At 37.1% G+C, this 72,089-nt stretch overlaps 2 protein-coding genes and 1 pseudogene across 2 annotated transcripts; all 3 read right to left on the reverse strand.

The window, feature by feature from the left end:
* Nucleotides 1-24,366: 24,366 nt before the first annotated feature.
* Nucleotides 24,367-25,370, reverse strand: LOC128565522 (olfactory receptor 52E4). Its single transcript, XM_053562028.1, has one exon. The coding sequence runs from the start codon at nt 25,353-25,355 to the stop codon at nt 24,417-24,419; it is 939 nt and encodes a 312-aa protein (XP_053418003.1). The 5' UTR covers nt 25,356-25,370; the 3' UTR covers nt 24,367-24,416.
* Nucleotides 25,371-34,308: 8,938 nt separating this feature from the next.
* On the reverse strand, nt 34,309-35,254 carry LOC128565761 (olfactory receptor 56A3-like; annotated as a pseudogene).
* A 10,769-nt stretch (nt 35,255-46,023) lies between these two features.
* On the reverse strand, nt 46,024-46,962 carry LOC128564428 (olfactory receptor 52E8-like). Its single transcript, XM_053559909.1, has one exon. It carries the CDS (start codon nt 46,960-46,962, stop codon nt 46,024-46,026), a length of 939 nt encoding a protein of 312 aa, XP_053415884.1.
* Between the last annotated feature and the right edge of the window lie 25,127 nt (nt 46,963-72,089).

A 72,089-nucleotide genomic window follows, 5' to 3' on the forward strand; every position in this document is an offset into this window, starting at 1 on the left:
TAACCAAAATACAGTGTGTGTGTGTGTATTCATGTGTGTGTAAACAATCACTGGTCTGAGAATTAAGTAGAGATAATGACAGCCAGTCAAGTGGTTGAGGATTAGATACTCTTTTACAAAGTAGATCTGAAAAATTAAACAGATGCTATGTTGGAGGGAACACAGTAAAGGTGGAAGACTGGGTAGCAAGTGTCTGGATCTGAGCTGAGGAATAAAATTAAGAAATAAGACACACTGGAAGACTATTATGTAATTTCAGGGAAATAATGCTCCTTCCTAGCATTGCAAAGTCTGGTTACTCACTGTGTTATATTATGTTCTCTTTCCTGAACAGAAAACACTAGATGCTCCCAGATATTTGCATAGCCTTCTGTGATCCATTATGTTCTTTCTTACCTTCTTCATGCTGCATTATACAAATGGACAGTCCTTCCATACCACCTGGGAAATGGTAGTGCCCATTTCTCTATCATTTTTTAAAATACTGAGATTCGATACTTGCCCTCACTTGGGAGCAGTCTAGTTTGTATTAATGCTGTAGCTAGTGTTCTGGATGGACAATTTATGTTTAGGTTGGCAGCAGGCTAGTTTAATGTCACAAATTAATCTATCTTGTATGCCTTGTGGTGGAGTCTGTGTTGTAACTGACCCTGTGCCATAGATGCAGTCCATAACATCTGGCACCTTTGGGATACTTGGGTGTGTGCAAATGAAGCTGGGATATGATTAAAACTTTGCTGTTCCAGGGTGTATTCTGTGGTAGGCTCTGGGCCTTGGTGGAAAACAGACAATGATTAGACTTGCTGGATCCTAGGCAGTGTCTTATCTAGGGAAGTGCCATATGCTGTGTTGCTTTGATGCTCCTTTGAGTGAAATTCTACATATGATGGTACTAATTTTAAAGAAAAAACATCCCTATAACTTAGATAGAACAAAGGCCCCAAGAACTGCTTTGGAAGTATAGTGGGATGAAGCTTTTGGATGAGTATATGCTCCAATTGTGTCCAATGTTTTTTAATAATATAGCGTTTGAGTTGCTTCCAAAGATTTGTCATGATTCTGTACTGAAGGGAGGGAAGCTATTACATGATTTGTCCACTCCCTGAGTTATATTAGCCCAGTATTTGTTTCCTTATGGGGACTGACCATCTCAAATTCAGTATCAATACCTTCCATCTACAATGATCACTACATAGGTTCACCTTTCTACTTTTCTACCTCTGCCCCCTGCTCCTGCATCCAATATGCCAGAAAAATTATTTTAATTTAACTCTCTACTATAAATGAATAATAACTTAGTTTATGTTAAAGGAAAAATAGACTTATTGAATTAAGTGCCAGGCACTTTTTCAGAGCTTTACAAGTATTGTTTTATTTAAAGATGAACAGAGGTCTGAGATTGGCACTCTGTCTCCATTTACAGAAGAGGTAAATGCGGCTTAGGCTAAAGGATCAAAAACTGTTTCTGGATCCATAGCTACTGTAATTAATACGTTAGTAAACTGATTTTATGTGTAAACTGGAGGTCATAACATTATTCTCATGATTAGTACAACACATAAGGCTGTTCTGAAAGTTAAAAGTTATAGATATGTGATGCTTTTCCTCTACCTTGTGTATAAATTTTAAGAAATTGTAATCATCATTATTGTAATTTCTTATAATGAGGTGAAACATTTTTTCACCATCTATTTTCATCCCATTGTTACTTACTGTCTTTAAATCTTTCTTGTTTCTCATGCAATTATGGTGAATCTTTGTTAGTATGTAAGATCTCTCCAGTTACAATGATTTGAAAACTTTGAATGATTTTTCATTAATTCTAATTTTTTCTTCACTAATTATTTATTATACCCTATTCATTTCTAGCTCTATTTTAATTTAAATTTTACATTGTTTATTTTCAGTGGTGCATTCCAACTGATTGACATTATTAATCTGAATTATTACCAAATTGTCCTATGTGATTTTTCAGTTTATGTATTTCCTCCAATCTAATGCTTCTAGATGGATCAACTACAAAAGCCAATAAGATAATAATCACCCAATAGTGGAATACAATTATTATTAGCTTAAAGTATTTAATTTCTTAATGGTTGTTTATAAAGATTAAAAATACACACAAATCATAATATTACTAATGTAGTAGTGATTGTTCCATAAAGACAATTTTGTTGGTAGAAAAATTGAAGTACAGTGCTAAATTATTTAATATGCCAGTGAAATAAGAATAAGGAGTGCCTATATTTGGAAGAATTAAATATGCAATGGAGAAAAATCAGCTAAATGAGTACAGTTTATGTTTAATTTTGTATTTTCACTATTTTCTGTATTAATCAAGATCCTCTTTTGTGATATGCAACCTCCAATATCTGTTATTTTTAACTTAAAGGCTGTACTTGTTACAAGAATTATATTTTCTAAAATATTATCTTGGGGAATTGTATAGTTCACTTGAAGCCTTAAACTAATTTTGGTGTAGAAATTTGAATTTAGTCACTAACATTATCACAATTAACCATTTAACTCACAATGACCTTAGTAATTTTACCATCACTAAACTCAACAATTGAAAAAATGTGTCATTATTCTCTTGTCAATGATGAAAAATACTTCTAGACTCAGAGATACCATTTTCTCTTTATTAAACTTACAATAAAATAATTTTTTTCTTGTCAGATTCATTATAACAATCAAGCAAAACATTCATTTTCTGGGATACAAACTATGGCCCATGGGACAAATCTAGCCTACCACTTGATTTTGTAAACAAGGTTTGATTGCAACGGTTCTCAACCTGTGGGTTGTGACCCACAGGAACTGTATTAAAGGGCCACGGCATTAGGAAGGTTGAGAACTACTGTTTTATTGGAATCATTCCCATTCATTGCTGTATTGTCTACGGCTGTTTTTACTCTACAATGGCAGAGTTGAGCAGTATGTAATTGAGACCATATGGGTGGCAAAGCTAAAAATATTTATTCTTTCTACTTTTATAGAAAAAGTTTGTCAAGGCCTGGTCCATGAGAATAAAAGTTTAATAGTGTTCCACAACCTCATAAAAATGTAAGTTTTATGAAATGGCATTTAAAGTTATTAAACATTATTTTTAAACTGTATTTACAGTATTATCATCTCCATTCTATGGTCAATCTTAGCTTCAAGTTTTCTGCATTCTTTCTTCTCTATGTATATCTTTTTATTTCCTTTCATGAAGAGATGTCTCCTTCTAGCTTCCATTACCAAAATCATACCTTGCTTAGATAAATGATATAAAATTCATAAAGCCTATCCTTATTTTCTTACTTTAGAATTATGTATTCTTTTTGTTATTTTCCAAGATCTGTGTATCTCTCTGCTGTGTTAATCATCACTGATTATTAAAGGAGTTCAAAACATGCTTCTGGACCAGCAGCATTAGCAAATCCTGGTAATTGCTATAAATAAACTTGCATTCATAAAATCTTAACCAGAAACTTGGGGGGAGGGAAGGCCCAATAATATGTTAATAAACCTCAAGGTAATTCTGACGCTCATTTCAATTTGAGAACCACTGGTAGATATCTTCCACTAGGTTTTAACTTCCTCGTGGCCAAACTGGTATCATATTTATCTCCATAATGACATGATTTATTATGTTAGCATCAGTATTAATTTTTCCACTATTGAAAATCAAGTGGAAATAAGTCTTTTCTATTGTTATATGCAGTGTTTTAGGTTGAGTTCCTAAAAGTATATCTGAGATATAGAATGGTGGGCAGAAGGATTTTTGAGAAGCTCTTTGGGAAAAAATATTTCTAAAGAAGTCAATAAGATAGAACTGGGTCAGAGGAGAAGCTGCCCCACTATGTGATTATATCAGAGGTTTTGATTGATATTACAGGAAACTCTGGAGCTAGTGTTGCCCCTGTTTCCAAAACACACACACTTTCATGTGCACACACACACCCACACACTCACACACACACACACGCTTTGTTTTATAGCTGCAGAAAGTCTTAGAAATTTCATTTCACTCTTAGTGACTGTTGCTTAAGATCACTTGGTCTCAGTTGTGGCTTTTTCTGAACTTGAGATAGAATCTCATGCAATTCTCATATACCAGCATTTCTGTCATTTAGAACCCAGAAATAATTAAGGATTTTAAGTGTGGTATAGCTCTAACCAGGAAATGGTCTATTAACATTCTTCATATATTGGTGAATTGTTCATCTCTCTTGGATTTTAAAACACACCTCCATTATTTTTTCTTCTAAGCTTCATAATAATCCTTGAAGTTTGCTTATTCGATATCTTCCTTCATCATGCCTTTATTAATAATTTGCTCTTGACTGCACCATGCTCCTCAGAAGGGTGAATCCATTTATATACCTGTCTGCAAGTACCACATTTTCTTCTCATGATTCTCACAAATGTGCTTCTAGCAGACTTGTTCCCCAGTGCTTTATATATCTCCAACTTCTTACAAGATGTTTTATGCAGATGCAACTGAAGCAGATTTATTTAACAAGCTCAAGGGAATTGTTTCTACTCTGAAACCATTTCTTGTCAATTTTTTTTAATCCTAGGTAATGATGTTATATGCACACTACTCCAGGAAGGTGATCTTGGAGACATCCTCAGTACTTTCCTCTACTCTGTATTCCCTCATTCCCCACATTTAAACACTTTATAATTCCTGGCAATTCTCCATTAAGGTACACCAATAATCACTGAGTAACTATGAGGTACCAGGTACTAATAATAATTCAAGATACTAGATACAAAAAATCAAACCCAGGGCCTGCTATCATGGGTCATATAATTTAGTGAGGGACACTAATATTGATCAAATTGCTCAAATAAATGTAAAAAACAACTCGGGTACAAGAAAGAGCTATTTTACTCATAAGCTTATCTAACCTGGTCTGAGTCCGTGGGAATGCTTTCCTGAGCAAGTGTTTACTGAATTGATAGCTGATAAGCATAACTGCTTAGTGGAAGAGGAAAATGGGGAGATAAACATATTTCTATTAATAATTAATAGGAATAGGATGTGCAAAGGCCTAGTGGAGGAAATTGCATGACAAGTATAAGAGTGTAAAAGTTAAGTGTGAGTAGGGTATCCAAAGAAAGCATAGTGTAGTTGAGATGAGAGAAGGGAAGGAAAAGATCACATAAGCTCCTAGACAATTTTAAGGAGTTCTTTCTTTATTTTAGAAAGAAATGGGAAGAGAATATAGGACTTTAAGCTTTAATGTGATCCAATTTGCAATTCAAAAATTTGACTGTAGCCTCTTTGCCTACTTGTCCTGGAAATGGAGGCCCATTCACTGTCCATGGTGAATGTATGTTGCTCTTATTCTTTAAACCTACTTTCTCTCCTCTTCAATAAACTTTGTTTTATGTTTGCCTGAAAATGTTTTTTACTCTGATTGTGCATTCCAAAGTGTATTAACATAAGCAAGCACATTTGCAGTAGGATCAGTTAGAAGATTATCACCAATGTCCAGATCAAACATGATGTTATCTTGTACTGTGACATTAGTGATGGAAATAGATTAAAGAAGGTCAATTTTAAAATTGTTTAATAAGGCTAATCCACATAAAGAGCACATCAGTAGGATAATGTACCAAAAGCAAACAGATTTCATCCTAGGGGTGGAAGGATGGTTCAAAATATGTAAGTTAATAAGTGTGAGTCACCACATAAATATAATTAATAACAAAAGCCATATGATCACCTCTATAGATATGGAAAAAATTGATAAAATCTAGTATCTCTTCATGATAAAAACACTCAAAAACCTCAGCATAGTCCGAACATACTTCAAAACAATAAAAGGCATATAAGACAAACTCATAGAAAGCATCATATTGAAAGAGCAAAAATTGATTCCTCATTCAATATGAATGAATATTCAAATTGGAAAAGAGAAAGTCAAATTGTCTGTTTGCTGGTGATCTGATCATATATTTAAAAAACCCTAAGGATGCCTAAAAGGTTCTGAGATTTGATAGATGAATTTACCAAATTCTCAGGTTATAAAATTATTCGAATTTCCATCTAATAACAATGACCAAGCTGAGAACCAAATCAAGAATTCAATTCCATTTACAATAATTGCAATAAGTAAGTAAATAAATAAGCAATAACTAGAAACAAATGTAACCGAGGAGGTGAAATAACCATATAATGAAAACTACAAATTACTGATGAAATAATTCATAGATGACACAAATAAATGGACAAAAAACCCATGCTCTTGGATAAGAGGAACCAATGTTGTTATGTGATCATATTGCCCAAAGCAATCTACAGATTCAGTGAATTCCTATTAAATACTATTTTTCACAGAATTTGAAAAACAATTCTAAAATTCATATGGAACCAAAAAAGATCCTGTATAGCCAAAGCAATTAATTCTAAGCAATAAGAACACAACATTACCTGACTTCAAGTTATACTGTAAAGCAATAGTAGTCAAAACATCATGATACTGGCATAAAAGTAGACACATAGATCAACAGAACATAATAGATAACCCGGAAATAAAATCACACACCTATAGCAAAATGGTATTTGTAAAGCAGACAAAAAACATACATTAGAGAAAGGACAAACTATTCAATAAGTGCTGCGTGGAAAATTGGATAGCCTTAGTAGAAGAATAACAGTGAATCTCTACCTCCCACCATAGAAAAACAAAGTCAAAAAAGATTAAACACTTAAATGTAAGACCTGAAACCATAAGCATTATAGAAGAAAACCTAGAAAAATCTCTTCTGTACATTGACCTTAGTTAAGAAATTTATGATTGAGGCTCCAAAAGCAAATGCAACAAAATAAAAAAATAGACAAAATGGACTAATTAAACTAAAAAGTTTCCATGCAGCAAAAGCAATAATTAACAGAGTAAAAAGACCACATATGAAATGGAGGAAAACATTTTCAAAGTATACATATGACAAAGGACTAATATCCAATATCTACAAGGAAATCAAACAAATCAGCAAGTAAAAAACAGACAGCCCAATTACTAAGCAGGCAAATTACATGAACAGGAATTTTTCAAAAGAAGATAGACAAATGGTCAATGAATATATGAAAAAATGTTCAACATCACTAATCAGAGAAATTCAAATTAAAACAAAAAGGAAATGCTAAATAACTCCAATTCCAATGGCCATTTAAAAAAGTCAATAAAGAATAGATGTTGGTGCATGTGTGGCTGTTGATGAGAATAATCTCTATGGACATCAGCATGTACATTTCTCAAATAACTAAAAGTATATCTATACTTTTATCCAGCAAGCCCACTAGTGGGTATCTATCAAGAGGAAAAGAAATTATATCAAAAAGATACCTGCATTCATGTATTTGTCACAGCACAATTCACAATTGCAAAGAAATGGAATCAGCATAAGTGCCCATCAACTGATAAGTGGAGAAGGAAAATGTATACACACACACACACACACACACACACACACACCCCATGGAATACTATTCAGTTATAAGAAAGTATAAAACACATTAGAATCTCTGTGGTTGACCACCTCCCTACATTGACCACCTCAACTTGACCTAATTTTCATAGACCAGAAAATGCACCACATGTATGTATCAGTACAGTAGACCTAGTTCCTGATGTTGAACACCTCTATATTGACCAATCTGTTATAGTCCTTTCAGTGGTCAAATCACATGGTTCTTCTGTGATGTTTTTTGCAGCTATTTGGATAGAACTGGTGATCATTATCCTAAGTCAAGTAACTCAGGAGCAGAAAACTATATGCTATATGTTCTCATTAGTGAGTAAGACCTAAACTATTGCTACACGAGGTTACATGGAGTGATACAAAGAACATCAGAGACTCAAAAGGAGGAATACTGGAAGGTGTTGGAGAGATGAAAAATTACCTTTGAGGTATGTTGTGCACTATTCCAGTTATGGGTACACTAAAATCCCAGACTTCACTACTACAGACTTCACTGTATATTATACAATATACAGATGTAGTAGAATTTAACTTGTACCCCCAAATCTATTGTTAAAATCTAATATTAAAAAAAGAAGTGATGTTATTCAATTTTTATTCTTCTTCATAAATACTAAGTTAACTAAGGCATATTTTGTCTTAACTTTTTCTCTAATTTATTGATTTGCACCAATGGCCTTCAATATTTTTCTTTTAAAAAAAATCTGAGGAATCATCATCACATTGCTAAAGTGAAATTGAGAAGAAATTATTTTCTCCTTAAAAGAAGGGAACAAGAGCTCTGTGTGGTAGTAGGGGAGATGATTTGAAGAGTTATATATTTGAGGAGTTATATATAGTTTGAGAAATTCTCTGTTGACTTCTCATGGTGGCATACTGGATGAGAAGGAGGGGTAAGTTGATTTCGCTTGGTTGGATTTGTTATATTTTTCTTGCAATAACTAAAATAAGCTAGGTAACAATATCCTAAAATTTTATATTGTTACTTGTGATATCTGCTCCCCATGACTTCAGCGCTTTACCTTCTGTATTTAAAATACTTGCAAAGTTATCACTACTACCACTCGTTTTGCCTGCATGTTATATTATAGAAATTTCCAGTTATCAATACTTTAATTAATTTGACAACTATTTATGAAGTGCTTATTATGTGGCGGGTACTGCTCCAAACATAGGCATACATAAGAAATGAGTTAGACAAAGATGGGGCTTCAACTCTAGCAATGTAGTATTTTGCTTCCTGGCCTCCAACAAGGTTTCTATTGTCATAGTAATCCTTCCATGTTTTAGTAGAAAAACTTTCTAAAAGTGCCTTTGGTGTTCTACATATATTATGAATTCAGAATATTCCTGGTCAATAATCTTATTGTCATCGGCAAAATTATTGTCTGTCTGTATCACTGTTCTTGCCAGAAACTACTGCCATTGGTATAGTAATCATCACATTTTATGTGCTTAATAATTTTTTTCTGTTTAATGAGAATTTCTGTGTACATTACCTAAATTTTTGTCTACCACAAATCTCTGAGGTTCTGTATTCCTTTCTCTTCCTGAACCGCTGTCTTTCCTTTCAGATACTCAATTACTTGGATAAGCTATTATGAGCTTCTCCCGGGGACTGACTTCCATCTTTCGAAGCAGAACTGAATAATGTCTTTACCCAGGCTCCCAGGCTTTCCATCTCCCAAACCATCTGTTCTCCACTTTCTTTTTTTTTTTTTTTTTTTTGTAGAGACAGAGTCTCACTTTATGGCCCTCTGTAGAGTGCCGTGGCCTCACACAGCTCACAGCAACCTCCAGCTCCTGGGCTCAAGCAATTCTCTTGCCTCAGCCTCCCCAGTAGCTGGGACTACAGGCGCCTGCCACAACGTCCGGCTATTTTTTGGTTGCAGTTTGGCCGGGGCCGGGTTTGAACCCACCACCCTCGGTATATGGGGCCAGCGCCCTACCGACTGAGCCACAGGCGCCGCCCCTGTTCTCCACTTTCAAATGCGCTGTTACCTTCTTGCACCAGAATCTCGGATTACTGAGTATAAGAATTTCTCTGAGATAGCAAAAAGAAACAAAGTATAACAAAGTATATAGGGAAGGAAAGACACCATTTGTGACAGCAGGTGACAGTTCCCATTAGCATTTTCCCTCACATTTGCACAACATTTTTGTTAATATATTTGTGTCTATACATATGTTCCAGCATTTGCTAATATCAGTTGTCACAGTGCATGTTTTGCTGTGTGCTTTTGTTTTAGTGTCTGATTTAAGGCTATTAATCCAGGTTATTCTCAATACAACTTATATCTATCTCTTTCTCTGTGTCTCTTGGAGATGACCCTACCCATAAAGACTCTGGTAGAGTCACCAGAGCTCCATCATCTCATGAATCATAAATCATTCTCATGTATTATTTCTTTTTTGTCATTGGGGTCCCTCTTCCAACATAACCAGGAGCTGACTTACCTACCTCTGCCCACCATCTGAGAAATCATTTGTGAAGGACTGGATGCCACAGACTGCAACCTGTATGTGATTGAATTCTCAGTTGCCCAGGCCAATAAGTTATATGAACACTCTAGTCCCCCAGGAAGGGCTTTCGTATAGTAGGCTGTGTCCTGAGGCCTGGGGAGAGTTAAGAAAATTTCTGTATCCTCAAGAATAGAGCTCCATGTTTTCTGTTTATCGAGGATCTGTACTTTGTGCATCCTCCAGCAAGTATGCTCTCTTGAATGGGTCCCAGGAGTCTAGTCAGTCACAGGCAAATGGCTTCACTTTCATTCTCACTATGGTACCAGGTGAATAGTTAATGTTGGTTCATCAAAGGCAGTGATGGCAGGGAAAGGGCTGTATAGGGAAAAAATATCCCAGCATAGCCTCAAGTTAGCTCAGAAACTGATGTACATCAATAAATGTCAGAAATGGAATTGTAAATTAAGTTTGCAAACCATGAGCTACATCAATTAAAAGAATTACATTACATAATTTTGGAAACTGTATGATCTCTCTTAACATTATATATAATATTGATTAATAGAAAGATAAAAAATAAATATATATTTCTATAAAGGAATGAACATTAACACAGATCAAGAAAATTTGATCCACGTGTTTGTTCTATGACCTCTGTCAATTAAACTTGCCATTCAAAGCCTTGGTTTTCTCAAATGGAAAATGAGAAAAAATTATATCAACTTGTAACATTTTGTGATGATATAATAAGAAAATGTCCAGAAATTACTTGGCAATTATTTGTTAGAAATTAATTATTCTACACTGCTGGTGGGAATGCAAACTAATACATTTCTTTTGGAAAGATGTTTGGAGATCACTTAGTCATCTAAAAATAGACCTGCCACTCAATCCTACAATTCCTGTACTAGGTATATATCCAGAAGACCAAAACTCACATTATAACAAACATATTTGTACCAGAATGTTTATTGCAGCCCAATTCATAATTGATAAGTCACAAAAGAAGCCCAAGTGCCCATCAACCCAGGAATGGATTAATAAATTGTGGTATATGTACACCATGGAATATTATGCAGCCTGAAAGAAAGATGGAGACTTTACCTCTTTCATGTTTACATGGATGGAGCTGGAAAATATTCTTCTTAGCAAAGTATCTCAAGAATGGAAGAAAAAGTATCCAATGTACTTAGTCCTACTATGAAACCACTTTATAGCTTTCATATGAAAGCTATAATCCACTTATAACCTAAGAATATGGGGAAGGAGGAGAGGGAGAGGAGGGGAGGGAGGAGGATGGGTGGAAGGAGGGTAATTGGTAGGACCACACCTATGGTGCATCTTACAAGGGTACATGTGAAATTTACTAAATGTAGAATATAAATGTCTTTTTTTTTTTTTTTTGGTTTGTGGCCAGGGCTAGGTTTGAACCCGCCACCTCTGGCATATGGGACCGGCGCCCTACTCCTTGAGCCACAGGCGCCGCCCCGAATATAAATGTCTTAACAAAATAACTAAGAATGTGCCATGAAGGCTATGTTAACTAGTTTGATTAAAATATTTCAAATTGTATATAAAATCAGCACTTGTACCTCATGATTGCATTAATGTACACAGCTATGATTCAATAAAAAAGAAATTAATTGAGAAATTATCACTGGCCATTATTGGAAATCTTTTACAATATTATCTCTGGAGTGAATACTTTGCAGTTAGGCAACTTCAATTTAAATCTTTTTTTTTGTGATTTTATATCTGAGAATACATTTCTTAATCTATTTGAGCTTCATCATGCTTCTTTAGATCAATGATAATGAAAATGACAAAACAAGTTTTACATGGTTTTTCCCCCAATTACGTTTGAGTAGAGCAGCTTCCCAATTATATGAGACAATGTGTTTGAGTAGAACAGCAGAATGTTTCACAATAGATCCAACTATTGTGATAATGCCAATTATACTTGTTACCTATTTGAAATAGAATATTTGTGTTCAATAATATAAATAAAATATTGTATAAAAATAAAAGTAGCTATATTGTTAGATCATTAGGAAGCTCATATAAAAGATTTTCACTTATTTGTGCACGTATTTAGTTAGACCACTAGATGTCAGTAATGTTCACATGCTAAGCAGATGTTCCTCTATTCAACCCATTTTACTGAGCTCCTCCTATGAGCTAGGCAACATAATAATTAGATGCTTAATAAATACAAGGTAAATCATCAAAATTTTCCTTTCTATTTGAGCATTATGGATATGTAACACTCAAATCAACTACAATTCTTGAACATATGATCTATCATGATAACTGAAATTTGTCATGATATTTTAGTTACAACTTTATTTGTATAGCTCCAAGTTTAAAACCATCTTCTCTTTGGACCTCTGAGTTCTTTTTTTTATAAAATAATAATTATTTTATAAAATAATTTGAAGAGGCTTGAGGCAAGAGGGCTTACTGGAGACATTCTTTACAGGACTATCCTTAAGGGAAGAAAGGGTTTCAAATAAAGGAGGGTAGAAAGGCCACAGCTCAGGTGTAGTTTAGAGGAAGAAATACTGGAGTCTGTCATGGATCCCACACAGGAAAATTGTGAATTAGAGAAGGAAGAGGAAAAAGGAAAAAAAATATTGGCAAAGATCAAACATGGAGAGGTTTGGAGCCCAGTGCAAGGGTAAAGGGGAAATCCCTTTTCCTTCCCACACTCCTTTGGTGATCAGTGGGCTACCAAGTTACTTGGAAGCTTTTCCACCCTCATAAGTCCAAGCACTGTGGGAAAACATGGAATTGTGGGGCGACCTCATGAGATCACAGGGTTTCCTCATTCTTTGTGGGGTTACCTTGAAGTAAAGTGAACTGTGAGGCGGGGAAGCTGGCTTTCATCCTGTTAGACTTTTTTCTACTACATGCCCCACCCACTGCAACCAAAAGAGAAGTTTCAACCACAAATTTGGTGAGTGATCAACAGTTGGCACATCCTCTATGCTGAGGTTTCCACAGAGAGTGGGGCTTTTGTCTTTCCCCTTGTGGACCTGCAGTAGGCCTGGTGTGCCCAATCTGAGAGCTTCCTGCCCAACAGCATTTCCTGGAGATACACACTTGCTGATTAGATATGCAGGTCAGATCCTGTGGCCCCTGGACTCAGATGCATTGCTGAGGGACCCAGGGGACGTTGAGACTTAGGATGCAAGAGAGCCCCTGTAGGTGGAATTGATGGGAGAATACTGTGGGAGTCCAAGATGTAGTAATCTTGCAGAATGCTCATCCCTCCCACAAGAAAGCCATGCTGTTAGATTGGGTCCTCTGGAAGGGAAGATTCCAGCCTGGGGCACCATAGCAACCAGATGTAGTACATTCTGGCACTTGTTTGCAATTGGACACTAGAGGGCAGGGGTCAAAGCTCACTCCTGAGAGCCAATTAGGGAATTGTAGCCCCATCCTCATGAACAGCATACCCAGTTTGGAGAGCCTGCCTTGATTCTCCTTTCAGAAGCTATACTAGCAGCTGGAAAAACAACCTTGGAGGCCTCTTGATGCTCAAAGTCAGGTGTTGATAGACTAAGAAGGGTCCTTTGGTGGGGGAGATCTCAGAACACGGTGCCATAGCAACCAAGTGCAGTGCATTCAGACACACATTTGCAATGAGATGAAAGAGAGGAATTATGGCTCTGTCCTCATGAGCAATCATTCCAGTTCAGAGATCCTGTCTCAATCCTTGTCCAAGAACCTCCGCCTAGGAACTGTAAGAACAACCTTTGGACTCTACCACAGCTTTTGCAAAGTTTTCCAGTCTTTCCAAGCCCACCTATGCCCAGACTCACTCCTCCACCCACCTCTGTTGTGCTGAAGAACAAGCAATTCCCTAAGAGCTGCAGGGATCATTCTAAAGCCTGCGGCATCCAAGTGCTCCTCCTCTGGAACAAGAAGTTATTAAAAGCACAAAAGAACATCTCTGTAATTAGCTCTTTTCTGAAAGCATTAACCACTGAGGGGAAGAACAAGTGTATACCTCATTACAGCATCTATCACCACCATAATCAAATAGGGAATGATTGATTCTTATTCAAAAGCATCATCTACCATCTTGGAGATAAAGCTGGGGTCCCAGTATAATTCACATTTCTGGGAAGAGGCAACATCTACCAGTTAGAAGCAGTCCAAGGGGGACACTTCCTTTTAGGAGAGAAACAAAAGTTACAGAAAGCTTGATATATAAGGGCGCTCCCTCCTCCACTGAAGACCTCTGGGATAATTGGAGAACTGGTCAGAGTCTGTTTAGAGGCATTTCAGAAAGCAGGTACAGCAGAAATCTAGTGCCTGCCAATCCGAGGTTTCTACAACTGATGTCATCCTGATCACTCTAGTGCATAGGGCTAGCAATGGTCAGGCCAGCCACCCAGAAGTAGCCTTTGCCTCCTTCCCACTAGGCCAGGGAAGGAACAGATACTCTTCTACATTGTGTCTTATACTGGGGGCCAAGCATACCTCCTCCCCATTGTGGGAACCAAATGGAGGAGGAGATCCACTTGCCACAGGCATCACTTGGGAAGCCTGGGGCAACTTGCTTAGTGGGTCCCATATGTAAAAAGAAACCCTTGGCTGACCAGAAGCTCCATTCTACCTATATGGACTCTGGGCTCCTGAGAAAAACCGCTGCCTGTGAGACTAGGATCAGCAGTTCTAACAATGTGGAAGATCCCCAAAATGAGTGGCTTTGTCCATGAAATTCCCAGGCAGTTTTGAAGCTCTTGCTGTTTCTGAGTCTGAGATTATGTCCCTGTACATCCAGAACCCCACTTGTCCTACAACTTCACACCTGAGACTCCAGTGTTACACCTAGATCCTAACCCCATCACTGAGTCCTAACAACCACCATTGAGTCATTAGAACTTCCCCAAGGTCCAACACTTCATTTAGGAATCCCTAACACTGAGCAGCTGACTCCTGAACTTAGATTGAGAGATTCCTCAGCAAAGGATAACAAGTAACCTGCAATCCTATTAACCCAGAGCCAAGATGATAGGAACCACATGAAAATAAACCAGCAAAAAAATGCTGACAATATGAAAAGACAAAATAGTTCAATACTTCCAAGGGAACATAATGGGGCTATAGTAGTAGACTACACTCACAAGAAAATTCCCAAAATGACAGAAATGGAATTCAGAACATGGATGGCAAATAGGATAAAGGAATTAAAGAGAAAGTTGCAAACCCCCAAAAGAAGGCAAGAAATATCTCAGGAATCATTGAAAAAAATTAAAAAGTCAATCAAGAGCAAGAAAACATAAGAAAGAATATAGAACTTATAAGAAATAAAAGAATTTTTTAGGAAGTTTTAAACTACAGCAGAAACCTTTAATGACAGGCTAAACCAATGAGAAGAAAGAATCTGAGAACTTGGTAAAAAAGGCTGTCAAGGTAATCCATTTATTCAAAGAGGCAGAGGAGAGTTTTAAAAAACCTGAGTAATAACAAAGAGAAATATGGGACTATGTGAACATAGAAGTGAACATTCTAATTATAGGTAATTCCTTAGGAAGAAGAAGAAAGAGATAAAAGCATGAAAAACCTATTTGAGGAAATAATTGAGGAAAACTTCCCTGGTATCATCACAAATATATCCATACAGACACAAGATGGACTTTGAACACCAGAACAATTCATAGCAAATAGGTCATTGTCAAGAGATACAGTAAACAACCCGGCCCAAGATGAAGTGAAGGTGAAAGTTTTGCAAGCTGCAAGATGAGAACATCAAATAACCTACAAAGTAAAATCCATCTGGCTTCCTGCATACTTCTCAGTGGAGACTATACAAGCCATAAACGACTGGGATCCCATCTTCAATCAATTTAAACAGAAGAACTTCCAACCTAGAATTTGGTATCCTGCAAAACTGTTTCACAATCAGCTGATAGATTAAATCTTTTCCAGAGAAGCAAACACTGAGGGAATTTTCCAACATGAGACCTGACCAGAATGAAATACTCATCACAGCAGTATTTACAAATCAGCACAACAGTCACTCATTAGTGTGAAATCATCTAAACTTCCCCCCCAAAATTTATAAGTCTTATGAAACAATATAACATGAGGGAAAACAAAGCAATATGTTTGTTTTGTTTTGTATAGGCTCAAACCTATAAGACTAGCATTCTGAGAGGCCGAGGTGGGTGGATTGCTTGAGCTCAGGAATTCAAGACTATCCTGAGCAAGAGTGAGACCCCGTTTGTACTAAAAATAGTAAAACGAGTCAAGTGTTGTGGTGGGAGCCTGTAGTCCCAGCTGCTTGGAGCCTGAGGCAAGAGGATCGCTTTGCCCAGGAGTTTGAGGTTGCTGTGAGCTATGCTGACACCATGAGACTGTACCCAGGGCTACCAAGACTCTATCTCAAAAAAATAACAAAAGAAAAAAAGTAAAGAAACTAACTCTAAATTCTAATTCTAAATTAAAACGAACTCTAAATCAAATAGACAGATACTTATAGAACATTCTACCCCCCATCCAACAGAATATATATTTTTCTCAGCTGCATATACAACATTTGCCAAGACTGATCATATCTTAACCACAAACAGTCTCAACAAGTACAAAAAAATCAAAATCAGACCACGTACCTTCTTGGACCACAACAGAATAAAACTAAAAATCAATCACAAAAGAAATATTCAAACCTATACAAAATTATGGAAATTAAACAAGTTTAATGATTATTGGGGAAAGAATGAAATGAAGATGGAAATGAAAAAATTGAACTGAAGAACAAAAGCATGCAGCACATTAAAATCTAGGGGGCATGACTAGCAAATTGTGGTACATGTATACCATGGAATACTATGCAGCCTTAAAGAAAGATGGAGACTTTACCTCTTTCATGTTTACATGGATGGAGCTGGAACATATTCTTCTTAGCAAAGTATCTCAGGAATGGAAGAAAAAGTATCCAATGTACTCAGCCCTACTATGAAACTAAATTATAGCTTTCACATGAAGACTATAACCCAACTATAGCATAAGACTATGGGGAAAGGGCCAAGGAAGGGGAAGGGAGGGGGGAGGTTTTGGTGGAGGGAGGGCAATGGGTGGGGCCACATCTATGGTGCATCTTAGAATGGGTACAGGCGATTGCACTAATGTACACAGCTATGATTTAACAATAAAAAAATTTTTAAAAACCTGAAAAAAGAAAATAAATAAATAAAATGGAAAAAAAAATATCTAGGAGGCATTGCAAAAGCATTCTTCATGGGAACATTCATAGCCTTAACTACCTACATCAAAAACATGGAAAGATCACAAATTAACAATCTGATGTCACACTTCAAGAAACTAGAAACCAAATAACAAACCAACCGAAAGCTAGCAGAAGAAAAGAAGTAAAGGAAGTCAGAGCAGAATGAAATGAATTAGAAAACAACAATAACAACAACAGATAATTTATTTAAAGGATTACAAAACAAAAAAGTTGGTCCTTTGAAAAAATAATCAACAGACAACTTGCTAGATTAACCAATAACAGAAGAGAAAGGACCCAAATAAGTTCTATCAGAAATGAAAAGTTGACATTACAACTGATACCACAGAAATACAAATCATTTTCTATGAATAATACCCAAATCTCTACAGACATAAAGTAGAAGAGATAGAGGAAATGGACAAGTTCCTAGAAACACACACCTTCCCAAAACTTAACCAGGAAGAAATAGAACTCTTGAATAGACCAATAACAAACAGTGAGATAGTAACAGTAATAAAAAAAAAATAAAAAAATAAAACCTCCCAACAACAAAAAGCTCTGTACCACAGGATTCATAGCTAAATTCTATTAGGCCTACAAGGAAGACCTTGTGCCCATAATACAGAAATTATTCCACAGTATTAAAAAGGAATGAATCCTTCCCAACTCATTCTATGAAGCCAGTAACTCCTTGATATCAAAGCCAGGAAAGGACACAACAAAAAGAAAAAACTATAGACCAATATCCCTTATATAATAAATATAAATGCAAAAATCCTCAACAGCATACTAGCAAACCAAATTCAACAGCACATCGAAGAAATAATCCACCACGACCAAGTAGCCTTCATCTAATGCAAGAATGATTCATAATATGTAAATCAAGAAATGTGATGCACCACATAAACAAAGGCAAAAAAAAAATGATCATAAGATCATCTAAATAAAAATTCTAAAAACAGGCTTAGCACCTGTAGCTCAAGCAGCTAGGGCACCAGCCACATACACTGGAGCTGGTGCGTTTGAATCCAGCCCAGGCCCACCAAACAACAATGACAACTACAACCAAAAAAATGGTCAGGCATTGTGGCAGGTGCCTGTGGTCCCAGCTACTTGGGACTGAGGCAAGAGAATCACTTACGCCCAAGAGTATGAGGTTGCTGTGAGCTGTGACACTATGGCGCTCTACCCAGGGTGACAACTTGAGACTCTGTCTCAAAAAAAAAAATCTGAAAACAATAGGTACTGACATGGATGCAGAAAGGACCGCTATCCACTGTGGGTGCAACTACAAATCATTATAGCCTTTATGAAAAACATGGAGATTCCTCAAAGAACTTAAAGCTAAAAGTAAACATGCCATTTGATGCAGCAATACTGCTACTGGATATTTTACTCAAAGGAAAAGAAGACTTCATCAAAAAGAGATTTATATTGGAATGTTTATTGGAGTAGAATTCACAGTAGCAAAGATGTGGACTCAATCCAAGTGCCCCTCAATTTATGAGTGGATTAATAAAATATGGTAATTGTATAACATGGACTACATCTCAGGCATTAAAAAGATGAATTCATACCTTTTGCAACAATTTGGATGGAACCAGAGACAATTATTTAAAGTGAAGTATAGCAAGAATGAAAGAACAAATACTACATGTACTCGCTATTAAACTGTAATATGAGCACACGCTATTAAACATCTATGAACACACGTGCACACAGGGAAGTAACACTCAGTGGAAATCAAGCAGTGAGGAGAGGGGAAGTAGGCAGGGTCAAAAACCTGTCTAATGGGTACGATGAGCACTATTTGGATGACAGGCTCATCTATAACAAAGACCTGTGGTTTCACTTAACTGTGATCATTTAGTCATGTTAGCTTAAGGGGCCCAGTTTGTGTGGCCATCTACGATTTCTATGTTACCAATAGGCAGACTTAACCTTTTTCTGTAGATTCCTCTCTTTAAGTGTAATTTTACTTTATACAATAATATATGGTACATAATAAAAGATATTATAAACAGATGATCCTCAATTTATGATGGGGTATGCCCCTATAAACCAATCACACGTTGAAAAATGTGTCTTGTATTTTGAAGCCATTATGCCTAGACAGCACAATGATTGATGCATCATCAAAGTAATGATACGATAAGCATTAAATACATATAAATTAAAACTGGAAATGAAAGAGGCAGAAGATTTATTTTGTTCTGAAAACTCATGGATATCACTATCACCCCATCATAAGTTGAGGAGAGTGTCAAATGGGTATGTTTTGGAAGCATTGTGAAGTCAAAAATATTAAGTCAAACCAGTTTAAGTCAAGGACCATCTCTCTGTGTGTGTATGTATAGATACACATGCAAACATATTTATATATAGATATAAATTTACTTGTCTTATTATTTTGTGACAGGCAGCTTTGTGTTTGAATTCTAATTTTTTTTTTTTTAATTTTTTAATTTCTTAAAGTTTTTGAACTTCAAATATATTTCAAAGCGGCTAATTTTATAGTTTTTAGGTAATAATAACATATACTCCACAAAACAATATTTTTAAAAAATGGCCAATAAGGACTGAAAAATACGATCAATGTTATTAGTTCTTATGGAAACAAAAATTAAAACTATAATGAGATACTGATCCTTACTAGAGTAACCAAGTTGAAAAGACTGAAAATATTGGTGAGAATGTGGAGCAACTGGGATTGTCATACTTTATTTGTAGGAGTGTCAACAAGGAAATCACTTTGGAAAACTGTTGAGATTTTTTTTTTGAAAGTTGGCACCAGGAAAATGGAAAACTCTGGCATTTTTCTATGTTTTTTGGGAACCAGGATACTATCAAGCCTCTGATGATGTAGAAAGTTAGATACTGGTCATGTAGAGGCCAAAAGTAAAATTGTTTGGTGTTGCATGATATTTCTTGTGCATGGTCAGTATTGCAAAGTATAAGACTTGCTTTTGAAATTGTATGAAATAAAGGGGTCTACAAGCTCTATGATGGCGAGTAGCAAAGCTCTTTATTTCCCTCCAGCTTATATAGCTGGTGCTGCACGTACACACTGTTAATCACACAAGTACATTGTAAGAATATATTAACTCTTCTCTAGTGTCTGGCAGTCTACTGATTGACTGTGAAGTTTCTTCTATGCTTTTTTACTCTACCCAAAATAACTTTCTTTGTAAAACATGCTGTCAGCTGTTTACTCACATAAAGATAAGGTCATAAAGCAAAGCAAGGGGAGAAGGCTGCTTGAATGCTTGCGTTTTAGGCTCAAACCAATCTGGAGGCAGTAAACTATCTTAAAAGAACACAGTCTGGACATTCCTAAGATATATGGTTGACTTGTATGCAAGTCCCCAGCCTTCAAGGCCAGCCATGAGGTATGAGAATTTTACCTCCTGCATACTCAGGCTATAGGTCTTTTATTGAAGCTCTGTCCTGGTTTCTCCTAGACTATGTAAAGAAGATTGTTTACTAGCTCACTTTCAGACTGGCAGAACTAAAAACATATAGGCCTTTTGCCTATACTTTGGAGACTCTTTCTTAGGGTATGTGGTGTGTAGGGTCACTGGGGGTCACTCATAGTTTGAACACTTTGACTAAGAAATGCATTACAAATGCATTCACTGACTTCTGTGATATACAGTATGTTATTGATCAATGAAGATTCAGGGTTCTAGGTAAAGATTTATATATTTGGTTGCTGTACAGTCACTGCACATAGAGATTCTTTATGGTGTCCATGGAACTTGTGCTTTTGGTTCGGTTCCATAAACTGTCAAGTGATGCTTTTTGTTATTGACAAAATGGCCACTTATGGTCATTTCATTTCTCCTGCCACAAATAGAAAGGACCAATATTCTTATTATTAATAATGCCATGGCTTTTCAGAACAATATAGATCATATTACCTATTACATTTTGAAATTTCATTTAATGCCAATTGCATCATTGCTTAGGAAGCTGGATCATCCATTGTGTTGCCTATGTATAACGGCATCAACAACTCTCTCATGGTTCTTTTAGTGCTTTACTGGTAATGACAACAAATATCAAGCATAACCAGCACATTCTTGAAAAGGTGAATTGTATTTTTTCTGTTTATGTTATATTTATTATTTGGAACCGTATAGCATAAATGTAGGAAATGTAACTTCCAGCCACTTGAATGATGTTGACTCTAATCACTGCATTACTAGAAGGTGATTCTTCCAATGCTGATTGCATTGGCTTCTTTTGATAAAGTGTTTGAAGTATGGGTGATGCTCATGTGGGTAGAGTGCAAAGAATGCCCCGAACTCATCCAGAATTATTTAACACTGAAAAAGAAGAGCATGATGAAGTTATGTCACTTGGAGGTAAAACAGAACATAGATTGAAAGTGCTTGGTGGCATTGCAGAGTTATGGTCCTAAAAGCTTTTGGAATATATAGGTGCAGCCACTTCTGTGGGAATGCCTGACAAGTAGTGTGGAACCTTCACAGTGGACAAGATGATGACTCTGGGTACCAAAGCCAGGGATGTAAAGCAATTAAGTAAAGAGTGTCTGCTGCTCCCACTGCCACCCTTGGGTATCGTAGGTAGAAGGCAGCAGAAGGGTTGACCAGAGGGTTAAGGAGGAGGTTTATAGCACTGGCACATGGCTGAGACCCATGGTTCACTAGTGGACCACTGGTAGACCATGTACTGAATCCATCCTGTATTTGACATGAGAATCATGACAAATCAGCATGTCACTATCCATTTTGTGGCTTCATCTTGTGTGATTTTATGAAAGAAAATCATGCTTTCCACAGTGAGTTTTATCTACTGACTAAGTTGTTGCCACTCTCTTGAAAGCAGACTCCAGCCATGGAATCCCAGGACAACCCCATAAAAGTTGATCATAGAGCTCACTGGGACAGATGGTTGATTCTATAAGCTGGTGGGTATAGGAAGAAGCTAGTCACAGAGTTCTCTGAAGAGGAGAATTGGGACCACATATGTTTTGTCCAGGCTCATGACACCTTGCTTAGGATAGTATTGCTATCCCCAGGAGGTATCACTGAACAGAAGTAGACTTAGAAAATTTTGAGAAAGCTTCTCCAAAGCATAGAGGTTCCCCAAGAAGGGGACCCAGAACAGAAACTCAGCTCAGCCAGTCTAAGTGTGTTATTACTGTTTGATTATGAATCATTTCAGGGACAGCATTACAGTATTTCAACCTACACTCTGAACACATTAAGTTTGTATTGAATTTTTTACACTCACTTGAATACATTTAACCAGAAATGTACTGATTTTAATAACTCTTTATTACTATTCTACTTTCACTTGCACTCAGAGTTTCTGGAGTTCTCCCTTTCTTACTACCAACACCAATCCTAGGCCATTCATTCTTTTTCTCACTTTTCCAGATATTCTCACTTGGGATCCATGTTGAACTTCACATATACGCATATATACATAAGATATACATAAAATATCTTATACTCAAGTATTCTACAAGAGTTAAGAATTTATAGTCAAAAAGATTTATCTAATTTCCTTCTCTTATTACATAAAAATGATGCTAATGATGGGTATATTATGCACACAAGTACCTGTCTTTCTTTGGATCTCAGGTTTATTTTTTTAATTTGTAAGATAAAGAGGATAGATCAGTTTCAATGTATTTCCACATTAAATATATGACAGAGAGACTGTAAAAAAACAAATTATAACCAATGTACACAAAAAAGACTTAAAGAAATTCCCTAAGGGTACTCTAGGATGCAGGAATTATGCTTAGCCAGTGTCAAACTTCAGAGTAAGGGCTGCTCAGATTAACAGAAATGAAACATGCAATATTGCTGCTGTATATGCTCCATTTTCTTAACATCTTTCTCTGTGTACTTTTGACCATTTTGCATATTGTCATCCACATTTGCCCAGTGGTTCCAAATTGGAGGACATGAAGGAGAGTTCTTCTGATTTCTAAGGATAAATTCTCTGGTCAATCACAAATTTCAGTTCAGGGCCCCTTCGTCGTATTTTAAAACAAAGCACATTCTCCAGCCATATCTGAAGTTTGGAAATGGGACTAAATATTGGGACTTTGTCTGATCAATAAATTATACTGAGGCACATATCAAGTATGCTTTTTTGCTTACATGAATGAACTTCATTTTTGAGTTTTATGAAGTCCTGTATATGGGAAGAGAAACTGTAAGACAGGATTCAATTGGAATTAAGTACAGGTCACATACAAGTATTCATATCTAAAATGACTTTTCACCAGGCATGGTGGCTCACACCTATAATCCTAGCACTTTGGGAGACTGAGGCAGGTGGATTGCTTAAGTGTAGAAGTTTGAGACCAGCCTGAGCAAGAGTGAGATCCTGTCTCTACTAAAAGTAGACAAACTAGCTGGTCATTGTAGTGGGCACCTGTAGTTCCAGTTACTTGGGAAGCTGAGGCAAGAGAATCACTTTAGCTGAAGAATTTGAGGTTTCTGTGAGCTATGATGCCACAGTACCTCACCCAGGGCAACAGAGTGAGACTCTGTCACCAAAAAAAAAAAAAAAATGACTTTACTTCAAGTAAGAAAGTAGTGTCATATCTCTTTAATGCCCACACTGTAGTCTTTAATATTCTTCCATTTACAGACTTAGTTTATTGGGAAAAGAATGAAGAAAAGGGAGAGAAAACGGACTGCAATCTGAAAGAAGGATGGGAGCAAAAGGGACAGTCAGAATAAGCCTGAGAGAGCATTAAACTAATGATTCAAGGATTCTAGAGAAGGAAGAAAAAAACTGGGATTACTGCAAAGAATAGAGGCTATGGAACAGAACATGTTCTAATTCAGACACTGCCAGTGGATTACACACTACATTTTTTTATCTATAAAATAAGATTATTTGATCTGAGACCTTCAGAATCTAAACTTACCTACAAAGAAGACATGTAAAGAAGCAGGTACAATTCTCACCCTTTTTTGTAAGTGATTCTACTTCAAAGTCACTGTCACCTTCAGGATAGCTGCTTTTTCCAGTAGTCTCTTACCTTTTCCAGGTATATGGAAGGGGGCAGGGGAGATGGATGGCAAAGGTAGCTTTACATTATGTGTCAGCATTGAACCACTTCCAGTCAAAATGAAGAATCTGGCAAAGATAGCCTACTGTTACAGAAGTTTAAAGACAATGCTCAGATGGTTATAATTTGGGTGGCATATAAATATATTTATCCCAATTTTGCACATTATTCTTTCTGTATAAATATCTTCACAACGTGCTCTCGGATCTGCTTGGTCCTGACTCCATAAATGACAGGGTTAAGAGCAGGTGGGATGACCACATATAAATTAGCCAAAAGAATATGGATGTATTGGGGAATGTTTCGGCCAAAACGGTGAGTCAGAAAAGAAAAAAATGCTGGTGTATAAAAGCACAGCATGACACAGACATGGGAACCACAGGTATTGAAAGCTTTTAGTCGAGCATCTTGAGAAGGAAGACGAAAAACAGCTCGAAGGATAAGCACATAAGAAGTGGCAATCAGGATCACATCCACAATAATATTAGAAATTACCATGAGCCCATAGATTATGTTGACCTTGATGGGTGCACAGGCCAACCGGGCAAGACCCATGTGCTCACAGTATGTGTGAGGGATGATATTATGCCCACAGAAAGGCAGCCGCAGAATGAGAAAGACAAATGGGGTTACAAGGATTAAATTTCTTCCAACAACAATGGAAGCTAGGATACTGATGGTTTTATTGGTAAGGATCATGGTATATTGGAGAGGATTGCAGATGGCAACAAAGCGATCATAAGCCATGGCCACCAATAGAACAGTTTCCATGCCCGTAAACATGTGAATGAAGAACATCTGAACAAGACAGTCCCCAAAGCTGATCTCTCTGATTTTGAACCAGAAGATGCCTAGCATTTTGGGGATAGTGGATGTGGACAGACCCAGATCAATCATAGACAACATGGCCAGGAAGTAGAACATGGGCTGGTGGAGACTATGTTCAGCCTTGATTACATACAGAATGGTGACATTCCCCACAAGGGCAATCAGGTACACAATACAGAATGGGAAAGCAATCCAGATATGTAAAGTTTCCAGTCCTGGTATTCCTAGCAAGAGAAAGAAAGGGGGATGGAACTGGGTATGATTGATTGAAGACATTCTCCCAGCAAGTGACATTGATAGTGGGATCTCACTGTCTTAAAGATCTCTTTTCAAGGCCCTGGAGAGATGGAAAGAATCTAATCAGTATGCTAGAGGTGATGTTTTAAGTGATTACTTTATAAACATTAGCAATTCCCTTCTTTCCAAAGGGTAATTGAGGAAGTCTCTTGACACAGGATATTGTTCTGAGATCCATCATAAACAAGTTAGTCCCTGCCTCTATTTTTTCTAATTTATGAAGTCTTTGAAAAAACTGGAAATATTTCACAATGCAATGCATATTTTCATTATGGCATTATCCCTTCCTTTACTTTTTTAAGTAGCTCTTGTTTACTTTGGGGATATTACCATATCCTGGGTTCTTCAAAGCGAAGTCTTGGGGTTTCCAGTTTCCTGAGTTTCTGGAAGTACACAAGCTCAAAACTATTTTTATGATAATAGAAAATATTAAGTACACATAAGTACACAATGGAGTTTTACACAGATTATATGAGGCGTTATCACAGTAGATTAAATGCCCTTATAAATGATGTAAATATGAGATTCCAGCTCTATTATTGTAAACCAGAAATTAAAGAGATTTGTAAAATAAAATAACATTCTTAGAAGTCATTTAAAAATATAGTTACTTTAATCAACAGTGTCTATGCTTTGTATGATGAGTTTCTTAATATTTTAAAATTATTAGATATTAATTGCTTTAATAGTTTATATTGTAAATATTATGGCTTTCTTCACAGACACCACAACTCTCTGGGTATTTTAATAATTTTTAGAAGTGATAAAGTTTCCTAGTCTAAGTGAGAACTACTACCCTCTACAATTTTCTATATAGTTTTTCTTTCTTTTTTCTTTTGTAGTTTTTGGCCAGGGCCAGGTTTGAACCTGCCAGTTCCGGTATATGGGGCCAGCGCCCTACTCCTTTGAGCCATAGGTGCCGCCTTCTTTTTTTTTTTTTTTTTTTGAGACAGAGTCTCTCACTCTGTAGCCCTGGGTAGAATGCTGTGGCATCATCATAGCTCATAGCAACCTCAAACTCTTGGACTTAAGTTTAGAGACGGGGTCTCACTTTTGCTCATGCTAGTTTCAAACTTCTGAGCTCAGGGGATCTGCCTGCTTTGGCCTCCCAGAGTGGTTGGATTACAACCATGAGCCACCACACCCAGAAAATGTTCTGTATTTTGTTATGACATAAATATAGGGATTTTTCCCATGGATCTTATACAATGGCATCATATAAGGATGGTTAATCATATGGCCTTTCTTAGAATTTTCCTTGACTCAACTAACCTAACCAGTATATTTCTACTATAGGTGATTGCTATTTTTGATGCTTCTGTATCTTCATGAACCATCTTAGTTTCCAATTCCATTTTTTCAAGATTTTCTTTATTCTGCAATTCTTTGATAGTCTTCAAAAAAATACCTTTTGCTTATCATCCAAATTATGTTTGTCTTCCTTACAATCTATCACATCCATGATTAACATAAAAATATTCATATGTCCTATAATTGTGCATAGCTTCAGATATAAACAGATCAGATGTCTAGCAAATTTTAACCACACTGAAATCAAAATGTTAAAGAACCATCAGTGATCACTTGAAAATAATACAATTACCTGATTTTATGTATTTGTGTCCCTAAGGACACTGTGCCACTCTGTAGCAACTAACATAACCTGAAATGTATAATACTCATGTGTATTTTGGCCTTATCTCTACTCAGAGACTAGCTGCAACCAGAAGCAAAGAATCAGGACCAATCATTTTAATACCCTCAACACTGCCATATGAGTGTTGGTTCCAAGTTTTTCAGCATTTAATTGAATCAGGTTTTGGAGGATTGTATTAGGTGTGTAAGAGTGTGAGCGTGGGGGGGTGTTGGAGAGAGGAGTAGAGAGAAAAGTCTGTTTTATGTTGTATGTGGTTGCATAGATCAGTTGTTCTGTAACTTTTCTGGGTGGTTATTGCACAATAGAAATAACAGGCAAAGTGGTTATTAACCCCCTGTTCTGTATGAGAAGAAAAAAAGCATTTCATATTTTCAGAGAAGCTGGAGAGAAAATTGAAAGAAGAGCACAGAGTTTGCCAGTGTTGTGGGGAAGAAGTCAGGCTGAAAACAAAGAGGCTGGTGGTTTTTGTAACTTTACTTGGAAAGAGTCTGAGAAAATAGCTAGGATGATGAGTCAAGAGATTTGCAATCAAAAGTCAGCTCAGTCTTGAGAGAAGCTATTTCTCAACATGATACTTTGGTGCCTGACAGAAAAGTTCCCATGTAGGTAGGTGGCAGAGGGTACTCTGATAGTATAGTTTAAGCCATCAGGACATCCATACCCTGACAACTTTGTCCCAAATTCTTGCCTTCTTTGTGCTACAGCTGTGTGCCACAAATAATAGCAGACAGTGTATAAACAACAATCTCAAGATGATTTCTTGAGGGAAAGGTATTAAATTGATCCTTTCTATATACTTACATCAACACAGACCATTTCCCAAGAGTTCAAGAAATAAACAATAATGATCTCTCCCTTATTGTGCCTACCAATGCTCAAATTTTGTACATGTATATATGTATTTTTTTCCTTTGCTAGTCATTTTTTTTTTGGCTGACAAGTAGAATATCACAATTGATGTTTATGGACTTTAAAACCATTCAGACATAGCTTGAAATCATGCTAAGCCATTTACTAGGTTGAGACTCCTGGGAAAATTCCTTAACTATGTAGGTCATATTTTTTCTCCTGTAAAAGTAAGATGATAAATGTTAGCCAATATATTTTATTTAAGGATAAATAAGACCGATGCATGTATAGGTCCTAGTACATAGGGGATACTCAATAAATAGTAGTTATCTATTTTATTAATGCTTCATGGAATTTTATTTTGCTTTTAGCCCTTGAGAGCTAAAATAATTTTTCTTTTGGCAGAAATAAGTTACTTTGTTATAACAAGTTCATTATTTATAATTAAGTCATAGTGTATGTAAGATTAGATGAAAGAGGGATGGCTCTGAAGAGGTCAGAGTGAAGGACTGGCACAGGGCAGACATTTATACTTAATCTATAGATTTTTATGGCTATAAGCCTAACACAATATGGTTCAGTTGTAAAGGAAACAATTTTTCTCCCACCTTCTTACAGCTTTCCCAAGGCTGGTAGGACCAAAGCAGATGCTGAGAGTGGATAATTACCTTCATCTGAGTTCTTTCATAATTGTGCCTTCCAGGAGGAGGCCAGAAGAACAAGTTGAGCAGGGGTATTGTGCTTACAGTAAAAATGGCTTAAATATGGCTCCACAAAGTATTAGAAACACATGGAACCAAGTTACAATTGGCAACATCTAAGTTCACTTGGACATTGATGGAGAGAGGGAATAAAATTGTACATAGATAATACCTGTATAATTTTATTTGGATATTGACATGTTACACCTCCAACACACATATACACATACGACTGTGGTCTGCAATAGCATCTTTCTGTTTGAGATGAGCCACACAACAAGCTTAGTCACTGGACCTGGTTCTCTCTCAAAACATCAATTTGATAGCTGGAATAATCTTCACTCTTAATGAGAACAGGTGTGGCCATGCTGCTGTGAGACTATTTGTGGCATTCTGGTTTTAAACACCATGCTATATGACTGTGTGTGTGTATGTGTGTGTGTGTGTGTGTGTGTGAGAGAGAGAGAGAGACAGAGAGAGAGACAGAGAGAGAGAGAGAGAGAGAGATATTGAGCAAGGGAGCATATACCAGACAGAGAGAGAGATAGATTCTGCATATAACCATTGGTACATCATTGTCCTTACCTGTGGCTGTCTGTACTAATCCCACATGTTCTGTTGTGTTACTCTGTGAAAAAATAGTGCTCGAGATAATTCCTCAGCAAAGCAGAAACTTCTGACCCCCTATGTCTTCATTTACTCTCTGCTCTGTAGCTTCTCATCTCTCCTCTTCAGGCATTCTTAATTTTCTAATATTTCCTCTCCCAGCCCTTACTTGAGGCAGATTGCAGCAGGAGCCCATCTTAAAGATGGTGATTGAGTTCCCTTTCAATCGTGAATCCCAAGGCTACCTGGTCACATGGAAAAAAACTTTATACTGAGTGAGAGTATCCCGATGTCTAGGGATGATGTCCCAGAATCCCTGAGCTGAGTCTTCAGAGTCTTCTTACTGCATCTGTAGAGAAACACCATTCTAGATACAAGTCCTTAGCTCAGGGATGAGATGTGGCATGAAATGATGAAAAGGAAAATATCCTGACAAGAGAGGAATCTGCTTGAGGAATAATATTGATTCAGTTTTCCTCAAGAGTTATTAAAGCACTCACTTTATATTATTAAGTTTTCAAAGCATAATTTCTTAGAAATTTGTTCTTAGGAACTCTTCTGTTTTGTAAAATATACCTATAATTGTGTAAACCCTGATTCATTTTGGGCATTGTTACAACCAGGGCTTCAAAAGATGAAGAAGACCCTGAAATACACAAATTAGACTCTACGGTAGCCTCTCTTTTTATTGGCAGTGTGCATACTTGCAGATAATGGCATCAACTTCCTTCCAGCCCAGCAAGATTCTCCTTCCCAGTCTCCACTAACAGTCAACAGATAAAATGTTTGGAGAAGGGCTCTTGCAAGTCTTTCAAATCTTTTGACAGAAGGTGAAGAAAATTCCATGTTTTCCTGAGAAAACTTATATTTTATTGTCCCTTCCACTCACAGAGCAAGCATTATTTCTTGACAGTCTCCCTTCCTGGATGATGACTGAATACATCAAATGATACTCACCAGGACATGCTACAGGTCCTGGTTTTCCTGACTATCATTAGAAAGAGGCTGATGGACTATTAAATGCATTAGACAACTAATTGGTATTTTTTTGTCTTCTGTCTATTTTGGATTGTAAGCACAGAAACGGTAATGTTGTAGGTGTCCAGAGTGTTAACTGGGCTTTCTGGGATCTTTTTGCTTACTTCCTCACCACAGGGAGGAGTTCCCGCCTGGTTCCCAGGTGATCCCGAGTTTGCTGTGACTGGTAGAGGACTGGGATTTTCTTTCATTTTTCCATGAAGCCATCACAAGTTTCTGTGCTTACTAGGATTTCTTTTACTTCTTTGATGCATTCCACTGCTCTCCTTCAGTTATTTTTATTAAAATGTAGTGTTTTCTTCATTGTTTGACGGAGCTAAGTGCTAAGAGATAATGGTCAATAAATATAGGAAAAATGCTCAGTGCCTCTAATCATCAGGGAAATGCAAATCAAAACCACGATGAGGTATCACCTAACTTCAGTGAGAATGGCTTTTATCAAAAAGTCCCAAAACAATAGATGCTGGCACGGATGTGGAGAGAAAGGAACGTTTATATATTATTGGTGGGATTGCAAACTAGTATAACCTCTATGAACATCTTTATGGGAATACCTCAAAGAACTAAAAGTAGACCTAGCATTTGATCCAGCCCTTCTATTAGGTATTTACCCAAAGGAAAAAAAGTCATTCTATATAAGAAAAGGCACATGCACTGAAATGTTTATTACAGCATAACTCACAATCACAAAGATGTGGAATAAACACAAATGCTCATAATTGTATTAATAAAACATGTTATTTGTGGGCGGCGCCTGTGGCTCAATCGGTAAGGCACCCGCCCCATATACCGAGGGTGGCGGGTTCAAACCCGGCCCCGGCCAAACTGCAACCAAAAAATAGCTGGGCGTTGTGGCGGGCACCTGTAGTCCCAGCTACTCGGGAGGCGGAGGCAAGAGAATCGCTTAAGCCCAGGAGTTGGAGGTTGCTGTGAGCTGTGTGAGGCCACGGCACTCTACCGAGGGCCATAAAGTGAGACTCTGTCTCTACAAAAAAAAAAATAAATAAAAAATAAAACATGTTATTTGTATATGATGGAGTACTATTCAGCCATAAAAAGTCAAATAGTACGTTTAGTAACCACTTGGATGGAGCTGGAGCCTACTCTTGTAAGTGAATTATCATAAGACTGGGAAAAAAACACCACAAGTGCTCACTATTAAATTGGAGCTAATTGATGCACATATGGTAATGAATCTCAAAGTAAGCAGGTAGGATGCGGCAAAAGGGGAGGGGCAAATGCACACCAATCTGGTACAATGCACGCCATTTAGGTGATGGGCACACTTATAACTTCAACTCAAACTTTATAAAAGCAATTCATGTATCCAAACTTTTGTACCACTATAATATTCTAAAATAAGCAAAATAATTAATAAGGAATTCAGTTACAGAGTTGATTTTAGGGATTAACAATGATCATGTTGATCATCTCTGTCTTCAGGAAGCCTCATTTCAACTGTACGTGCTCCCAAATCCCTATTTCACCATCTTGTTGCCTCCTTTCTTACTGTGCTTTGAGCTCTTTGTGGCCAAGACTATTTTTTTAATGCAACTTTGTTATAATGGCTGATACATAGAAAAGGCTCAGTGAATTCATTATTAAATCAGTCAATCTCTACTTAGTACATTTTGTTCTACTAAACACCGTCCAGGTTATGGAATCTCAAATTAAAATTCAGTACCACTCTTTTTTTTTAAAATTAAATCATAGCTGTGTACATTAATGCACTTATGGGGTACAATGGGCTGGTTTTATATACAACTTGAAATACTTTCATCAAACAGGTTAACATACCCTTCAACTCACTTTCTTAATTATTGTGTTAAGACATTTATACTCTAAACATAGTAGATTTGACATTACCCTTGTAAAATTCACCATAAGTGGGGTCACACCAATTACCCTCTCTCCACTCAGCCTATCTCCTCTCCCCCCTGCCCCTCCACTTTCCCCTTCATCTTGGGCTGTAGTTAGGTTACCATTCTTATAGGAATAAAAGTATTTATTAAAATGATATGGCACTACAAGTGATCTCTTCATATACACAAAACAGAGGTCATGACATTAAAGATTTAAAGTTGTGCAATTGTAAAATATGATTAAGTACTTTGTTAAAGACAGGAAAATTTTTACACACTGACTGACGAGAAATAACGTGTTCTAGTCCTGGATTTGGGTTTCTGTTCTTTTCCTACACTTTATTGCACACAGCCAGTTCTACCTGCTTTTGATCCATGGTATTAGCTTTGTCCATGTGGCTCTTACGCTAGAAATGCTGGAGTAATGATTTAATTATTTGATAAATATTTTGGAAAGTGGATGTCTTAGTATTGAGTCATCATTTCTACTCTAATGTTTTGTGATTTCTTTTCACTTTTGAAAAATCTTGACTAGAATGTTGATTATAGATTATATGCTTTTAATTTTGTTTGTTTATCTATTTGTTCAATTATTCATGTAGATAGTATCTCATTTTATTTCTGGTTAGTTTCAAACTCTAAACCTCAAACAATCCTCCTACCTTTCCCCCTGCCCCAAATGCTGGGATTAGAGGCCTGAGCCATTGGGCCTAGCATAATAATGGCTTTCTGTATGTTAGTAAAAAGTTATGTTTCAACTTGTAGCTCATAGGATATCCAGGAGTGAAGAAATTAAATACTAATTCATTGTTTTTAACTACAATATGAATAAGTAGAACAAATACAAAGTTTTTCAGACTCAGGTTTAATCCCATGGCTTTCAGTTAAGCTTGAAAGGGCAAGACTTTGGGCGTAGATTCATGTTAGACTATTGAAAGGGTTTTCTTTCAGGGTCAAAAATAGTCAGGAAAATTATAAGTTGTTATTGAAGTATAATATCTTTTATCCAGAAAGAATAATCTAGAATGAATTGTTCACTTTTTCAAGTAATATGTGAGAATATAAAACACAGTGAGATGAGGCCAGTGAGATGACCTGACTGCTCTCAAGCAGAAGCCTGACATTTTTCTGTCTGTGGTTATGCAAGGCCTTCTACATAGACATTCTACCTCTCTAGTCAGTGATTTCTTAGGTTGCCAATATCTTACTGCCCACAATTGGACCTTGTTCACTCTTCATTGTTCTCTACTTGAAAACAATATACTTGTGGTACTCATGTTTGTATTCTTTCCAACCAAAATTTGAGCTCTTCAAAGCAAAAACAATGTGCTATTCTTTTCAATTAACTACTTTTAATAAAAGAACTCACAGGACACAGGACGTACTTAGGAACTAATCTAATAAATGAGAAAATAATGTTCAGCTAGGCTATTTCATATTTCAGTATTATTATTGAATAATATCTGACAGTCTTAAAAATCCATTGACTTATAAGTGAAGGTATGTTTGCATATCATATGTGTTATTATATGTGGCATCCTGGATCCAAAAGATAAGTGCCCTAAGCAAAGATGTAAGGAAGAGGAGGATTTAGCGGTCTCTTACAGCTAAGAAAACATGTTAGTAATTGTCACATGTATGAGCAATCAAGGAACAATATTCCCAATTGTAATGCATATTACAATAGTTTGTCTTGTCTTACAGAGAAAAAGAGAAGAGTAAGAAATAGAGACACACTGATAATGATGCTGTAGAAGAATAAGAGAAAAAGACCTAACTGAAATGATAACAACATCCCATCACTCAGGACTGAAATTTCAACTGCTATATTTTTCTCCAATATATTCCCTTTTGTGAAAACAAGAATAAGGATACATTACACAATACAATACATAAAATACCTGAAGTGTATTTTTAAGAATATAGCATTCATATCATGTAAACAGTTCTGTGCTCAGGAACATAAATTTCTCACTGTAGAATCTCCTTCAGGAATGCCACTGCTTAGACAAAATAGGATTATGAACATGGAAATAAAGGAGAAAGGGCCAAAGGTATTTATAATGAAAGGCTGAAAGAAAAGAAAACAAAGTGAAATTGAAGTTTTAGAAAATAATATCAATAAGTTTGAGATTATAGATAAGAGTTTCAGGGTACTCACTCATTAATAATTTAAAAAATCATCCTATTTTAGAAATTCAGAGATTCAGTTTCCCTTATTACCAGCCTTTCTTCAGTAACCTCTGGATTCCTTGCTTGATCTCCTGGGTTCTCACCCCATAAACGATAGGGTTGAGGGCTGCAGGGATGACATGGTGGAGGACATTAAGCAAGACTGGAACATCAGGGGAGACCTTCTTCTTAGCCACATGTGTGAGGACGAAGACCAGAAGGATGGTGCTGAAAAAGAGGATGAGGATGAAGTGGAGCCACATGTGCTTAGAGCCTTGGCCACAGCACCCTCTGCCTTGAGTCTCAGCACAGCTCGCAGGATGAGGATGTAGGAGAGAAAGATGAGGACTAGGTCAGATTCTAGCAAAGTCCAGCCCCCAGCAAATTGGTAAAGGCGATTGATAGTGACATCATCACAGGAGAGCCTGGAGACAGACATATTGGCACAGATGCAGTTCTCAGTGACATTGATCCCACGGTAATAAAGCTGTGCTGAGAGAATGGGAATGGGCACAGTTACAAAGATGTTCCTGGCCAAAATAAAGTTGGCAGCTTTGACTACAAATTGGTCAGTGATGATGGATGAGTATCTTAGTGGGTGGCAGATGGCTATATAATGATCATAGGCCATCACCATGAATGTGCAGGATTCCATGCCTGGGAAACAATTCATGATGTACATCTGGAGGAAACCAGCAGAGAAACTGATAGACCTGAGGTCAAACCAGAAGATGGCCAGGACCTTGGGAATGACAGTGATGCAAATCATGATGTCCAGCAGGGAGGGAGGCTGAGCAGATAGTACATGGGCTGGTGCAGAGCGGCCTCCAGCCAGATGGTGATCAGGAGGGTGGCATTGGCCCCCATGGCCAGGAGGAAGAGGAGGCTGAGGGGCAGGGACAGCCAGTGCTGCCAAATGGGGGAACTGACAAAACAATTCAGGAGGAAGTTTGAAACATCAGAGGAGATGGTCCCATTTTGGTGTGCTCTCATTTTTTTTTGGTCATATATTTCTACAAATTTCTTTCAGTGTCCTGTAAAGTTAGAATTAAAAATTAGCTGCTGACTCTAGAGACACAAAGATAAAAATATTCATTTTTCTAGGTACAAGTTCTTGATCATAGCAGGTTATCTAGAGCCAAGGGAATTCATCTGTTTATTCTCAGTGCTATATTACTGAGGTATTCCTGTCACTTTAAATAGAAGAGTGAACTCGAGTAGTTTAATTCATCTATATGTATTCCATTTGTTTAATGTTTATTTTCTAAGGAATTGTCATAACTTTACAGAAACTAAAAAGGAGACACTAGCTAGGAAAATACTTTTGTGTGATAGGTGAAGCTCTCAATTTGTATCCATGGTTCTTATCTGTTTTCTTTTTTATAGTCATATCGACTACAATATCTATGATTGAACTCGTGTAGTACTCGCAAATAGGTAGCAGAGCATGGCGCAATGGACTCACATAAATGTCCCAGATTCTCATTATAACCTTTCAACTCTATTGATTTTGTTTAATTAAAGATTTTGATTTATACACTGAAAATAAAGTAAATTTCCTTTACATCTAAATATTCATTTTGATAGGTATAAAACCCACCAAATAATTGCTTTATTTCTATTTATTAGGTAGCTCTTCATATTTGTAGGAATTCCAACTTCAGGAATAAATAGCTTTAAAAGGAGCAAAAGTAATTCCACATAACTACGAGAGAGTAATACTTGTCTTAAACTAGATGGTAAATTGGTTCCTCTGACAGTAGCAGCATGGGAATGATGAAGTTCAACCTTGAAGACTTTTTACTCCCTTTCCATTTCCTTTTTCTATCTCAAATATAATGAACGAGGTATCCCCAAAATATCCCTTTCCAGATAGTAATTCAATGTTACTGGTATGTTCTTATCATTCAATCTTTTGCACTAGCATTTTTTTAGGTAATAGGGTCACGCAGTTGGAAAAGGAACTATCCTCATTCTCAAAGAAATAAAAATATAGTTTTTCTCTGGCAGATAATGGTTAATAGAATCAAATGATAAATGAACAATAACAGAGTTACATACCAATTATTACAAAAGTGGAGGGAAGAACTAACTCTAACATGAGGGACCACTTGGTGAAAAATAATGACAAACAAAGTGATTGGCATGTGGGTCAATATGAAAGTTTCGAGATACCCAAAAATCAAGAAACATAAAATCCACACAGATGGTAATAAAGAACCCCCTCACAGTAATACCAACAAGCCAAACATATTGAAACTTATGTGGGTGAATCAGAAAAGATGCTGTTGACTGTGCTTTTTGGAAGTGAGATAAGGAATCACAACAGTCTGTATCAAAACTTTTGCAGTGACCCACGTGCCTAATATAGAATATCAGATTGAACTAATTTTTAAATCTTTTCAGACCTAAGAAATTATTCCAGGATATGCAGTGTCCCACCAATCCTATAAAAAGGAAACAAACTTCTCCCATAACATAATTAATAATTTTTAATATTGCATCTGTTAGAGAAGAAATAGTTTTGGGGTGAAGGGACAATAGCAAGAAAGGAAGTTGTAACAAAGCCATGAACTGTACACTATTTTCATACTGAGAGAAACTTAGACTTTGTAAAAAGTTCAAATAGTATTTTTGGCTTTAGTTATGTCTTTCCTGGTCCCGAAATGCAGTTCCTGTCCTTGCTCAGCTGTTCTTTTGCTCTCCCCGGGAGGATAAGCCAGGCCATCCCTCCCAGGTTTCCTCTCTTCTCTCTTCTGGAACCTCTCATTTCCTATCGTCTGCCAGTCATGGCCCTCCCTCCTGATGTGTGGAAGAATCTGAGAGAATCTCCCAACTGCTTTCTCTTATTGATAATTGTGTACATTAGGAATGGCTTTGTCAAGTTTTAAATAAATTTTAAATTGTTTCATTTGCCCTGAACATATTCTGAAGTCATAGGGTAAGTTGACTATTGTAACAATTTATCTTTCACATAGACAAACTAAAATTTAGAGGTTTTCCATGATTTGAACATGGAAGAGATAAAAGACTAAATGATTTCTTCAGGTCCAAGGCCATTGGAAATATGAACATGTCTGTGTCCAAGGCCCTATTAATAGAAACGCATATGTTTCTTGGCATTTTCCTTTTATATATGTTTTCAGTTTTTTCTTCCCCATTCTTACTCCTCAGGCATACACAATGGTAAGGGAAATTTTCCAGCACTCTGGAATGTCTCTTTCCTTCCTGTTAGAACTCTGATTCCTGCTTTCCACTGAACATGGGCTGAAATTTATCCCTTAGTTGACTTTTATGTTGTATTTCATTGTTTTCCTGGTTTCGGTCTGAAGGGGCAAACCCTTAAGGATTCAATATGGATTACAAAATTATTACCATAATTATATGCTCTGATTTACTTTCCTCCTTCATAACTTCATACCTGCCACCCTTCAATCTGTGTTACTCCCGTCTAGTAGTTTTGTGCTTTTCCTTGGTGGAGTGGATATTGAAAATAAGAACCCTGGAAATGGAGGATGCCTTTAAGATAGTAATGCACAGAACGTAATTTACACACTTGAGTTGGCTATTAGAGATTATTAACTACCTTCTGGGCACCGTGTTCACTGAACTCTGCCTTTTCTTTTCTCTTTCTCTTTGAATACATTCACATGTGAGCGTAGAGCACAATCAAATAGGACATATTAAGCCCAGAACTCACACAATTGATCCAACCCTATTACATTTGCTTGTAGCCATAGCTTGTATGACTTCAGGCTGTTAAGTGCCTAATGTCTCTTTCAAACACGGTGTTCCTCATTCAATTTTTTGTCATTTATTTTTTGCCCATTGCACCCTCTGATCTTACTCTCTGAAAAGTTTTTACATTCCAAAATCACAGCCCTGAATCTCACCATGTCCAGGAAGATTTTCTTCCTTAGGGATCACAATATACTACTAGAAAGAATGAAACAAAACAGGGAGAATCTTGCAGTGATCTTTGGAGGGTAGAGCCAAATGCAAGATTTAGAGATTCAGGCCTGAGTATCCATGGAGAAGACTGGGGCAAAAAGTAAGTTTTTGTTTCCAGAAGAGCTTTGGGATATTTATTTTTTGCACTAGCATGAAACTCTCAGGATTACATTGGAGGATTATTTTATCTCTTCCCCTCACACACTGACTCTTCATATTTTCCTTCTCTATTTTTCTGAAATGTTCTTGCGTACTCTTCAAACATGATTCTTTGAACAACCTACCTGGACCTACATAAATCTTTTAATAACTTACTCAGACCTAGGAGGAAAGAGGTGAGAACGCACTTGCTCTTTTCCTCCTCTGTAGAGGAATGGACACCATGCTTGCAAAGGACAGTTACTGATTCTTATCACATTAAAAGGAAATGCTGAGAACAGGAAAGTCTCCTGGCAAGCCTAGAGACATTTTGTCACTAGGGCAATCCCCCAAGTTACTTAGTGTTCCAGAATGAGATAAAATCAGTCACTCACTAGTAAGCATGTGTTAAACATTGGTGCTTAGTATTTCTTCGTGGGGGTTGTGGGGAAAGAAAACATGAGGAAAGAGCACATGGCAATCCTTACACGTGCAGCCCTCATATGTAATTGCCTTAACTCTCCACACCTGTTGTGTATGCAATTATCTTAACTCTCCACACTTGTTGTGTATAACCTTAATAAATAGCCGTTGCAGAGGGGGCTCTGGGCTACCCTGCAATTAAGCTTAGCCTGCCTCCCGCAAGCGTGTATTTTTAATCTGCTTCAGGCCTGGTTCCTTCCTGCTGCAAATGAGACCAGGGCCTTGGGGTTGCCACACTCCTCTCCTCTTTCAGCTTGGTTTGCACTCAGGATGTGCCAATGGCAGGGCTAGAGCTGAGGCTATAGAAAGGTGATATTTTCTACTTCCAGCCAGGGGCAGGATGAGGAAACCAGAGAAGTCAAGGTCAAAGAGTAATAGCAGAGACTTGCAGCCTTGCACTTTCCCAGGTGTTAAATATCACCTAACTTCATAAGTCTCACACAGGCCTGTGAGACGTCTTTATCCCGTATAATTTCTGACGTTACTGAATGGATTCCGTGACAGGTAGCTCATTGATCTTCTGGTCCTCTTGGCATAGTTTTCTGTTTTTGGCTGAAGTAGCTTTTAGCAGTTCTTAAGATTTAGCACAAATCTGTTGAACTACATACTAACTCCCCCATCTGTGGTCTTTGTTTCAAACCTCTGAAATTAGGTAAACTAAATTTAATTCCCAGCCTATAATTCAAGCATTTGTAGGTGGATTCTTTGTCCTAGAGTCCTAAAATTTTCATATTCATAGTTGAAAAATCCAAATTTTCTTAACCAGATATGCACTTTACAGCTCTTTTCCTACCCATCCATCTCCTATGTACAGAGGTCAGCTTCTCTGCATTTCTGGCACCACCAAGAACCCAGAGCAAGACAAAGGAGAGAAGATCCCAGAGAACAGACTCACAAATGGGCCCCCTGACCCAAGACAGAATGCGATCTCTTCTACCCCATTTTCAGGCTACTTAGCAGTCTGGACCCAGGAATGCAAAGGAACACACACAGTCCAGCACTGAAGGCATAGCTCTCTCAGGTCCTCTGCATAGTCTTGATGTAGCCTCCCCAGCATATTTTATCCAGATTCACTTACAGAGAATGTGAAGGATGAAGTCTTGTCCTACTGATATTGGAACTTTTCAGAAGTGTTGGAGGGTATTTATAACCCTAAAGCTTCAGGAACTCTACCTCCTGGAAACTTCTCAATCAATCCTCCCCTGGGACCACAAGGCCCTTCTGGTGTAGATAGGTAGGCAGATGGGAGAATAAAACTTTTCTTCATTTTATGAAAGAAGAAATCCCTGTCAATTCAGCCCTACATTGACTGTGTGCAGAGATCTAACATATCCACACTCATATGCCTTTGCACACTCAGCACCTTCCAAGTATTCAGCGAGCTCACTCAGAATTTCTTTCTGGGCTTGTAAGACATGCTTGTTAGATAGGTACAGCCCAATCCATGCTGTTGAATGGATGAGTGTTAACATGACTTCAACATGGTGCTATAACGTTAAAAATGCAAAATAAAAATGAACAGAATCTTACTGAAAAAATACATGTGTCCTCAAAGGGATGTTTATGAGCAGATCCCAACAGCCAGAGATGCCTTGTCTCCCCAGACTAACCGTGCCCAGTTGCAAGGAAGCTGTTACTCGGTCGCCATCTTGCTCCTACCCCCTTTAATAATATTGTGATTGTGTTCATACATTTCTTCCTTGACTTCATTTATGTCTTCCTTTAACTCTTTGAACAACATCAAAACAGTTGTTTTGAAGCCTTTGTCTATCAAAAAGACATTGGGCTTCTTCAGCGGCAGTTTCAGTTGATTTATTTGGTTCTTCTGAATGAGCCATACTTTCCTGTTTCTTTTTATGGCTTGTGATTTTTTTGTTGTTGTTGAAAACTGAACATGTGAATCTTATAATGTGGTAATTCTGAAAAACATATTTTCCTTCTGGGCCTAGTTTGGCTTTTTTTATTTTTGTCTCTGTTCTGGGGATCAAAATTAGCCTATAGTTAAAACTCAAGGTTTTCTCAGGGCAGATATTTGTACTTAATATATAGATCTACAGATTTTTATGGAGATAAGCATAACACAATACTGTTCAGTTGTAAAGGAAACAATTTTCTCTCCTCATACAGCTTTCCCAAGGCTGGTAGGACCAAAGCAGTTGCTGAGAGTGAATAATTACCTTCATCTGAGTTCTTTCATAATTGTGCCTTCCAGGAGGTGGCCAGAAGAACATGTTGAGCAGGGGCATTGTTCTTACAGAAAAATGGCTTGGATATGGCTCCACAAAGTGTTAGAAACACATGGAACCAAGTTAAAATTGGCAACATCTAAGTTCACTTGGACATTGATTGAGAGAGAGAATAAAATTGTACATAGATAATACCTGTATAATTTTATTTGAATATTGACATGTCACACCTCCTCCCACCTCCAACACACACACATAACATGTAACACACATAGCATCTTTCTGTTTAAGATGAGCCACACAACAAGCTTAGTCATTGGACCTGGTTCTTTCTCAAAACATCAATTTGATAGCTAGAATAATCTTCACTCTTATTGAGAACAGGTGTGGCCATGCTTCTGTGAGACTATTTGTAGCATTCTGGCTTTAAACAGCATGCTATATGACTGTGTGTGTGTGTGTGTGTGTGTGTGTGTGTGTGTGTGAGAGAGAGAGAGAGAGAGAGAGAGTGAAAGAGAGAAATTCTGCAATTAACCATTGGTATATCACTGTCCTTATCTATGGCTGTCTGTTCTAAAACCACATGTTCTTTTGTATTACTCTGTGAAAAAAAAATGCTTGAGAGGGCGGCGCTTGTGGCTTAAAGGAATAGGGCACCGGCCCCATATGTTGGAGGTGGTGGGTTCAAACCCAGCCCGGCCAGAAACTGCAAAATAATAATAATAATAATAATAATAATAATAAATAAAAAGAAAAAAGAAAAAAAAATCGTGCTTGAGATAATTCCTCAGCAAAGGAGAAGCTTCTGACCCCCTATGTCTTCATTTACTCTCTTCTCTGTAGCTTCTCATCTCTCCTCTTCAGGCATTCTTAATTTTCTAATATTTCCTCTCCCAGCCCTTACTTGAAGCAGATTGCAGCAGGAGCCCATCTTAAAGATGGTGATTGAGTTCCCTTTCAATCCTGAATCCCAAGGCTACCTGGTCACATGGAGAAAAACTTTATACTGAGTGAGAGTATCCTGACGTCTAGGGATATCCCAGAATCCCTGAGCTGAGTCTTCAGAGTCTTCTTACTGCATCTGTAGAGAAACACCATTCTAGATATAAATCCTTAGCTCAGGGATGAGATGTGGCATGAAATGATGGGAAGGGAAATATCCTGACAAGAGAGGAATCTGTTTGAGGAATAATATTGATTCAGTTTTCCTCAAGAGTTATTAAAGCACTCACTTTATATTATTAAGTTTTCAAAGCATAATTTCTTAGAAACTTGTTCTTAGGAACTCTTCTGTTTTGTAAAATACAACTATAATTGTGTAAACCCTGATTCATTTTGGCCATTGTTACAACCAGGGCTTCAACAGATGAAGAAGACCCTGAAATACACATATTAGACTCTACGGTAGCCTCTCTTTTTATTGGCAGTGTGCATACTTGCAGATAATGGCATCAACTTCCTTCCAGCCCAGCAAGATTCTCCTTCCCAGTGTCCACTAACAGTCAACAGATAAAATGTTTGGAGAAGGGCTCTTGCAAGTCTTTCGAATCTTTTGACAGAAGGTGAAGAAAATTCCATGTTTTCCTGAGAAAACTTTTGTTTTATTGTCCCTTCCACCCACAGAGCAAGCACTATTTCCTGAGAGTCTCCCTTCCTGGATGATGATGGAATACATCAAATGATACTCACCAGGACATGCTACAGGTCCTAGTTTTGCTGACTATCATTAGAAATAGGCTGATGGACCATTAAATGCTTTAGACAACTAATTGGTATTTTTTTTGTCTTCTGATTGTTTTAGATTTTGAGCACAGAAAAGGTAATGTTGTATGTGTCCAAAGTGTTAACTGGGCTTGCTGGGATCTTTTTGCTTACTTCCTCACCACAGGGAGGAGTTCCCACCTGGTTCCCAGATGATCCTGATTGGGGGGTGGGGGTGGACTGGTAGAGGAGTGGCATTTTCTTCCATTTTTCCATGAAGCCATCACAAGTTTCTGTGCTCACTAGGATTTATTTTTCTTCTCCAATGCATTCCAATGTTTTCCCTCAGTTATTTTTATTAAAATGTCGTGTTTTCTTCATTGTTTGAGGGAGCGAGCGCTAAAAGCTTCTAGCTATCTTGCTTGCATTGTCAAGCTTCATGTTTCATTGTGGATATTACGTTATGATTAATCTTTCAGTCATAGGTACAATGGAATACTTATTTTAAATTAATGTAATTTTTAAAAATACAGTGTTCAAGTAGTTATTATTGCTTTTCAATTCATGCATAAAATTCTTCATCTTTTCCTTCAATTTGTTATATATGATAGTCATAGTTGCTTATAATCCCATTGCCTCATTCTCTGTTAAATATTTTCATCTTGTCTGTTTTGTTCGCTTATTTCTTTTGGTAATTATAATCCATTCATACTTTAAAAAATTTAATTGGGGATTTTGAAGAAAAGTATGTCAGAATACTTTAAGGCTATCAATAATGTTACCCACCATACAGTTTAACTTTGGTTCTGGCAGGCAGTTGGAGTAACAGCACATCACCTCATTCAGATTAAGAATTGAGATAATTGTAAACTAGACAACATGATGTGTAATGTCCAATTTATTTTTTTAATAGCCTGATTTAGCTTCATTCCTTGAGTACTACATTGCTGATCTATTTTCTCTATTCCTTGCCAAACTCTGAACATCAATGCTAATCCTACTCAATCCCATGATACTACCAAAACTCTCCTCACAGTATCAGTCACTCTGAGAGCTCTTCCAAATTATAAAATGCAAACTGCATGGAAAGGCAAAGCAGCAGCGAAGGCAGTCTTCAATTCTTTTTGCTCTCCATTATTTTCCGGGTCTTAATCTTTTTACATTTGCTTCTCATTAAATCTTCAATTCTATCTGATTTTCCTAGTTCTTTTCTTTTTCTTGGCAGAAGCATTAATCAGAAATAGGCTAGTTTATTATCAATGGAGTAGAAGTCCACCAGTTACACTCACCTAAAAATCATGTTATCACAATCAGGTTATCAATAATTTTTTATGTAATATCTTTTTATGCTTTCCATTGAGCATAAATCATGTTTTTCGTACTGTATTATACTGTTTAAACATTGCTATTGTTTTTGTTTTGCTAGAGCATATTTTGAATATTTGTTCCTCCTTTGGATAAAATGCAGCTAAAATTTTTATTATATTTTTGAAAATATCTTTATTTTCCTCTTAAATATGAACAATGGATAAAATGAACATTGAATTCCAAGTGCAAACTTATTTTTCTTAGGACACAAAGCCTTTTTTTAAACATCCACTTTTATAGTTGAGAATTCTGACATCAGTCAAATTATGTTTCCCTTTAATCTATGCTATTTTCCCTACTTGTCTTACTTGAACATTCATTTTTTTTTTCTCTTGACACTTTTTTCATGGAATGGTTTATCTTTATATCTGTTTATTTATAATTTCCACCAAATACTATGAGTGTCCCCCACTGAGCTGTTATTGAAACTGTTAATATTAAATCTTGAATAATTTTTCAGCTATAGAAATTTTCTTTGTTGTTGTTCTTCTATTTTTATTTCACCTCATGAACCTTCTATTATATCTATGCCACAAATTTAATGCTTGCACAAAAAACTTGATGTAGAAATTTATCCATAATTTTGCAACAAATATGCATAAAATGTCTATATAAGGTGGATATTTGACACTTTATTCCTTTAAGAGATATAGAATACGAAATTATAATAGATAATAAATGTAAAATTAAACTGATGATTATAAAAACTTGTGAACATGTTAGTTCTTATTTTTTTAGTTACCTTAATATTAACTCCTCACTAAGATTGTATGATTATATTATAATTAATCATATATTTTTAAAATATTTATTTTGTATGTTAAATTAGTAAAAATCACTAGGAATGTCATAGAATTGGATGAAATGATTGCTATGGTAACTTTCAAAGTCATGTTTGACCTTACTTCTGCTCCAAAATTATTCTACTTAGGTCAGTCAATTCTTTGACTGTTCTTTACTTTAAATTATCATTGTTTTTTTTTTTCTGTTGCTGTTTTTGAAAAACCATTTTGAAGTTTCTTTACAGTCTGATTTCTGTTCCCACTGTGTTTTCTATATTTGTTTTTTGAAATTCATGAGTAATTTTTCTTTTTCTTTTCATATATTTTAATGCTCAACCAAAGTCATCATCCAGTTAAAAAAATAATAAATAAATATTCATTTCTTGTTCTCTCTAACGTGTAGCTACATATTATCTTATGTCTCTGCCCCATATGTCATATTTGGTACCTCCAGTCTGCATTTTTTTGTTTGTTTGTTTTGAGACAGAGTCTCAAGCTATCGCCCTGGGTAAAATGCTATGGTGTCACAGCTCACAGCAACTTCAAATTCTTAGGCTTAAGTGATTCTCTTGACTCAGCCTCCCAAGTAGCTGGGACTACAGGCAGCTGCAACAACTTCTGGCTATTTTTGTTGTTGTTGTTACAGTTGTCATTGTTGTTTAGCTAGCCCAGACTGGGTTCGAACCTGGCAGTCTGGGTATATATGGCCGGCACCCTACCCACTGAGCTACGGGCACTGCCTCTGTTTACATCATTGCTACCCAGATGCTAGTTCTCCTGTCAGTGACCATATGACCTCTTCTTGAATATTTTTATGAACGAAATCTTATTACCTGAAAGAGTTCTAAAACACCAACCAGCTCTAACAAAAAGTTCTTACTTCAGTGAGTTAAAATGCTCCTTCTTAAATCTCTGTTTTGAATGGCATTTTCTGTGTAAGGGATCAACAGATAATATCATTGCAAGTACACACACAGACACATGCCTTCAAAAATTGCTGCTAATATTTCTTATATAGATATCATCGATTATGTATTCATATATTTATAATTAATGATCAATTTTAGGGAAAGCAATTTTCTTATTGATTTTTATCACAATTTTAGTCTTTTTAGGACTTATACTTTCATAACCTTCATGGATTACCTCTCATTTAATCTTTTTTAGCAAAGAGACTCTTCACCTTCTCCTGGATCTGCTTGGTCCTGATCCCATAAATGACTGGGTTAAGGGCAGGAGGGATGACTACATAGAGATTAGCCAGGAGGATATGGATATACTGGGGAATACCATGACCAAAGCGATGAGTGAGGAAAGAGAAGAGAGCTGGGCCAAAGAAGGCCAAGATAACACCAATATGGGAGCTACAGGTATTAAGAGCCTTCAGGCGGGCATCTTGGGAAGGGAGGTGAAAGACAGTGAATAAAATCCTAGCATAGGAGATAATAATAAGAAGCACATCTATGAACAAGATAGAAATATTCCCAAGACCATAATAGATATTGGCACTGATGCTGGCACAAGCCAGACGTGCCACTCCCATGTGCTCACAATAGGTATGAGAGATGATCCTATGTCCACAGTAAGGCAACCTTGTGAGGAGAAAAACAATAGGAGAAATCATACATAAGCTTCTTAGAACTACAACAATAGCAATCACACCAATAACTTTGTTGGTGAGGATTGTGGTATACCTGAGGGGGTTGCATATAGCCACATATCGATCAAAGCCCATGGCAAGAAGTACAATGCTTTCCATGACTGTAAAAAAATGGATAAAAAAGACTTGTGCAACACAGCACCCAAAGCACAGTTCCTGTAGGCCGAACCAAAATATGCCTAGCATCTTGGGAATGGTAGCAGTAGAGAGACTCAGATCAATCACTGACAGCATGGCCAAAAAGTAGAACATAGGCTGGTGGAGGTTATTATCTTGCAAGATCACAAACAGAATGATAAGATTTCCAACAAGAGCAATCAGATACACAGCACAGAAGGGAAATCCAAGCCAGATTTGTGCAGTTTCCAGGCCTGGAATCCCTAACAACAGGAATGAAGACGGGTGTGGCTCTGTAATATTTGGAAAAAACATTCTTCTGCAGGCTGATGGTGGCCGTGGTTTTAAAAATTATTGCCAGTTTTCATTTGGCTTTCCATCTGGACTCAATTGAGATCTAAAACAATTAAACATAAAAATATACTCAGACAAACAATTCATATTATGAATAGGTTTTTCTAAATGTCTTTGATTCTTTTTCCTTCTTTCAGCTCTCTATAAATGTTCCTGGAATCACTGTTCGCCTGCATTGTAAGTGTGAATGGCTGAGATGCCAAATGGAAGCTTAATGATACCTCTCTCAAATCTACGTAAATGAACTTACTCCCCTTTCCTCAAGAAATAGACATTATGAAGTAATAGTGAAATTGATAATAACAACAATGTCAACCACCATGATAATAGTAGCTAAGACTGATTAGGTAACTATATTTTTCAGACATTGGAACTACCATTACTAGAATCTATTATTTCATTTAGTTCTCCTCACAGTTCCATGACACAAATTCTGCTGGTATCTGGTTTTATGGAATGGAAAGATTTTGATAAGTTAATTAACTCCACCTTGTTTACAAAGCTAAAAAGCAGAGGAGTCAATGTGGTTTTGGGGGATTTTTTGGATTTTTTTTTTTTTTTGAGACAGAGTCTCATTTTGTTGCCCCCGTAGAGTGCCATGGCGTCATAGCTCATGGCAAACTCTTGGGCTCAAGCGATTCTCATGCCTCAGCCTCCTGAGTAGCTGAGATTATAGGAACCTGCCACAATGCCTGGCTATGTTTAGAGACGAGGTCTCACTCTGGCTCAGGCTGTCCTCAAACCCTTGAGCTCAGGCAATCAACCCACTTTGGCCTCCCAAGTGCTAGGACTACAGAAGAGTCAAAATTTGATACCAGTTTGAAATTCAGCTATCTGACATTAATCTGAATTTGTCTTTGTAATACTTGCTCATGGAAGTAGTAAGAGAGAAAGAAAGGTAAGGTTTGGGAAGAATAAAAGGATTGAAGTTAAAACTATGATAATCATAACAGTATTTTAGTGGCAAAACAAAAGTTAAAAAAGAGACCGTGGAACAGAATTGAGAATCGAGGAGCAGATCCAGACATTTCTTAGGGTCTAGGTAACTGGAAGTAAGTATCTCAAAGTGAGAATGTAAGAGAAATTTGCCAGGGAAAATAATGAGGTGTGAATTTTCATTTCCATATGAAATCATTTTTCAAAAGCCTGTTGATTTATATAACAGTTTCAAAGACAAGTAAAAAAAGATCAGATCTGTTGCTAGCTAAAATTCGAAGTTTGAGGGCACAGTTTCTAAGACTGACCTCCTTTCTGACGTTAACTACCATTTCAGGGGGTTTCCAAAACTACTCCCAGGATCAATAATTCATTGGTAGGCCAGGGGCAATGGTTCACCCCTGTAATCCTAGCACTCTGGGAAGTCAAGGCAGATGGATTGCTTGAACTCACAGATTCGAGACCAGCCTGAGTGTGAGCAAAACCCCATCTCTAAAAACAGCCAGGCATTGTGGTGGGTGCCTATAGTCCCAGCTACTTGGGAGGCTAAGGCAAGAGGATAACTTGAGCCCAAGAGTCTGAGGTTGCTGTGGGCTATGACACCACAGCACTCTACCGAGGGTGACAAAGTGAGACTCTGCATAATAAGTAAATAAATAAATAATAGTAATATTTCACTGGAAGGACTTATAGAACTTGACACTATTATGGTCATGGATGGCTACAGTTTATTGCAGGAAAAAGAAGAGATGCTTAGGGAAGAATCAGTGAAGTTTTCAAATGTAAACCATCTCTGGTCTTCTCGGGGTCAGGATGCATTACCCTCCTGGCATTAATGTGTGACAGTATGCAGAGTCACCGTTGCCAATGAGGGAAACTCACTCAAGCCTTGGAGTCCAGAGTTTTTATACGGGTTTCATTACATAGGCATGATTGCTTGATTGATACAAATGTGGTTGAATTCAGTCTCCAGATCTACTGATGTCACATGACTGAAGTCCCCCCCACCCTAAGTCATATTGTTGGTATTTATGGCACAGCTGGCCCCTATCTTATGATCTGGTATGGCTAGTCCCTACTATGAACAAAGATACTCCTATCAGGAATGGTGTAGTTTACCTCCAATAAGCCAAGAGCAAATGCCAAAACTCTCTTTGGGCAAAGCCGAATTCTTTGCTACATATCTGCTTAGTTAGTCCCAATGATATTCTTTACCATGTTGTACCTAAGATTTTTTACCTCATGTCTCATCTTGGGACCTAGTCTTAATTATAATTCTAGGTCTCCCAATAATCAAATTTGAATTCAGTTTAATCCCTTTGAAAAATGAAGCTCAAAGAGAGATGCATACGTAATCACCATATTGTGTCCTTTTCTATATCAGGGTACATGTGCAGTCATTCGAAGTCATTACTCTATCTTTCTTTGCCCACTATGGCTTTCATTTCACTATGTGTTTCACTCACTGTATCATTATAAGGGCAGGATGTTTAGTGAAAAAAAGCAAAAGCCCGAGGTATTTAATGTTACTGGTACTGTTGAATGGGATGGAGATCTGATTCTGTTCTTACTGATTTTGTGACCTTAAGCAAATTACATCAGATTCTGAGTTTCAGTTTTATTTAGAAGTAAGCATAGTAGTATATGCCTCACATTATTAATGGTGGTATATTGAGATCATATATGCCTGAATTAATGTAGGTGTCCATCAAATATTTTTCTCTATAACTTCTTCCCATTTTATTCCTCCTTCTACTTCTTCCTAGACCACTGATATACACCATTTTATTCCCTACCCCAGTTCTCTAGATTCTAACTCAATTTCTGTGAATTCAAATTTCAGTCCTATGCACACATTACATAGACTTATCACAAACACTTACCAATATTCCTTCCTCTTCCTTGAGTCATGTAACAACTGTACATTTTATAAACAGTTTATAAAAGCCTCAGTACACTCTGAAAGATGGTAATGAAATGTCTTTGCATGTATGTGCTGGGATGGCAGATTTATAGTAAAGTCTCTAGGTGCTAGAGTCTGGACTATTGAGATTAAAGTAAATAGAAATTCCCTTTTGTCATTGCATCAACTGCAGAGGAGCTCTAGGGAAAGCTAGGTGACACTTTTGCCCACTACTTGGTCAACTGTAAATTGCTGTTTCTTGCTATTTTATATAATGTTTATGAAATGTCCCATTTTATCTTTTTTTTTCTTCTTTCTTTTTTCTACCAGTCTATGAATTACTTTGGACTAAACCTTTGGGTTCTGTTGGGCATCTATATAACCATCAACTTTTTTTATTGGGGAAAAATGCATATAAATATAAAATTTACAATTTAAAAATCTTAAGCATTTAAAAATTTATAATTCAATGGCACTTTTTACTTTACCAATATTGTGCAACTGTCACTGCTGGTTTCTAAAGTGAATCCTGTACTCAATAACATCATTATTCCCCATTCTTTGCTTCTTCCAGCCCCTAAGAATTATGCATCTGCTTTCTGTTTCTATGCATTTTCTCTATTGATTTGTTCTGGATATTTCATATAAATGGAAATCAGGCTATATATAATCTGGGTAACTGGCTTCCTTCAATTAGCATAGTGATTTTAATTGTATCCATAATATAACATTCATTATCTCATTTTTTAAAAGTATTTTATGTATAATCATATTACTTTTGTGGCTAAATAATATTCCAATATATGTATATAACACATTTTTTATATATTCATCAGTTGATGGATACTTTGGTTGTTTCTATCTTTTGGATATTGTCAATACTGTTGCTATGAATATCCTTGTTTAGCTTTATATTTGAACATCTGTTTCCAATCCTTTGGGGTATATACCAAAAAATAACATTTTGGGGTCTTATGGTAGTTCTATATTTAACTTTCTCATGAAGTGCTAACTTGGTTTTCCACAGTGACTGCATCAATCTACGTTTTCATCAGCAAGGTATAGGATTACCATTTCTCACATTCTCTCCGATGCTTATTTTCCACTTTTAAAAAGTATAGCCATCTCAGAGGGTGTCAAGTTGTATGTCATAGTGTGTGTCATCTTTATTTTCCTAATGATCAAATGATGTTGAACATCTTTTCATAGGCATATTGGACATTTGTACAGCTTTAGAAAAATGTCTATTGAAGCAGTTTGCCCATTTTTGATTAAGTTATTCATTTTTACATTGCTGGTTATATGAGTTTTACTTTATGTATATTCTGTATCCTAGATTATTATTAGATATATACTTTTAAAATATTTCTTCCCACTCTACAGGTTGTCTTTTCACTCTCTAGGTGGTGATATTTGATTCGCAAAAGTTTTTTCTTTTGCAGTTTTTGGCCAGGGTTGGGTTAAAACCCGCCACCTCTGGCATATGGGGCCAGTGCCCTACTCCTTTGAGCCACAGGTGCTGCCCTGATTCACAAAAGTTTTTAACCTGAAGTTAAATTTATTGATTTTTTTTCTTCCATTGCTTGCTTTTTGTTGTCTCACATAAGAAAACAAATCTAAGGTAATAATTTGCCGTAGGCTAAGAGTTTCATTGTTGTACTTATATTTGGATCTTTGATCTATTTTAATTTAATTTTTGTATATGTGCATAGTGTGAGTTAAGGGTCTGACTTCATTCTTTTCAATGTGGATATTTAGTTGCCCATGCATCACTTTTTTAAAGAAAAATTGTTTTATTTTAATTGATAAGTAATAATTCTCTATTTTATGGAGTATAATGTGATATTTTGATACATGTATACATTATGGAATGATTTTCAGGCCAATTAACATTTTTATCACCTCAAATTTTTTTTATATCTTTGTGGTGAAATATTTAAAATTTTCTCATTTATCTATTTCGAGATATACATTATTATTAACTATAGTCATAATGCTGTACAAGAGTCAGTACCACCTGCTGAAGAGACTATTTTTTCCCCATTGAATAATCATGACATTGTTTTCAAAAATCAATAGAACGTAAGCATATGGTTTATTTCTCAACTCTCTTCTTTTTCCTTGATTTGTATGTTATGGCAGCACCACACTTTTTTGAATACTGTAACTATGTAGTAAGCTTTCTTTTTATAATTTCAGATTAATGTGAGGGTACAAATGATTGAGTTACATTGTTAGTTAAAGTTCAGGAAAAAGGAGAGGGTAGAAGAGAGGGGTATTGGTGAATTCCCACCTAATGAGCACAATATAAGTGTTTATAGCACAGCCTGTGGGTGAAAGGCTCAACTACATCTGTAATTAAGGCAAGGTGAGTTCTCTAACTTAACTGTTTTATTTTCAGATTGTCGTGGCTATTCTAGGGCCTTTGATAATCTATGTGAATTTTACAATTAGTTTTCTCTTCTGTATGAAAAAAGACATTGATTTTTATATAGGGAATTACACATAATATATAAATCATTTTGAGGAGAATTGCCAAATCTTAACAATATTAAGTCACTCAATCCATGAACACAAAATGTTTTTCCATTTACTTAAACTTTAATTTCTTCAGTAATATTTAGCAAAATACAACTGATGTTCTAGTATTGATTATGTATTGTAAAAATTTACTGTCTGTTTATTAGCTGAAGTAGAATTCTGTGGATTCTTTATAATTTTTTTATTTACTTATTTATTTTCTTAATTTCAAAATACTAAGTGGGTACAATGTTGATTCTGTCAATCTATGAACATGATGTGTTTTTCCATTTGTTTATATAATCTGCAGATTCCTTCCCCAGTAATTTATAGTTCTCTTTGCAGGTATCTTTCACCTCTTTGATTAAATATATTCCTAGGTATTTTATTTTCTTTGTAGCTATTGTGAAAGGTATTGAGTCTTTGATTTGATCCTCAGCTTGACTGTTGTTGGTGTATAGGATTGTGCACATTTATTTTGTAATCTAAGACTCTGAAGAATTTATTAATTTGATGAGTCTATTGGTGGAATCTTTGGTGTTTTCTAGATATAAGATCATATCACCAGCAAAAAGCTATGGTTTGGCCTCCTCTTTCTCCATTTCGATGTCCCTAATTTCCTCTTCTTGCCTTGTTGCTCTGGTGAAGTCTTCCAGTACTATGTGAATAGAAATAGTGACAGTGGGCATCCTTGTCTTGTTCCAGTTCTGAGTGGAAACGTTTTCAGCTTTTCCCTGTTCAGTATGATGTTGGCTTTGTCTATTGAGATGATCATATGATCTTTTTTTTACTTCCATTTATGTGGTGAATCACATTTATGGATTTAAGTATGTTGAACCATTCTTGCATCCCTGGAATGAAGCCAACTTGGTCATTGTGGCTTATTTTTTTATGTGCTGCTGAATTTGGTTTTTTAGAATCTTACTGAGGATTTTTGCATCTATATTCACAAAGGATTTTGGCCTATCGTTTTCTTTTTTTCTTGTGTTTGTTCTTGGCTTTGGTATCAAGGTGATGCTAGCTTTGTAAGTGAGTAGAGGTGAATTCTTTCCTTCTTAATATTATGAAAAAATTTCTCAAAAGTTTTCATTTTATGGATATACTCTACAATGCTGAACTCAGGGCTTTCAGTGTGCCTATGACAAAGATAGTGTTATTGTATCCAATAGGTGAGTTTTTGCCCCTCGTTTCCCTCCCACCCTCCCTGATTTTTAGTTCTCAATGTCCTTTAAATCATTCTGTTCCCATGTGTACCTATCACTTAGCTCCCTTATTTATTTTCAGTGTATAAGAGATGTCATTTACATAGTTTAAAATGTGAATATTTGAATGGCTTTTATTTTATTTTTTGACTAATTGCTCTGGCTAGAACTTCCAGTATAATGCCAAAAACATTGGTAAAAGCAAGCAGCCTTATCTTGTTCATAATTTTAGGGGGCAAAGTTTACTTCCTCCATTGAATACTTACCAATGAGGATGGTCCGAGCCTTGGAGATGTGGGTTTTTCAATATGGCCATTATATGAGGAAGTTTCCTTTTATTCCTAGTTGGTTGAGTGTTTTTTATCATGAGAAGGTACTGAATTTTGTCAAATGATTTTTCTGCATCAATTGACATGATCATGTTTTTCCTTCATTCTATTATACCACATGATGTGGTTTATTGCACAGATTGATTGACCTTTATAAAATAACTCTTATATTCCTGAAATAAATATTCATATCTTCTTTTTTGTCATTGACAAATATATATTTTCTTCCACATAAAATCTCACGATGTTTGTGTCTCTCTGTGTGTACATCTCTATTTGAAAATGATTTCTTGAATACATAAGGCATTTATTTGTATAATGAACCACATTCTCTATTTTAATATTATTTTCTCAAGACCAGCCAAATGTGACATATTAGGGCCTTCTTAGGTCTTTCCTGGACATTAGTATGGTCATATACATGTGTGTGCCTTTTTAGCTTTTTAGGAATATTTCATAGGTTTGAGAAATCTTCTATGATCAATTTCCTAGTTTATCCCTTTGAATTTTTTAGTCAGCTTCTTGTTAGCTCTAGCTGCTGTTCCCACTTCAGGAAGCTGTTATGTTAAACATTTTTTGAAGATTATTTGTGGCTAATAATCTTGTTAAAAGATGAAAAATCTTATTCAAAATGAGTGAGTTTTGAGTCAGGTCAAGTAAATATGATCTCCATGAGAAGGGGTTTCCAGGAAGCTGCCAACAAGTGTCCATTAATTAATGGATGAATAAAGAAAATGTGCTATTTATGTACAACTAAATAATAACTAGAGAATGAAGTAATGAGAAACCATCAAGGATGTTTTTAATGGAAAACTCAAAATTTTTTTAGGTCTAGTAGGGAGAGGAGTTTATAGGTAAGGGAGAGAGTATACAAGTTCCAGAGGGAGAGAACTAAAGGAGATGAGATAAGAGGATAAGGACAAAATCCCAGATCTTCACCAGGATCTTAGCAATTTAATTTAGAAGTGAGAAATTAAATTCTCAGTGTCAATAATGAAGTAGAAAATCTGGAGAAAGCAAGAGAACAGCAGTAAACTCTTCCTCTATTGTCTTAGTATAAGCAGAAAGAAATTGAGAAGAATTCTCCAGAGTCTATTAATTAAACTACATCAAATCTCGAAGACACTGGTAAACTCTTTCCCTGTTGTCTCAGTACAAGGAGAACAATATTGAAAAGAATTCTCCAGGGACAATTAACCAAACTACATCAAGGTCTCTAAGATAGTACAGTCCCCATTCTATCGGTAGTGAGGCTTCAAGGAAAATATATATGTATATTTTCTATTTGGGATAACAAATGGTGTTCTTTAAGACTATGCCAAGGGATGGTTTTTAGAGATCTTGATACCAAGGTTAGTTGTAAACATATCATGACTAGTCTTTGAATAATAGTAAGAGAGATAGAAAGAGTTTAATCCAAGCAAGTAAGGAGAGATGGAAGAAAGGTGAAAGTATGATTGCAAGATGAAGAAAGAATGCACACTCATACTCACAATTTCCTGAGGCTAAACTTTTATCTACAATACCTATTGTCATGCAAAGTCTCTTTACAAAACTAAAAGGTGTAAGCCGATGAGAAAGAAATTGCAATGATATATCTTATATCAATTTAGCTATTATTTCTGACCCAATATGCAAATGTACACTTATGAATAGCAAGACAGAAAGAACTAGCTTTTTCTAATTTCCAGGACTGTTCCTGGTATTGTAAAGGTGATTACAAATTTTTTTTGTTAATGAATTTATGAATAAATGAATCATTAAGCATAGCCCTGAGGAATAGACATTTTTTTTTTTTTTTGCAAAGATATTTTTATTCTCTTCCATTTTCTTATCACCTAAAAGCATATCTAATTACATGTGGGGGAAGGAAGAAAGGAATAAGAGGAAATAAGGCATGTTAATAAGGTAAATTTTCTTTTTTCATATTGTATGTATATTGTCTCTTCTCATTCTTTTTTCTTAAGAGACCAGGACTTACTCTGTTACCCAGGCTGGAGTACAGAGGTGCAATCATAGCTATGACCTTGAACTCCTGGGCTCAAGTGATCCTCCCACCTCAACCACCCAAGAAGCTGCAACTACTGTTCTGCATCACCACATCTGGCTAATTTTTTTTTTTTTTAAGAGATGGGGTCTCCATACATTACCCAGGCTGGTCTCAAACTTCTGGCCTCAAGCAATCCTCTCACCCCAGCCTCCCAAAGCAGTTAAGATTATAGGCATGGGTCACTGCACCTAACCCTCTCATCTCATATATTTTTTTTTTTTTTTGAGACAGAGTCTCAAGTTGTGGCCCTCGGTAGAGTGCTATGACATCACAGCTCACAGCAATCTCCAACTCTTGGGCTTAAGTAATTCTCTTGCCTCAGCCTCCCAAGTAGCTGGGACTATAGGTGCTCGCCATAACACCGGCTATTTTTTGGTTGTAGTTGTCATTGTTGTTTGGCGGGCCTGGGCTGGATTTGAACCCGCCAGCTCTGGTGTATGCGGCTGGCACCCTAGCCACTTGAGCTACAGGCACCGAGCCTCATCTCATCTTTTTTTTTTTTTTTTATTATTGGGGATTCATTGAGGGCACAATAAGCCAGGTTACACTGATTGCAATTGTTAGGTAAAGTCCCTCTTGCAATCATGTCTTGCCCCATAAAGTGTGACACACAGCAAGGCCCCACCCACCTCCCTCCCTCCCTCTTTCTGTTCCCCCCCATAACCATAATTGTCATTAATTGTCCTCATATCAAAATTGAGTACATAGGATTCATGCTTCTCCATTCTTGTGATGCTTTACTAAGAATAATGTCTTCCACTTCCATCCAGGTTAATACGAAGGATGTAAAGTCTCCATTTTTTTTAATGGCTGAATAGTATTCCATGGTATACATATATCACAGCTTGTTAATCCATTCCTGGGTTGGTGGGCATTTAGGCTGTTTCCACATTTTGGCGATTGTAAATTGAGCTGCAATAAACAGTCTAGAACAATTGTCCTTCTGATAAAAGGATTTCTTTCCTTCTGGGTAGATGCCCAGTAATGGGATTGCAGGATCAAATGGGAGGTCTAGCTTGAGTGCTTTGAGGTTTCTCCATACTTCCTTCCAGAAAGGTTGTACTAGTTTGCAGTCCCAACAGCAGTGCAAAAGTGTTCCCTTCTCTCCACATCCATGCCAGCATCTGCAGGTTTGAGATTTTGTGATGTGGGCCATTCTCACTGGGGTTAGATGATATCTCAGGGTTGTTTTGATTTGCATTTCTCTAATATATAGAGATGATGAACATTTTTTCATGTGTTTGTTAGCCATTCATCTGTCGTCTTTAGAGAAAGTTGTATTCATGTCTCTTGCCCATTGATATAAGGGATTGTTGGCTTTTTTCATGTGGATTAATTTGAGTTCTCTATAGATCCTAGTTATCAAGCTTTTGTCTGATTGAAAATATGCCAATATCCTTTCCCATTGTGTAGGTTGTCTCTTTGCTTTGGTTATTGTCTCCTTAGCTGTACAGAAGCATTTCAGTTTAATGAAGTCCCATTTGTTTATTTTTGTTGTTGTTGCAATTGCCATGGCAGTCTTCTTCATGAAGTCTTTCCCCAGGCCAATATCTTCCAATGTTTTTCCTATGCTTTCTTGGAGGATTTTTATTGTTTCATGCCTTAAGTTTAAGTCCTTTATCCATCTTGAATCAATTTTTGTGAGTGGGGAAAGGTGTGGGTCCAGTTTCAGTCTTTTACATGTAGACATCCAGTACTCCCAACACCATTTATTGAATAGGGAGTCTTTCCCCGAAGGTATGTTCTTGTTTGGTTTATCAAAGATTAGGTGGTTGTAAGATGTTAGTTTCATTTCTTGGTTTTCAATTTGATTCCAAGTGTCTGTGTCTCTGTTTTTGTGCAGTACCATGCTGTCTTGAGCACTATGGCTTTGTAGTACAGACTAAAATCTGGTATGCTGATGCCCCCAGCTTTATTTTTGTTACAGAGAACTGCCTTAGCTACACGGGGTTTTTTCCGGTTCCATACAAAACGCAGAATCATTTTTTCCAAATCTTGAAAGTACGATGTTGGTATTTTGATAGGAATGGCATTGAATAGGTAGATTGCTTTGGGAAGTATAGACATTTTAACAATGTTGATTCTTCCCATCCATGAGCATGGTATGTTCTTCCATTTGTTAATGCCCTCTGCTATTTCCTTTCTGAGGATTTCATAGTTTTCTTTATAGGGGTCCTTCACCTCCTTCGTTAGGTATATTCCTAGGTATTTCATTTTCTTTGAGACTATGGTGAAGGGAGATGTGTCCTTAATTAGCTTCTCATCTTAACCGTTATTGGTGTACACAAAGGCTACTGACTTGTGGACACTGATTTTATATCCTGAAACATTACTGTACTTTGTGATGACTTCTAGGAGTCTTGTGGTTGAGTCTTTGGGGTTCTCTAAGTATAAGATCATGTCTTCAGCAAAGAGGGAGAGTTTGACCTCCTCTGCTCCCATTTGGATTCCCTTTATTTCCTTGTCTTGCCTAATTGCATTGGCTACAACTTCCAGCACTACATTGAATAGTAAAGGTGACAGAGGACAACCTTGCCTGGTTCCAGTTCTAAGAGGAAAAGCTTTCACTTTTACTCCATTCAGTAAAATATTGGCTATGGGTTTGTCATAGATAGCTTCAATCAGTTTTAGAAATGTGCCACCTATGCCTATACTCTTCAGTGTTCCCATTAGAAAAGGATGCTGGATTTTATCAAATGCTTTTTCTGCATCTATTGAGAGGATCATGTGATCCTTATTTTTGCCTCTGTTAATATGGTGGATAACGTTTATACACTTGGGTATGTTAAACTAGCCTTGCATCCCTGGGATGAAGCCTACTTGATCATGATGAATGACTTTTTTGATGATAAGCTGTAATCTATTGGCTAGGATTTTGTTGAGAGTTTTTGAGTCTATGTTCATGAGTGAGATTTGTCTGAAATTCTTCTTTTTGTTTGGGTCTTTTCCTGGTTTTGGTATCAGGGTGTTGTTTGCTTCATAGAATGTGTTGGGGAAGATTCCTTCTTCCTCAATTTTTTGGAATAATTTCTGCAGTACAGGAATAAGCTCTTCCTTGAAGGTTTGATAGAATTCTGGAGTGAAGCCATCTGAACCAGGGCATTTTTTGGTTGGAAGATTTTTTATTGTTTCTTTGATCTCGGTGCTTGAAATTGGTCTGTTCAGGAGATCTATTTCTTCCTGGCTGAGTCTAGGGAGAGGGTGTGATTCCAAATATTGATCCATTTCTTTCACATTGTCAAATTCCTGGGCATAGAGTTTCTGGTAGTATTCAGAGATGATCTCTTGTATCTCTGTGGGATCAGTTGTTATTTCCCCTTTATCATTTCTGATTGAGGTTACTAGAGATTTTACGTTTCTATTCCTCATTAGTCTGGCCAATGGTTTATCTATTTTATTTATTTTTTCAAAAAACCAACGCCTTGTTTCATTAATTTTCTGAATGATTCTTTTGTTTTCAATTTCATTGATCTCTGATTTGATTTTGGATATTTCTTTTATTCTGCTGAGTTTAGGCTTAGATTGTTCTTCTTTTTCCAATTCCATAAGATCTCTTGTGAGATTGTTGATGTGCTCTCTTTCTGTTTTTCGAATGTAGGCATCTAAAGCAATGAATTTTCCTCTCAAAACTGCTTTTGCAGTATCCCACAGGTTTTGGTAGCTTGTGTCTTCATTGTTGTTATGCTCAAGGAAGTTAATGATTTCCTGTTTTATTTCTTCCTGCACCCATCTGTTATTCAACAGAAGATTGTTTAGTTTCCATGCCTTTGGGTGGGGTCGAGCATTTTTGTTAGAGTTGAGTTCCACCTTTAGTGCCTTATGGTCTGAGAAGATACAAGGTAAAATTTCAATTCTTTTGATTCTGTTGATATTTGTTTTGTGTCCCAGGATATGATCAATTTTGGAGAATGTTCCATGGGGTAATGAGAAGAATGTATATTCTTTATCTTTGGGATGAAGTGTTCTGTATTCGTCTATCAGGCACAGTTGTTCTAGGGTCTCATTTGAGTCCCTTATATTCTTGTTTAATTTCTGTTTAGAGGATCTGACCAGCTCTGTAAGAGGAGTGTTAAGGTCCCCTGTTATTATGGTATTATCAGATATAATATTGCTCAGACTGAGTAAGGTCTCTTTCAAGAATCTGGGAGCATTTAAATTGGTTGCATAGATATTTAGAATTGAAATGTCTTCTTGTTGTATTTTTCCCTTGACCAATATAAAGTGGCCATATTTGTCTTTTTTGACTTTAGTTGCTTTAAATCCACATGTATCTGAAAATAAGATTGCAACTCCTCTTTTCTTCTGAATTCCATTTGCCTGAAAAATTGTCTTCCAACCCTTGACTCGGAGCTTGAATTTGTCTTTTGAAGCCAGGTGTGTTTCTTGCAGACAGCAAATGGATGGCTTGTGTTTTTTAATCCAGTCAACCAATCTATGTCTCTTCAGTGGGGTATTCAAGCCATTAACATTTATTGAGATAATTGATAAGTGTGGTAGTATTCTATTCGTCTTATTTTGTGAGAGTCCATTGCTTAGTTTTATCTTTTGCATCAGTGTGGAGGTTAGGTTCTGTCCTTTAATTTCTGAGTTCTTACTTTGCTGCTGATCCATTGTGGTGGTCAGTGTGTAGAACAGGTTGAAGTATTTCCTGTAGAGCTGGTCTTGTTGTGGCGAATTTCCTCAATATTTGTATATCCGTAAATGATTTGATTTCTCCATCAATTTTGAAGCTTAGCTTAGCAGGGTACAGAATTCTGGGCTGGAAATTGTTCTGTTTAAGTAGATTAAAGGTAGATGACCATTGTCTTCTTGCTTGGAAAGTTTCATTAGAGAAGTCTGCGGTCACTCTGATGGATTTTCCCCTGTAGGTCAACTGGCGCTTACTCCTGGCAGCTTGCAGAATCTTTTCTTTTGTCTTGACTTTGGACAGGTTCATCACAATGTGTCTTGGAGAAGCTCAGTTAGAGTTGAGGCGACCTGGGGTCCGATATCCCTCTGAAAGCAGTGTGTCAGAATCTTTGGTGATATTTGGGAAATTTTCATTTATAATATTCTCTAGTATGGCTTCCGTTCCTCTGGGGCATTCTTCTTCCCCTTCTGGAATTCCTATAACTCGTATGTTCGAACACTTCATAAAGTCCCATAATTCTCACAGTGAACGTTCTGCTTTCTCTCTCTTCTTTTCTGCCTCTTTTACTATCTGAGTTATCTCAAAAACTTTGTCTTTTACCTCTGAAATTCTTTCTTCTGCATGGTCTAACCTGTTGCTGATACTTTCCATTGCATCTTTAAGTTCACTGATTGACTGTTTCATTTCCTTCAGCTCTGCTATATCCTGTTGATATTCTTCATATCGTTCATCTCTGATTTGATTCTGTTTTTGGATTTCCTTTTGGTTATTTTCCACTTTATTAGCAGTTTCCTTCATTGTTTCCATCATTTCTTTCATTGTTTTCAACATGTGTATTCTAAATTCCCTTTCTGTCATTCCTAACATTTCTGTATAGGTGGAATCATCTGCAGTAGCTACCTCATGGTCCCTTGGCGGGGTTGGTCTGGACTGGTTCTTCATGTTGCCTGGAGTTTTCTGCTGATTCTTGCTCATGGATGATTTCTTTTATCTGTTTCCTTGCCCTAATTTTCCTTTCACTTCCTCTTGCTCTTTAAGTTCTCGTGCCTGTGGACAAAGGGTTACAGGACCAGAAGGGTGAGAAGGTTGAAGAGCAAAAAAGGGATGAAAGAAAGGAGGACCGAGTGATTAGGAAAAAAAAAGAAAAATAGAGAAAGGAGAGGGGGTGGGTAAAAGGAATATTGACAAAAAGAAGAGAGGCACAGAAAGAGGGACACAGAGCAATATAGGTGTACAGTAGGGTACTTTGATACAACCTTAAAAAAAACCCACCTTCTGGGGGTGCCCAGTTGGGTGGTTCCCTTGAGGTCAGCAGCTCTTTGCTAACCTGATCAGACACAGAACCCCACCTCCACCAAGTAGAGAAGAAAGACAAAAATGCTATAAATCAGACCAAAACAAGCAAACAGAAAACTTTACAGGTTAAAATTGGCTGGAAAAACCAAATAATAGCGGTAGAAACACTAACAAAAATGAAGTTCTAATTATTGAAATAGGCAGCAATGGGAAATTATAATTAAACTAGAAAAATTGAGAAAGAAAAAGGATCTGTATGGAAAAGGTTGAACTTAAAAAACAAAACAACAATCCACAACATCAAAATAAACAAAAAAATAAGAAAACACAACCAATAACAAAGCAGTATGTATATGTTATTGAATATTGTCTGGGCAACACGTGGTCTTCTGGGGTATGAGATGTTAATCACAGTTCTGATACGACTGGAGGCTGCTAGTTTCTCAAACCCCAGCAGGTTGACACCCTAAATCTCTCTTCAGCCCACTTAAAAGTCACTTTGAACTTGTTCACTTACTGAGCAGAAGCTTTCTCATGGAAGTTCTTGTCGCTGGAATCACTGCTGAAGTGGCTATCCACTTACCCTGTGTGTCAAAACTGTTCTCCCTCTTCCCCCGAGGGTTAGGGCTGCAAGGCGGTTCAGACCCCGCCCTTAGGCTACTTGGTCGCTGGGTTACCAGCTCCCACCCAATTCCAGCTCTGCGACCCTGAGGGCGGAGCTTGCCGGGGCAGATCGCTCACAATGTCTGCCTGTGACCCAGAGCCAAACACTATTAGCTCCGTCTGGCTCAGCGGCTCAGACTGGGGCCCTAGACAAAGGCCAAAGTTCTCCGCACTCCCGCTCAGGCTCTCCCCAAGGCAGTTCAGCTGAGTGCCAAGTCCAAAGACACCAAAACAGTTCACAGGTAAGGCCTTTCTGGTTTGCACTCTCGCTGCTACTGAACTTACAGTTGCGGGCGGGTTTAGGTGGATTGAACACACGTGACCACTTGCCGGTTTTCCACTGTTTTAGTCCTCCTCTTGGGGTCCAGAAGTCTCTCGCTGACTCCCTGTATCCTCTCAGGGGTGATGATAGGCATATCTCACCAGCCAGAGATGCCTGGAGTCCTATATGCCCAGACTCACGGTGCCCAGATGCAAGGAAGCTGTTACTCGGCTGCCATCTTGCTCCACCTCCCTCATCTCATCTTGGGGAGCGTGCGGTGCACGCAGGGAGCTCCGTCTATCTATAAGACAAGTGAAAGGGTGGAATAGACCTTTTTTGAAAATAGGACCTAGAGCTAGAGCGATGAAGCATCCGAGAAAGGGAATAATGTTGCATGACAGCAAGATGACCACAGACTGTGAGAATACGTAAAGATTAGAAAAAAGGTATACATTATCCTTTAGTGCACTCATCAATTCTAGGTTGTGGGAATGTGGATGTGTGGACTATGGTGGAGGTTGATAGGGTAGAGTAATAGATGACACGTTGAAGAAATGGCTACTGGACAACTGACTATAATCCCATGTAGCATATTCTTGTTAGGGGGCCAAAGCAGGGCATGGGAGGACGTCTTATTTTTGGAATTCAGCAGAGATTGAAAACTATATAAATTTGTGTTGAAATAATTGTGTATATTTATTAGATAACTGAATGACCAGTTTCTTTAATTAGTGTATACAGACTTGGAAATCATCCCAGAGAGAAGGGAATCATAAATTTTCAAGCCCTACTATAAACCCCCAGAGATAAGTAGGAGAAACTGACCTCCTTGAGATGAAGGCATGTTTTATTTACGAGTTTTTGCTATATTGATCCCCTAAGCATTACCAAGACATCAAGCAATTAAGAATCTGTCTCGTCATCAGTCTACTGAATCTCTGGATCTGGTCATTGGTCATTGAGAAGATGATTGATTCCTTTTTCATGACCTGACTGGCCACTATAATCCCTTATTTCCCCACTTTCTCCCTGATCTTTACTTCATCTAGAACAAAAGATTCCTTTTTCATGTCCTGACTGGCCACTATAATCCTTTATTTCCCTACTTTCTCCCTGATCTTTACTTCATCTAGAACAAAATTTCCTTTCTTGGGCAGCACCTGTGGCTCAGTGAGTAGGGTGCCGGCCCCATATGCCGAGGGTGGCGGGTTCAAACCCAGCCCCGGCCAAATTGTGGTGGGCACCTGTAGTCCCAGCTGCTTGGGAGACTGAGGCAAGAGAATCGCATAAGCCCAAGAGTTAGAGGTTGCTGTGAGCCATTTGACGCCACGGCACTCTACCTGAGGGCAGTAAAGTGAGACTCTGTCTCTACAAAAAAAAAAAAAAAAATTTCCTTTCTTTTGTGACTGAATAATGCCTCTCCAAATCTTATCATAAGTCTAACCTTCCCATAGAGTTTTTCTTTACTCACATCTATACTTCAAAAACCCAGTGCTTACTTCTACTACATTACTTGCAGTACAATTTTTAGGTTTCATATTTGGAATTTTGTCTCCTTTACTACACAGTGGTCTCCTTGAGAGTATGTAACCAGTTTTATTAAGCACGATATTCAAATTTCCTGATCAAGACTGGTACAGAGAGAACCTGTGAAATATATGAAATAAATCATGAAACGTATTTCTTCACCTGCCTTGTGCATTCTCAACTAATGAAAAACAGGAGACTTTTTTCATTTTTATTTATTTATTTATTATAATTAAATCATAGCTGTGTACATTAATGTGATCACGGGGTACTATACACTGGTTTTATAAACAATTTGACACATTTTCATCACACTGGTTGACATAGCCTTCCTGGCATTTTCTTAGTTATTGCATTAAGACATTTATATTCTACATTTACTAAGTTTCACATGTACCCTTGTAAGATGCACAACGGAAGTAATCCCACCAATCACCCTCCCTCCGCCCATCTTCCCCCCTCCCTCCCCTCCCTCTCCCCCTTCCCTATATTCTTAGGTTATAACTGGGTTATAGCTTTCATATGAAAGCCATAAATTAGTTTCATAATAAGGCTGAGTACATTGGATACTTTTTCTTCCATCTTGAGATACTTTACTAAGATGAATATGTTCCAGCTCCATCCATGTAAACATGAAAGAGGTGAGGTCTCCATCTTTCTTTAAGGCTGCATAATATTCCATGGTGTACATATACCACAATTTATTAATCCATTCGTGGATCGATGGGCACTTGGGCTTTTTCCATGACTTAGCAATTATGAATTGGGCTGCAATAAACATTCTGGTACAAATATCCTTGTTATAATGTGATTTTTGTTGTTCTGGGTATATACCTAGTACAGGGATTATAGACTTGAATAGACAATCAATTATTAGATCTCTAAATGTTCTCCAAACATCTTTCCAAAAGGAATGCATTAATTTACATTCCCACCAGCAGTGTAGAAGTGTTCCCTTTTCTCCATATCCACGCCAACATCTCTGGTCTTGGGATTTTGTGATTTGCGCTAATATTACTGGAGTTAGATGGTGTATCAAGGAGTTTTGATTCATATTTCTCTGATGATTAAAGATGATGAGCATTTTTTCATATGTCTATAGACTGTGTGCCTGTCTTCTTCAGAGAAGTTTCACTTCAAGTCAATTGCCCAGCCTGCAATGGGATCACTTGTTTTTTCTTGCCTATACATTTGAGTTCTCTGTGGATTCTGGTTATTAAACCTTTGTCAGAGACATAACCTGCAAATATCTTCTCCCATTCTGAGGGGCTGTCTGCTTCATTTACTTACTATGTTCTTGGCTGTGCAGAAGCTTTTTAATTTGATCAGGTCCCAGTAGTGTATTTTTGAAGCTGCTTCAATTGCCCGGGAGGTCCTCCTTATGAAATACTCGCCCAGACCAATTTCTTCAAGAGTTTTCCCTGCACCTCTTCTAGTATTTTTATAGTTTCATGTCTTAAGTTTAAATCTTTAATCCAGTGACAGTATATCTTAGTTAATAGTGAAAGTGTGGGTCCAGTTTCAGTCTTCTACAGGTTGCCAGCCAGTTCAACGAGCACCATTTGTTAAATAGAGAATCTTTTCCCCACTGAATGTTTTTAATTGGCTTGTCAAAGATCAAATAACGGTAAGTACCTGGACTCATTTCTTGGTTCTCTATTCGGTTCCATAAATCTACTTCTCTGTTTTTGTTGTCAGTACCATGCTGTTTTGATCACTATCGATTTATAGTATAGTCTGAGGTCAGGTAGCGTGATTCCTCCTGCTTTGTTTTTATTTCTGAGTAACGTCCTGGCTATTCGAGTTTTTTTCTGATTCCATACAAAATAAAGTATTATTTTTTCAAGATCTTTAAAGTATGACAGTGGAGCTTTAATAGGGATTGCATTAAAATTGTATATTGCTTTGGATAGTATGGACATTTAACAATGTTGATTCTTCCCACCTATCAGCATGGTATGTTTTTCCATTGTTAACATTTTTAGCTATTTCTTTTCTTAGAGTTTCATAGTTCTCTTTATAGAGATCTTTTACGTCCTTTGTTAGGTAAACTCCCAAATATTTCATCTTCTTTGGCACTACTGTGAATGGAATAGAGTCCTTATCTGTTTTTTCTGCGTGACTATTGTTGGTATATATAAAGACTACAAATTTATAAATGTTGATTTTGTAACCTGAGATGCTGCTGTATTCCTTGATCACTTCTAAGAGTTTTGTAGTAGAATCCCTGGTGTTTTCCAGATATACAATCATATCATCTGTAAAGAGTGAAAGTTTGATCTCTTCTGACCCTATGTGGATACCCTTGATTGCCTTTTCTTCCCTAATTGCAATGGTTAAAACTTCCATTTCAATGTTAAAGAGCAGTAGAGACAATGGGCAGCCTTGTCTCGTTCCTGATCTGAGTGGAAATGATTTCGTTTTAACTCCATTCAATAAATATTGGCTGTGGGTTTGCTGTAGATGGCTTCTATCAGTTTAAGAAATGTCCCCAGTATACAAATTTTCTTAAGTGTTCTGATCATGAAGGGATGTTGGATATTATCAAAAGCTTTTTCTGCATCAATTGAGAGAATCGTATGGTCTTTGTTTTTTAATTTGTTTATGTGCTGAATTATACTTATAGATTTACGTAGATTGAACCAGTCTTGAGACCCTGGGATAAAACCGACTTACTCATGATGTATAATTTGTTTGATGTGTTGTTGGATTCTGTTTGTTAGGATCTTGTTGACTATTTTGGCATCTATTTTCATTAGTGATATTGGTCTATAATTTTGTTTTCTTGTTGGGTATTTTCCTGATTTGGGGATCAGGGTGATGTTTGCTTCATAGAACATGTTGGGTAGTCTTCTTTCTTTTTCTACATTTTGGAGCAGGCGAAGTAATATAGATACTAGTTCCTCTTTAGAGGTTTGGTAGAATTCTGACGTGAAGCCATGTGGTCTTGGCTTTTCTTTTTAGGGAGATTTTGTATGGTTGATGCTATTTCAGAACTTGATATTGTCCTATTCAACATTTCCACTTTATTCTGGCTAAGTCTTGGAAGGTGACATGCCTCCAAGTATTGGTCAATTTCCTTCAGATTTTCATATTTCTGAGAATAAAGTTTCTTGTAATATTCACTAAGGATTTTTTGAATTTCTGAGGAGTCTGTTATTTCTTCTTTGTCATTTCTGATTGATGAAATTACAGATTTTACTCTTTTTGATTAGGTTAGTCAGAGGTTGATCTATTTTATTGAACTTTTCAAAAAACCAACATTTTGATTTATTGATATGTTATATAATTCTTTTGTTTTCAATTCATTTAATTATGCTCCAATTTTGGTTATTTCTTTTCTTCTACTGTGTTTGGCGTTGGAATGTTTTTCCTTTTCCAGTTGCTTGAGATGTCCCATTAAGTTGTTAACTTCCTCTCTTTCCGTTCTCTTGAGGAAGTCTTGCAGTGCTATAAATTTCCCTCCAAGGACTGACTTTGCGGTATCCCGGAGCTTCTGATAATTCATGTGTTTACTGTCGTTTTTTTCCAAAAATTTGGCAATTTTCTACTTAATCTCATCTCTGATCCAGCTATTATTCAGCATAAGGTTATTTAACTTCCATGTTTTTGTATGAATATGCATATTCTTTTTGTTACTGAGTTCAACTTGTATTCCACTGTAGTCCGAGAAAATGCAAGGAATAATTTCTATTTCTTCAAATTGACTGAGGTTAGACTTGTGACCTAAGATTTGATCGATTTTCGAGTATGTTCCGTGAGCTTTTGATTAGTATGTGTATTCAATTTTGTTGGGATGAAATGTTCTGTAGATGTCTGCTAAATCCAAACGTTGGATGGTTAGGTTTAACTCTAAAATTTTTTTGCTCAGCTTCTTATTGGTGTATCTATCCAACACTGCCAAAGGAGTGTTGAAATCTTCGACTATTATGGAGCTGGATGAAATAAAGTTACTCTTGTCTGTTAGAGTTTCTCTTATAAATTGAGGCCCTTTCTTGTTGGGTGTATAAATATTAATAATTTAAATCTCATCATAGTGAGTATTACCCTTAACAAATATGAAGTGACCATTCTTAGCCTTCCTTACTTTTGTTAGTTTGAAGCCTATTGTGTCTGCAAATAGAATTGCAACACCTGCTTTTTTCTGATTACCATTTGCCTGAAATATGGATGACCATCCTTTCACCCTGAGTCTATATTTATCTTTTAAGGTGAGATGTGACTCTTGTATGCAGAGAATATCTGGCCTGAGTTTTTGTATCCAATCAGCTAACCTGTGCCTCTTTAGAGGACAGTTTAAACCATTCACTTTAATGGAGAATATTGATAAGTCTGGTAAAATTTTGGGTATCAAGTTTTTCAAATGTCCAGTGGCCATTTTTAATCCTTTCACCACTGTGGAAGTTGGAGTTTGATCAAAAGTTTCTGAGCGAGTTTACATTTGTGGTAGAGGTTTGAGGTGGTCATTTGGAGGATATGTCTGAAAATATCCTGAAGAGCTGGTTTGGTTATGGCAAATTTTTTCGACATATGAATGTCATTGAAGTATTTAATTTCTCCATCATAAATGAAACTCAGTTTAGCTGGATACAGGATCCGGGATTGAAATTTATTTTGTTTTGGGAAATTAAAAGTCCATGACCACCCTCTTCTGGCTTGAAAAGTTTCAGCAGAGAGATCTGCAGTCATTCTTATATTCTTCCCTTTGTAGGTAATGGATTTCTTACGTCTGGCTGCTTTCAGAATTTTCTCCTTCATATTAACTTTAGTGAAGTTAATTATGATATGCCTGGGGGATGTCTTATTTGGATTGAGTCATGCTGGGGTTCTGAAACTTTCCGCTATCTTAATTTCAGAATCTCTTTATATGTCTGGAAAATTCTCTTTCATAATTTCATGGAGAAGGGCCTCTGTGCCTTGTGAAGCCACTTCATCACTTTCGGAGATTCCAATGAGGCAGATATTAGCCTTCTTCGAATTATCCCAGAGCTCTCTGAGAGAATGATCCGTTTTTGCTTTCCACTTCTCTTCCTCTTTGAGAGTTTGGGAGCATTCAAAAGCTTTCAATGTCTTCAATGTCAGAGATCCTTTCTTCTGATTGTTCCACTCTGTTACTGGGGGATTCTACTGTATTTTTCAGATCTTTGAGTGCAGCAAATTCTTGCTTCTGTCCATCAAAATCTTTGGTGGTTTTGTCTTTAAATTTGTTAAGTTCTTGAGACAACTTTTAAATGACTCCTCAAATTTCTAATTCTGACTTTTGAATTGCTCTTTGGATTTCTAATTCCAAATTTTCCTCCATTCTATTAATCTTGTTTGCAATACAAATTCTGAATTCGAGTTCTGACATCTCATCCAGCTGTTTATGAATGGGATCTTCAGTTACATTTGCCGTATCTTTCCTTGGGAGGCTGATCTATTCTGGTTATTCATGTTACCAGAGTTTTTCCATTGATTCCTTCCCATGATTATTTTACACCATTTGACTTTTCCCCTGGAGTTTTGTTGAGGACCCGTACAGCTACGGCATGAGAAACTGGTGACCTGTTTGGTGTGAGGGGGATAAGTGGTTCTGTCTTGTTTTCAGCTGGTCTCTGTCTGACCCTAGTGAAACAGTTACTCTGGGTTGAAGTCTCAGCTGTGGAGAAATACCAGCATTTAAGTCACCCTGCCCCTCACAGGCAACATTAGGAAAAGGAAAATCAAACCTTCCTACAACCACACACCCAGGGCACCACTTGAATAGTCCTCAGGTGATTACAGTACCTGTCTCAGGTTGGAGAGCTTAAAAGTTCTCTGGCAACTGGATTCCAGGGGTCTGTTGACCACTCAAATATGACTTGCTCCAGTGCTCTGTGAAGCCAGGAGGACCCACCCAGCAAATGGATTAGTTGTGGAAGGTTGATGCCTTCTTCCCCACCTTGCACCTCTGTCATACCCAGTCACTGATAGTGCCGCAGGGCTGTGACCCAGTTGCCTCCAGTAACCAGATACTCCAGGGGTTTGCTCCTGCCTGAATCACAAGGAAATCTATATCTGCTCATTCAGTCCACTGCTCTTTGTCTCTGTCCAGCAGGGAGAGGTGAGGCCTGACCACCTCGGGTGCTTGATGGAGGCTGGAGGGTTTTCACTCAGTTCCAGCCCCACCCCTGATTGACGCTACTGACAGAACAGAACAGAACAATTTTGTAGGAATTTGTTTCTGTCCCTGCTAAATTCCCTTGCAGAAGAGAACCTGTTTTGAGTACCCAGAACCTGTGCCTCAGGCCCTGTCTTTACTCCTGCAGGTTTGTAATTGGAGCACAGTTAGCTGTCAGCTCTAGCCTCCTGCCTGTTCTTCTTGAATGTGAAAATTGGAGTTAGGGAAAATAGCCACCTGAGGATTTAGCAAAACACCAAACTCATTGAGGCCAAATGAGCAAATAGACAGATAAAAAGGCTACCAAACACACAAGCCCACAGATGCACAAACAATTAGATACACATAGACATACAGAGAACAACAAAGAAAACAACTACAATAAAAATAATGATAATATTAAAATAATTTTTTAAAAAGTTAGAAAAGAAACAAACAAAATGAACAAACAAAAAACCCTCTAAAAATCTGACATAAGCACTATCAGAAACCATAAGAAGGGAAGAAGAGGAAGAGAGAAGGGAAAATGAAGAAAGAAAAAAAGTGGTGTTCATAAAAATGTTAAAAAATAAGAAAGAAAAAATTAAAAATAGAAAAAATAAAAATACAAATATATTTATATTTAAAAAATTAACAATAGCTCCTCCAAGAGAGTGACAAGGAAAGGGGAAAAAAAGGCACCCCCACAAAAATATTATTCTTTTATATATGTAGAAATATACATCTATATGTATGACATACAGATCAACTTTCGTAGGAATATATTTATAATGCAATATTCTTTCTGGACATCAGGTGGTGCTGTGAGTGGTTCCCAGAATTATATTTGGTTGGCAGTTTACACTGTTACCATGATAACTACCCTACCTGGACGATGGCCATTTTGGAGTTTCTGTAAAAGTTTATTACCTAATTATTATCCAACCTCAGCTGCTCTGTTCTAGACAGCACTCCTATCTGACCTCCCAACTTGGTGCAGGAGTCCACGCTTCACAAATCTTTCTACTCTGCTCCCATGTTCTCCTGTAAACTGGTGACCGCAATCAGCTTTAGGGGAGGGTGCTGGCTGCCACCTGCTTTATCTGCTGCCAGCTCCCATGGCTGCGGTGCACAGAGACCTTATCCTCAGTTTTTGTGGCTCAGAGTCTCACATTTGAATCTGGACTTTTGAGTCCAGCCAACCGCCAGTTCACCGCACAGCCTGAACTGCCAGCCCACACCAATATTCCCCACCAGGAATGGTCCAGTCTATTTAAGCACTCCTGTTGTTCTGTGGGAAGGTGTCTGCCATTTCAGATAATTCAAAATGTCTGTTTCCCGGGCAGGATCCCTTCCCTTCAATTTTGCATCGGGTTGCCGAGTCCCTTGTGGCTCTGAGTGGGACTGCTTTCAGGTTGCTAAACTCAGCTCAGGAATAAATTTTTGTCAATTGGGTTTTTCCAGGAATTGCAAGCAGCTGTCCTCCATGAGGGAGGGGCCTGCCGGCCAGCAGGACCAAACAGGAAAAATCTCTACAACAGAGTCAGTGGTTTTAAATTACACATCATATACAGCAATCTGCCAATTTGCTGCATGTCTACAGCTGTCTGTCCACACCAACAATCCATGCGGGGAAAAGGTACAGACTCCCC

Source organism: Nycticebus coucang, chromosome 14 (assembly GCF_027406575.1).
Source record: "Nycticebus coucang isolate mNycCou1 chromosome 14, mNycCou1.pri, whole genome shotgun sequence".
NCBI lineage: Eukaryota > Metazoa > Chordata > Mammalia > Primates > Lorisidae > Nycticebus > Nycticebus coucang.

Coding starts and splice junctions, on each gene's coding strand:
- LOC128565522 (XM_053562028.1), bottom strand. CDS start 25,355: ATGTCTTCAATCAATCATACCCAGTTCCATCCCCCTTTCTTTCTCTTG.
- LOC128564428 (XM_053559909.1), bottom strand. CDS start 46,962: ATGTTTTTTCCAAATATTACAGAGCCACACCCGTCTTCATTCCTGTTG.